Raw genomic sequence first — 53,520 nt, 5'->3', positions numbered from 1 at the left:
TGCTAATTCACTTAATGCATATTGCAAAACCCGAGCTCACAATAGGTCAGAGATAACACACCAACCCCTCCTTTTGTTTTCAATACCAAGATTTGTGTTCTCAAAACTTACTTTTACTTTCCCAAAACAGCCAAAGATAGAATATCTACTTGTTATGAGAAAGCTGCCTGAGAACTCTGGTATGCAAGGTTCTCAAGGCCTTCATGTTTGTCACTTTTACTTGTAATTAAAAACAACCTGAGAACTTCTGCTGTTTGCAGAAACAGGCTGTGAGAATTTGCTCCTCACAGCTGCCTTCTAAGCCATTTCTGAAAAAATCTCCAACACCAGGAGACACACCTTAGGGCATAGTCTGGAGCCCACGTTTCACAGCCATGTGAACATCCAGCCATATTCCTGCTGCCTGGTCTAAACCTTTCCCTTAACCTGTGGGATCCCTGAGCCCCTCTCAGCTCGTGTGCAGCCTTGCTGGCAGTGTCCGAACTGCACCCTGTGCCACCACCCTGACCACAGCATTAATGGGCACTTCTGGACTCTCCTGGAAGAAACCCACTTTGAGGGCACACACTGTGTTCTGTAAAACTGAAAAACAGAGCAGGGTTAAGTCTTTGTCTTCATTACCACACAGGACTGTCAGGAGGGACCTCAAAGCAAAAATAGTAATATGGTTTATGTAAGAAAGCCATTATTCCAAGTGGAAAGCAGAGCCAAACCAGGCAAGTGTTCCAAGTCCAGGACAAGAGAGCTTTTCAGGCTGGTAACTGCCAGCACTGTGTCCATCCACTAGTTTGAAACAATTACTTTTCCCTGTCCATTTTGCACCATGATTTCAAAAGAGGCTATCTCATGGGTTTTTGAAAGGGCCTCATACATTTTTTGATAACTTCTTATTGAGCAAACATTTCTTCATTACTCAGCTAAGCACATAACAGTTACTAGTTACTATTAGATAATAGTAAATTGATAAATAACTTCAGCTTTTTCTTGTAGGAACCACTACCTGATCACTGCCTTTACATACCAACATCTGCTGCTTGCTCTGTAGTTGAAAAATCAGCTGCCCCATTTGCAGGAAGCTGCACTGGTTTTCATACTGCTGCACTGCTTGTTCAGGCTGCCAACACAGTCTGAGGAAGCACACGTGGACACCTCCAGGAATTCACAGAGATGACAGCTCTGCCATACCAGGAGGCAGGTAACTGCTAACAAATGTGCAGCAATAACTGTGTGTCATTATTGGAAAATAGCAGCCTGGGTTTGTAGCTTGCAAAACCAGCACTAGAAACTGATTAAACTTGACCCTGAAAGCGTATGCCAGAGAAAGAGCTTGTTTTGAATTTTCATAGTGATCAATTTATAATTTAAGTGCAGATCTCAGGAGTGCCTTTGCAGCTGAATCTATTACATTGGTTACAACAGAACCATTTTATAAAACAAAATGTGTTTTTCTTCTAGAGGCATATCTGGGGTTAAAACTCTTCCTCTTTATAATCCCCTGAAGCAGTCTTTTGCGGGAAACTGTTTCCTTCAGGTGAGGATTTAGGCAACATCTACAATTACGCTGAAGTTTGTGTTTGCAAACAATGCAGGTGAGGTAACTGAACGTCCACCCGCTGATTCATCAGACAGGAGCCCTATGCAGAAATCCTCTTCCTATAGCATGTGGAGCAGCAATTCAGAGAAATCTGATAGGTGATTTAAAGCACCTGTAAGCTTCCACACAAACTTTTTCCCCAAACACTCCAAGACCATTCCCTTTTTTGCCGGCTAAACATTCTTCAGATGAACTCACGGATAGTAAGATAATCTAGATAATCAAAATAATCAAGAAGTGAAGTATCCACTGCAGCTTTCCTATTCATTAAAATTTAAATAGGACTGGGAGGGAAAAAACCTCAGCATGCTAGACATTAATTATCTTAGTTTTATTAAGGCACTAAAGTAGTTACTTTACATATTAAAGCCATACATTATAACTTGATAATAAGGCATCTAAAGGATATTATTTTGGTTTGGGAAGTGTTGATTTACCCCTCCACCAACTGTAAAATTTTGTATTAAAATACAAGCTGTGTACATTTCTTTTGATATGTTTTTATTATAGAACTATTGGTGTTATTGTAGTATACTTTTTGGTTAAGATCTTACATGGACAGTGATTTTTGTTTTGATTGCCTATCAAGAATTCATCATCATTAATACAGGCTAACAATGGGAGGGCCTGGGAATGAGAAGCTCAATGGAGAAAAGTTCACTCAACGCTTTGAAGCTATGGGGACATTAAGTTGTGCTCTGTGATATTGCAAGACTTGAATGAATGTATGAAAAAGATACAAATATCTTCTTAGAGGTACCAAGAATATATGCAAGTAAAACAGAAGACAATCATTGGGACCCTAAGAAAGGCATTATGTTTGTACCTAACCTCTGTCACTCTCCCTGTCCTCTCCATCCCCCATGCACACTTCTCTGTTTCTTTTCTTTTTTTCTCTTTGCCTCTTTTACTATTAAATAAAATATATCCATTTTTTTCACACCAACATTTAACTTCATTTGGTTTTAATAATGTATTTTGGATATATTTTGAACCTTCAAAGTTCTTTCCGTTTGATAAACAGAGACTTTGTTTTCTTTGCTGTTCTGGGTTTAAACCAGATTGTAACAGCCTGGAACACGACTTTGATATAGCATCAGCTAAAACTCAAACTATTTCAAATAATTGTAGAGCATGTCACTGGGTTGTTATACGCAGGAAAAAAATACAGATGAGAAACTATTCAAAATACTGTAAATTGTACGCATGAGCAAAAGCTTTAGAGCCTGCAGCAAACCCTGGTTTTTGGTTACATTAAGAATAAAATCCCCAAACTCCTCAGACTCTGTTACGCCCTCATGAAGAAGGCGGAGTGGTGGTTTGTCGTGCAGCTCTAAAGAAGCCAAATCTAGACTTCGAGGTGTAACCCACGGAGGTGGAGAGGGAGCTTGTAGGAAGCAGCTTCAGCTGCCTCGAGGCTACCGCTGCCCACAGCCCACTTTATCCCGCCTCGCAATCCCCCTCGCTGTGCAGGGGCAGCGTCTCTCTCCACGGGCTGCAGAGAGCGGCAGGAGAGCCCGCAGGCGGATCTTTTGTTCCCGAGAGGCCGAGCAGCTGGAGCACGGACTGTCCCACGCCGGGCTCGCCGCCCCTCTCCTGCTCCTGCTCCGGGCGGGCCGGTTCTCCCGCGGGAAGCGCCCCGCCAGCCATTCCGCCCGGCCCCGGCCGCTCTGCGCCGCCCCGCCCCGCTCAGGGCGCGCCGGGCCCGGGCGTGGAGCGGCGCGGAGGGGCGGGGACGGAGCCGTTCCTCCCGCCGGGTGAGGGAGCTGCGGCCGCTGCCTCGGCGCGGCGGGAAGCGGCGGGAGCGGGGCGGCCCCGCTGCAGGTACCGAGGGGGAGCGGGGCGGCCGCGGAGCGCTGCCCGCCTCGGCTGCCGGCAGCGCAGTGCACCCCTCGCTGCCCGGCGCTGAGCGGGACGGGACGCGCTTGGGGCAGCACCCGCCTAGCCGCCCTCAAAACTTGCCGTGCTGGAGGCGGCCGGAGCGGGAGGGCCGGACAAGGGGCTGCGGGAGTGCCTGCCCTCATCGCCCGCAGAGCGAGGGAAGGAGAGCCGCCCGGGTCCGCTTCTCGCACTACCGGGAGCAGCGCCCCGCCTCTCACCGGCAGGCGGGGCGGGGCAGGCTGGGTTGGCGGGAGCCGGCACTGAGGGGCGGGCGGCCCGGCGCGGCCCCGGTGCCTGCCGCGTTCCCGGGCGGCGGCGGGGCGGAGGAGCCGCCCTGAGGAGCTTTCCCTGCCCAAGCTCCGAGCTCCGGAGCCGCGCCCCGCCCCGCCTCGCCTGGCTCCTCGCTGGGCTTTTCCCAGGGAAACACAAAGTTTCCCGCGCGGCCGTAGTGGGAAGCGGCGCCGTGTGAGCGCCTCCCCGGGCAGCCAGGGGCAGCATGGTGCTGAGCGCCGAGCAGGTGAGCCTCATCGGGCAGGTCTTCGAGTCCTACGTGCTGGAGCACCACAGGGACGAAATCCTGGCCATCCTGAGGGAGGCGGACGAGCAGGCGCACTACCCGGTCGTCGTCGACGCCTTGACGCTCTTTGAGACCAACATGGAGATCGGCGAGTTCTTCAACGCCTTCCCCAGCGAGGTGCTCCCGATTTTCGACAGCGCGCTGCGCCGGGCCGCGCTGGCAGCGCTGCAGGAGAGCGCGGAGCCCGCGCAGCTCAGCCTCAAGCAGAACCTGCACGCCAGGGTCTCGGGTGAGTGCGGGGCTGCAGCTCCCTGTCGGGACTGCCGGCATTTCTTGGCTCTTCAGGGAAACTGCCAACATCTCCGTACTCTGTAACAAACTCTTCTTACTTGGCTCTTCAGGGAAACTGCCAGAATTTCTTTACTTTGTAACCAGCTGTTGTGGCGCCATGGTATGAGCAAGTTTAATTCTCGCCCTTCCGGTGTTTGAAGCGGAGGGAATCCTTAGTGTTTATTGAGCAGCAGGTGACACGTACAAACACTTGGTGGATGGGTGTAGACCAACTCCCAAAAGCAAAGCTGTGGCCATCCCCACTGGGCTGCCTGTCTCTCGCTGGGTCAGGGCTTACACTAAAGCCTTTCCGGGGCAAAGACTCCTCATAGCAGCAGCTGATTTTACTTTATTTCTTTTAGACAGGAGATGCAGAGAAAAGAAAAAAGGAAAAAAAATCCTGGGAGAAAGTTTTTAGGGGAAGATAAAATAGTTCCAAAGTTTTACTGCAGGTTGCCTTCCCTACCATGCCAGTTGGCACTCCGTCCTTATTAGCTCCAGCCATCTTCCAAAGTCTGAATTTTGAGTTGTCTTGTAACAATTTAATCTGAAATTTTATGCTTAACTGTTACAAAATTGCTTGTCATAAAATTGGAAGGAACTCATGGAGGGCATGGTCAATAATGGAGGCTTCAGTAATGTTTTCACTGCCAGATGATATATCATTATTCCTTATAATTGGGAAGTTTTTAGTAGCTTTGAGGTTTGGTAAATGTGGAGTGCAGGTTCTGGGATTGAAATGTCTTTTTTGCCTGTTGTGGGAAACTGGGTCAGCAGTGGCACCATCCCTTCTGGCCATTTCTGATTATGACAATTTGGAGCAATAGTCTGCAAAGCCAAGAGCTGGCAGCCTGTGTTTCCCTCCCCTGCCCTGTTGTGGAGTGGCTTATGATCATTCAGTGTTTTGGCAGCTTGAATTTGGACAAATCACATTGTTAAATAGGCCTGTGTTTCATTCCAGTGAGTTTCCATGAAAATGTTGTAATGACAATGCATCCATCAGAAATACATTTAGCCTGTGGTATTCAAGTGCTGAGGAGCTTGTACACAGCTGCTGAGTGTGTGAGGTGAAAGGATGGCTGCTTGTGCTGGACTGAAATTTGACCTCAGGCACCTTCCTGAGGAAGTACTCTTCATGAGTAGTGGTGTCTTTAAGACATTCCTTTTCCTCTTATCAGCCTCTTGCTGGAGCTGATCACTCCTCCCACAGTGATGTTTTGTCTAAATAGTCCCTTATCAACCTCTGGCAAAATTAGCCCCCTTGATCAAATAGTTTTAGTAACTGATAAAAGCAAACCTGACTGATCATTGGTAGAAGAATTCAGTCAGCAGACTCACAGATAATTCCATCCATAAGCTGGAGAGAAGTTGGTGAAGAACAGGGAGAGTTATCCTTGAGAGGTCCAGCTGGATCAAAATTACATCTGTCCACAGAATTTGGTTAGTGCTCTGTACCACTGAAAGGCTTGCTGGAGAAGAAACAAAAGAAACAATCTAAATTTTCTATAGCCCCTTTTCCACCCGAATTTTCCCATTATACTGTTGCCTTTTAAGTGGGTGCTGAGTTCTGATTACCTTCAGGATTCTCATCTTGGAGTGCCACTTCCCATTCCCATGTCAGATAAGGAGAGAATGAGAAGCTGGTGAGCTATTCTTGGTGGGAGCAGCAGGCAACTACCACGAGTTTGGTGATGGTATCTCTGTGTCAGGCTTGAAATTAAGTGAGGAAAAGGGATTTTGCATACACTAGATGTAAGAAACTATCTCAGCACCTTCTGCCAATATGGACAGGGCATCTAGGGACTCAAAAAAGGATGAAAGGAGTGTGGATATGCAGTAATAATCCATCCATAATAATGGATGATTACCCTGAATTCACTGAAGGAAGTAAAGGTTCTTTATCTGAATTTCAGCATTGTAGGAATTTGATTGTATAGCTTCTACTTTTTGCTACAAATCCATTAAATTATTTTTCCCCATTTATCATTAGCCTGAGCACCACTGTGTTTGTTACTCAAGTCCAAGCTGCTTCTGATATTTTAAATAGTTTTTTTGTGACTAATACAAAGAGGCACATAGTCAATTAAAGAATTTGTCAAGCAGTCTAGTATGATCAGAATGAAGGCTCTTTTTGTCACATTTAGACTCTTGTCTCTTCAAAATTCACAGAGATGATCACCATATATCTTGACAACAGGGCTGCAGCTCTCTCTAGTGTAAGATGTGATGCATTTTGCAAAGCTTTTTCAGGGGCAGCAAGGCTGAACTAAGAATAAAAAAGCCAAAACAGGTGGAGAAATAACGGATTTCTTTTCCCCTGAACTGACTAGAAATGCAAATCTGTGGTAGAATGAAAATTTCAACATGCTTAGTAGAACATTTAAATAGCTTTATTAGAGTCAAAGAGAAAAAGTTGTTTGCAGTTTTACAAAATACTTGCTCCTGATTATTTAATTTCACCTTTTCTACTTTATTCTCTTACCTTTTAAAATTAGTTCAATTGTTAAAAATATTTTCTTTGAACAAAAGCAGAAAGTCAAGTGTTGCTTAAAAGCATCAAACTGGAAGGTTTCTGCATGTCTGAAATGAGGAATTTCGGGTTGAAAACACTGAAATAAATATGACTTTTTTTTTCCCCAACCAAAGTCACTGAGAATATTTGCCCTAAATGCACAAATAGCTTTGGTCCCCTTAGAAACATTATTTCCTAGCAGATTTGTAGTTTTGCATCTCTGTAGAAAATAATTCCAAAATATTTGGGAAGCAAAGATAAGAAATTAAGTTTATAATTATTTGTTATCTTGTAGTTCATTACTAATTTCTGAGAGGGCAGTATTTTGCTCAGATGAGCATTTCAAGACCATTTACCTTTGTAAGTACTTTGTAGGTTGTTGAGATTAATCTTCCTGAGGATTTCAGTCACTCTGGTGCCCAGTGATGGGCGAGCTCTGGAGCCTGATCAGCACACAACTGAACTGGCTGCTGGGGTGGAATTAAGGGAGAGCAAGTGGAAAGTGTCCTGTCACTATGGATTTGAATATACAAGTGATTTTGCTTTCCCTGTGTTCATAACCCCTTTACATTCTTTTTATGCCATCTTCCTTGAGCTCGAGGTTTACTGGTGTGCAATGTGGATTTAAGGTCAAATGCTCTCCAACTGTGAGTTTGCCTAGACTTGAGAATTCACACAATATTACACCTGTTTTACTGTGGGAATAACATTGGACCACAATTAAGTGGCATAACTAAAAATTTGTCATTCACATAAACCAGTTGTAGAATAAATGGCATCTGCAAAGGAACATCTGAATTAATACAGATATGAGAACATCAGGATCTGCTTCCATGAATGGAAGCTGTTCATGGCTATTCACCCCCTGGCAGGAGTGGGAGAGTAACCTGGCAGCATTTTCAGCTAGTGCTCAGGGTCTGATGATTTTCACCATCTGAGGGCAGTGAATCAGATTTATGGTACAACAGATGAATAGTTGAATCATGTTTATGAAATGCTAATAACAATGGCTACTGTTTATATGTCTGGCATGTTTTCTGTTTAACTGCATTGCCAGTCCTTGTTTGATAAGCCCAGCCTTATGCTGTACATATTTCTGTCCAACAGGTTTGCCTGTTTGCCCAGAGCTGACTCGAGAGCACATCCCTAAATCCAAGGACGTGGGACACTTTTTGTCCGTCACTGGGACTGTCATCCGCACCAGTTCTGTGAAGGTTTTGGAGTTTGAGCGCAGTTACATCTGTAACAAGTGCAAGCACCTGTTTGCTGTCAGGGCTGACTTTGAGCAGTACTACACCTTCTGCCGGCCAGCAGCCTGCCTCAATGAGGAAGGCTGCAACTCAACCAAGTTCACGTGTCTCTCTGGAACAACCTCTTCTCCCACCTGCTGCAGGGACTATCAAGAAATCAAAATTCAGGAACAGGTAAGGGAAAAAAAAACATAGACAACAGGGGAAGGTATTAAAGTATAGATGTCTACTGTTTTTTAAAACAAGTGCCTGAGGTGACTGAAAGGAGCCAGGTAACCCATTGGTCAGAGATTTCCTGTCAAAGAGTTAAGAATTAAGCCAACACGTGGACCATACTTCTGTTACTGGGTAATTCTATTCAGTATTGTCCAAAACACCAGCAGTCAGTGAATAGATGAAATTTCCATAGATGAAATTTCCATAGATGAATTTCCCTTCCACGTTGAATCCCTGTAACGCCAAGTGTGCATTTTTCCTCTAAGCACTTCCTGTGCATGATGCTGATGTTCAACACTGGTTCTGAGGACAAAGCTAGCCCAGTGTTGGCCAGGGCCAGCTGTAGCTGTGCAGTGTGGTCAATACATGGTGTCTGCAAATGTTCTTCCCTTCAGCCAATATTGAACTCCACAATTATTGCCTATGTGATCATTACAGAACCTGCAGCCAGAATTTGTGTTTGGTTTCTGCTGGTATCCCTAGGTGGAAGTAGAGACAAGGTGGAGGAGAAATGTGTGAAGTTAGAAATTAAGGTCTTAAAAGAACAGAATACCAAAACAAGTAAGGGAATAAACTTTCTAGGAAATAAGCTCTATATTGCATGAACATATAATGATTGTTTCTGGCATGTGGGAAATCTCTGTAACTTAGATTTTGTTATGCTGTGTGACACACAGATCTCACTGGTAGGAAGGATTTTCAGCAATGTGGGCTTGTTAAAAACAGTAAAGTTAAACTAGGAGTGAATTTCCCTTGTGCTTCCTACTGAGTTCTGCAAATAACTGTGCATGTGCCATCAGTACTGACAGTGATGTGAACTGCCTGTGGCCATTTAGGTAATACACAAGGGTGAATTAACCTTCCTAGGCACCAGAGAGTGAATACATTTAGAATTCTAGCATGTATGAGCTGGGCTGCAGAATGAAAAGGTACTTCTGACTGTTATTCTTGTGCAGTGGATACTCTCAAAACTATTGCAGGCTCTAAGTGTAAATGGAAAGATTGCTTGTTGGAAATGGACTGTGACAAGATTGCACAGACTTTGCCCTGGAGAAAAGCAAAAGAATTACAGGAGTTACTGGCACATTTGTCAATATATATTTGGGTTTTCCTGTTTTTGATTTAATCCTTGACACCTAAACTTAATCTCAGACTGTCAAGTCATGGTTAAATACCAGAAAAATACAGAAATATTCACTCAGTATCTACTTCAGTGAAGCGTTATCTAACCCATGCACATGCTTCAGTACCCAAAGTCAACTTTACATATCTAAGAAATACCTAGTAATAACTCAAAACTATAATAAAAAAAAGATTGGTCTTTCAAATTACCTCTTTTAGTGAGCTTTGCTTTCTTCAAGATCTCCCAGCACTGAGCACCTTCTGCTAATTTAATACTCAATCCCATTTCCTCTAATATCAGCATTAAACTTTCATTGTGAAGTTCAGGGCAGCATTGGCATCCTTACTGTAAGTTTTGTGGTAAAAAGCAAGAACTGACCTCAGTTCCAGGAAAGGACCACAGGCCAGAGCAGCTGTAAATTAAAGGCTTTTGAAAGGTGCGGTTCTGAAGAAGTGCTTCTCCTTCCCATCCCCTAGGTTCAGAGGCTGTCTGTTGGAAGCATCCCTCGTTGCATGGTGGTTGTTCTGGAAGATGACTTGGTGGACAGTTGCAAGTCTGGTGAGGATATAGCATAAATTACCTACATTTGTACCCACAAGCATTTTTAGTTTTCCACTTGAGATGAATCTCTGTCAGGTGGCAGTCAGTGCCGGGGGCTGCTCGAATGAGGTGTGTTCGTCTGTCACGGGGCTGTTCCAGGCTGAGCGTTGGCGTGGCAGCTGATGGCCATTCCAGAAAATGTCATGCACCCCCATGGCAGCTTGCATCTTGACTGTTTGACAGATCAGCAGCAATAAGTAATGCGTTGTGACAGACAGAAAGTGCATTAAACCTTGTTAGTGTAGAACACCAAACCTCCCCAGGACATCGGGTCACTCAGCACGAGGTGCCCCTGCATAGGTTTGGAGAGCCAGGAAACCTGACCTCTCTCTAAGGAGCTCCTTGGCATTCAAAGAAGAAGCTCATTGGCAGGACAATGAATGGAGAATGGACTAAACATTCTCAGATAGGCACATTTCCACAAGAAATTAATTTGTGGTTGTACTTTCTGAGAAGAATACTGTACTCAGAATGTTAACAAGTGATGCTGGGGTTCATTCTCCACAAAGATTACCAGAAGCCAAATAAGTTTTGACTAATTTTTTTGTATAATCAATGTAATTGAAAGAGCTTCTACAGTTTACCAGGAATTCCTCTCTTTTAAAAAAGGAAACAAGCCGAGGTATATCTTTAACAATTCACCTCCCTTAAACAGAAGTGGAAAGACATAACAGCTTCCTACCACTGAAGACTGAAGCAACCTACCTTACCTTTGTTTTAGACTCCCAGTAAATGCAGGAGGTTTTGCTTTTTGTTGTTAGATTATTTTTTAACCTTGTTAACTGTAACACAGGATCTAGATCATGTTATTGTGCATTACAGCTAGCTGAAGTGTCTACATGTGTCAAGTCATATTTTTTTTTTTTTGTTATTTTATTAATTTTTGTTGTTACCTCTAGGAGATGACATCACAGTGTATGGAGTGGTAATGCAGAGGTGGAAACCTTTCCACGAGGGTGCCCGCTGTGACTTGGAGCTTGTTCTAAAAGCCAACTATGTTAAAGTGAACAATGAGCAGCTAGCAGGGGTTGTAATTGATGAAGAAGTTCGCAAGGAATTTGAAGACTTCTGGGAAAGGCATAGGAATGATCCCTTAGCAGGTTAGTGGTTCAACACTTAAGTTGGACACTGGATTGGATAGAGATGAAATCAGGAGTGAAAATACAATGACTGAACACATTTTCCACCATTATCCTATCTCACCCCTCATTTATCAAGAATATATTTTTTTTCACTACAAGAATACAAAATTCTTACTTTATTATTACTGGGATAGGGTGGAAGGAAGTACCAAACCTACTGCATTGATCTTCATCCTCTGGGCTTTCCATTCAAGTCTTTTGGAACATTTATGAACAAGAAATGAAAAGGAATATAAGTATAAGAGGAAACAAAAAAGAAAAATGTTTTGTAATCAAGAAAGGAGAAGCATATTTCTCAGAAGAAATAATGTGGATCAGATCTGCCTTTAGTCAGCACAGCTGTTGCCTCTGGGGTGAGAGAGCTGACACACTGTCTCTGCATCCCAAATTAAGCTCTGCTTCTTTACCATAGGGATTAGCACATCCCATCTTTAACATAACTCTGGGATGCCTAGCTCCTTGAGTTAGGAGCAGGGGAGCCTTCCAATTCACACTGGCTTCCAGAACAGTCAGTGGTCAGTATGCTGGGTCCTAAACTTACCATGGTCCTCAGTCAGCCAACTTGGAATTCCCAGTAGTTCTGTCTGGAACTCTGTCCCTCTCCATAATCTGAGTGCCTTCTCCTCAACCCTGCAGAAGCTCAATGGACTCTTTAGGGTCTCCTCCACTGAACTTTATTAGGCTGTTTTGTAAAACAGCAGTCTGTTTTGTAAAACCCTGCAAAAGGCTTAGTCTTTCTTTTTTAAAGAAAAACAGGAGGAAAAGCAGGTGGGAACCTCCCTCAAATGAGCCTGCTTACAATAAGAAAGTGTAGATCCTGTCAATGTTAAAGATTATTCAGAACTGCATTTCCTGGAAAGCAACTTAATTGCTAGCTTCCTGCTGTTTGGAATGATAACATTTCTTCCTTCTGCTATTTGGAATGAGAATATTTCTTATCACTCTCGTTAGAACTGTTCAGAAAGTAACTCAGGATCGTCTTTGAAGGTCTCTTTAATCTTTCATTCTCAGGACAAATTTTGGAAGCCTGCAGAGAGCAATGTGATTTTATCTAATATTACCCATTCTGAATAAATAAATTTGAAGTGGCTACGAGAAAGTAGAGGTGGAAATTAGAAGGACCCTGACTGCCCAAGGTGTCTGTTTCAGTCTATTTGTCTGAATTTGAGTTGAAATTGAGGGCAAAGATTAAGTCTGACTAAGGAGTCGGAGGCCACAGAATGTGTGTGTACCTGTGCTGTTTTTCAAGAGATAATGAGAGCTACTACTGCATTTTCAATCAGTCACTCAATGATGCTAACTCCTAACTGTGAAGTTAAATCTTGAGCAGTGTGTGGCCGAACAACGTTGTTAAAATTTCACTTTTGGATGAACAAAGATGTGTTAATTCCTTCAGAAGGCCTCCAAATAAAACACATGTATCTTAAGTCATCCATTAGGTCCCTATATTTTGCCAGTACCATGTATTTGCATCTAAATTTAAAACATGAAGTTAAGCTCTCAAAATGGGTCACTCTCTTTTATTCCCTAGCAATGGAAGTAACACATGGCATATAACCTGAGACCCCTTATGTGCTGGAAGTGTCAGAATCTCAAAGAACAGAATTAATCCTGTTACATATCTTCCACACCATCAGCATTTTCAGAGCAGATTGAAATATTCTGCTGCTGGAAAGAGACTATAGTAGGGAGGAAGAGACACAGAGGGATCTGTGACACAGGAGGATCAAAGGAGAAGGAAGGTAACAATGAGAAAATAAAGACACTATATGTGCACAGGTTTAAGGCAAAATAAGTGTTAGAAGTTTTCTTAAATGTACAACACACCAGTTTTCAAGGGGACATTTTGAAATCTGTAAACTTTTAGGTTTCATAGCTTTTACACTTGTAAATATGGAACAAAAGAATTTGCATGGTGGCATTTCATTCCTTAAATTGCAATAGGATTGGCTTTGCTGCTTCTGACTGTGACTTACTTACCTTCTGTATCATGAAGGAAGTTTGGATCAAACAACCGCTCTAGGTGCCATTTAAAGAAAATAAATTTGAATTATCCTTCCTACCCTACTCTTCTTGCCCAAGTTATTTGTCAGTCTACATGGGAGTCCCTGGGAAACCAAGTTTTAACTCTGCTGAATGCCATTTTTGCTCCTGTTTTAGGGAGGAATGAAATTTTGGCTAGCTTATGTCCTCAAGTTTTTGGATTGTACCTGGTGAAGCTGGCTGTAGCCATGGTGCTTGCTGGTGGTGTGCAGAGGACTGATGCTGCTGGAACTCGAACCAGAGGTTTGTATTGTTTCTAAAAGTATCACATCCTTTGTAACAGTCATTCCCATCCCTGTCCTCACCCACATCCCCCCTACCATTCCAAAATCAAACCAGTAAGAACTTGGAAGTGCAATCATCCCACTTTCTTGAGTGAGAACAAATTTTAATCAATTTTGACTATTCTTTGAAAATCTCAGACAAGTTAAAGTGGGTGTCTAGACTTCCTCTTTTTGCTTTAATTTTTTCCCAAATAAAACCCAAAAGAAGCAGACTTTTAGGTTTCCATTAGGTAGAATATTAAAGGCAGCTGTTTTATCTGAAACATCTCACTTTTTACTGTATAAGTGACATTTTGAATTTATTTCTAGTAGAATATTCCCAGCAGTATTTGGCATCAAAGGATGGAATCTTAATGTTTCCTTAATGTGGATCACAATAGTACGTTAAAAGGAAAAATTAAAGTATTCATTTCACTTCCTAATGCCAGACTTTTCCATCTGTGATTGTCACCACATCTCACTTAGTCTTGTAACTCCAAGTTACCTGCCTGCTGATTTGCCTTCTGTTGTTGTTAGATGGCAAATATGCCATGTGCCAGGTGGTACAGAGGTCATAATCTATGTAGGTCATAATAATTTTTAAAAGTATGTCTCTGTATACAAATACAGGATTTTCTTAATGCTCTAACAGCTAAAAAAATGATATTTGAATTGAAGATGAATTTTCTAGAAAACAGTGAAAAAAATTTAGAGCACTACTGAGATTGTAGCAGATGAATTATATACTCCTGTAATTTCATTGTTGTGAAAAGATAAAGTTGTGTAGCTGTTGGCAAAGAATTACTTAAGCAAAACAGACTGCTGATTTTATTAGTCCATTTTGCAATAATTTAAATAACTGAATAGTGGAATGGTAACTAAAACCTGGTATCCTTCTGTTTCATATTCAAGAATGAGCTGAGTCTGAGAAATGAGCATTCTAAAATGTAAGAACTCATTACAGGAAGTGTCAAATACCTGCAAACACTTCACAAATACTCAATTGTAAATATTTGTGTCTAGATGACTTTATTAAAAAATGTATTTATCACACCAAATAAATAGTGCAGAATTACATATTTTAATGTATATATAATGCTAAATTTTAGGTGAATGTGACAAGTATTATTTAATCGGAACATTTTGTGTCAATGTTTGTCTGCATATGAACTGTCTACTCCTACATCACTGTTTTCCCCCAAGGTGAATCACACCTTCTGTTGGTTGGAGACCCAGGTACAGGGAAATCTCAGTTCCTCAAGTATGCAGTAAAGATTATGCCACGCTCTGTGCTTACAGCAGGAATTGGGTCCACAAGTGCAGGTATGTGCTTCTTCAGCTGTGACAGGTTATCTCTCACTCAAGTATGTTTGTATGGAAGCCTTCAGGTATGTGAACCTATGTGCTCAGGTGGTTGTGAGCACATTTGAAGCAGAGGGCTGCTGTGGGGGCATGTGAGGCCTGATCTGACTCTCTGCAGTCCTGCCTCTTTCTCTGTATCCGTGAAGGACTGATGAGTTTCTAGCAGGGAGCCTGACAAGCCTCATCCAGAGACACCTCTCAATGCTTTGCTAGCAGAGAGTGATCTGGCCCTGTATTTTTAGCATTTCCCAGCTATGACAAATATGACATCGTTCCAGAGCTCACGCTGTGTGATGAGCTAGCATCATTTGGTTTCTCCTGAACAGATAATCTCCTCTCTTCTGTTCTTTTATGTGCTCTGTCTGGTGCCAGTTTGATTTCTGTTTGCTTTCTGGAAATTCACCCCTGTGTTGAGGAATTATTTCTTACTCATGAAGATGGTTTTTAAATGGTTTCAGAGAGCACGTGGGTTTTTTCCTTCTTTTTTTTCTCTTTCTTCCTTTTGTTAAATTTAGGCATGTCCCAGCTGGCTCTCAATGCTAGCCATCTTTGCAAACTCTTCTGGGACAATGTACAGGGTCAGATTACCTCTGCCAATGACTTTATTTGAACAAATGAATATACTACTTGTATGTTCAAAATCACAAAATAATTAGGGTCAAACCCCAGTGTCTCAGCTAGCATGTGTAACTTGAATATTCCTTAGAGAGTGCTGCTTATCATTGTATCTCTGGGAAATAGCATTATTTGTACATGGGAGAACCAGAAGATAAATCTTCCCTAGCTATGTATATACTGACTCTTCCATAGCTGTGGAGGTGGAACATGATGTTGAACATGTACACTCCTGTGTGCAGGGAACTTGTTATGAAACACATACGCCTCTGACTTTCCATTCAAACTGTTAACAAATAGGTCTGGAGTGAAGCCAGAGAGAAAATTTTGGCTTAGCAAAATCTTTTCTCCACTTTTTGTTCTGTGTTAAGAATTTAGAACAGTCAGTGTAATTTCAGATTTGCTAGGGGACTCGCAGTGACCTGGAGTGCAGTTTTGCCATGTATTTCAGTGTGACTTTGCCCATTTTTGTAAGAAGTGATTTCCTGTGTCCATTGCTCTCAGTCTCTGATGTTGCTGTTGCCTTCTTCACCATGTCTCCCTCCCATGCTTCAGCTTCCTGATCTGAATATGATCTGATTTCAGCTCAGCCATGATGGCTGGGTTCAAATACATGTCCCTAAAGACAAATATTGCAGTTTATATGCTTACTGTGGTATATGTGCACTAATGATGTGTGGAGATAAAGTTTCATCTCATTAGAGGATTGTCTTGGGCCTTTAAATCATCCCTATTTCACTTAAATATTCCTTAGTTTTAAAAAACTTCTCTCTGTTCCTTTTTCCAAATCTGACAGCAGCACCAGATTTGTACTTTAGAATTCTTCAGGACCATTATCACAAGTGAAACTTGAGTGCCTAGCAAGGAATCTTATTAACCTGGTTTAATTTCAGGGAACCTTTCCATGGCTAGAACTGCTGGACTAAGGTATTAATTTCTAGACCAGGAGTTTGGATGTTGTTTGAATTACTATTTTCTTTGCCTTTCCTGTGCAAAGACTGTCTTATGAATCTGCTTGTAGCTAGCTGCACCTAACATTGACTTTTGTAAACTTGCTCTCTGTGCAGAAGCTTCAGATTAGTTTGGAGAACTATTAAACTGTTTTACTTTCTTGTCATAATTGAACACTTTGAATTACCAGTTTCTGCTTTCCCATGAGAGGACAGCCCTAATGCACATTCTTCCCTCCAGTGTATGAATATTAAATATCTAAGTTTCACTTTCAGCTAGTTCTTTGCTGTATATAAAAAGCAGTCTGAATTGCATTTAATTGCTGGTTCTGGGATTGCAGTCCACATGGCCAAAAGACACACCTGAGAGTGGGTAAACCCTAAATAACTCCTAAAAGCTGGGTCCCTATTAGAGAAAACTGCTGGTACCTCACCAGCCTTTAGTAAGATTCTGTGTACACTGACACCTTGTGCCCATCTGGTACTGGTTTACTGGACACAAGCTATCAAGCTATTTAAGCATTTCTGTGTCCCAGACTGTGTCATACCAGTTTTACTTGGTTTTCTGTACAAGTATTTATTTGTACCAGGACAGCATATTAGGTCATTAACATTCTCCTTGTGCCAAAATTCTCTTTCTTCCCTGGTATACCTTGGGCATCACGTGCTCTGAGATCCACTGTGACACTTTGTGCCCCTGCAGTGTCATGTGCCTGCTGCAGTCCATTAACCCATACTGACGTGACTGGAATTGCCTTGTAGAATTTCAGAATAGAGTGACCTAACTCCTGCAGCTTAATTTGCTCTTGGGCCTCTGCTTTTTCAACCAGGTTCCTGCTTTCCCCTCCACTTTCTAAACAAAGTCTCTGCTGTTTTACCTGATTCAGAAAGTACAACCCAGGAGAAAACCCTGCTTTCTTGCTGAAGGTTTGGAAGACCTTCATCTTTCTATCTTACCCACAGGCTCAGGTTGCCCGCTTGCTGCAAACAGCCCTTAGAAGTGACAGATAATTTGTTCTCTGTTTTGAAAAAAACAGAACTTTACCTCCACTCAGTGAGTAAGTTTCTGAGCTTACTTATTTATTAAGTTGCCTTTCTTTCAAACACTTAGCAGAAATTTTCTGTTGCAAATTCTCGACAAGTTTAGGACTTATATGAGGAACCGGGGTCTGTTCCTCCCACATCTCTTTAATGACAGTTGGCAGGCAGACCAGCCCACACGCAACAACCCATGGTAAAAATTTATTTGACCACTGTAGGACTTTGTGATCTGTAAATGAAAGATGGGGGAACCATCTGTCCCACTGTTTTGTTCTGTCTACACTGGGTTTTTTTACAGGCCCGGTTCATTCTCCCTGACTTGTGTCTCATCTGAGAATCACAGGGAGTCACTCAGCTACCTTTTATTTTTAGAAATTGATACACAGTTTTCCATAAAGATAGAGACTTAGAGAGGCTTAGCAAGATCTCTCTGGGAGTTCTCACCTTACTACTGAGTTAAATAAACTGTTTTGCAGGCCCCAGAGGCACAGTGCCGCTTATGTTTATTTGGATGAGATAATCACTAGTGAGAAAACATTTCATTTACCTCTGGAGCTTAGATTTGCAGTGATTGAACAGTGTGCAACAGGAACCAACACATGCAGCAGCTGGCAGCTCTGGAGCTCATGGACATCCAGGACTCAGAGTCATTCTGCTGCTTGCTAGTGCATATTTGACTGTTCACACTTCTGAAAATTTTGTTTGGTGTTGCATCCCTCCGCAGATTGATTGCTTAAATAATTTTGTGAACTGTATTTAGAACAGCTTGCCTAAAAATCTGGGAGACTATCAGCTGTTTCTCCAGCTCTCCAGTTCTGTATAACATGCCTTTCTGAGCTGTGTGACATGCATGCTTATGGCCTCTCCTCTAGAGCCTCTGCAGAGCCTTGCAAATACTTCCTTTTGCTGGTATTTTGTCATGTCTAACACTGTCCATATCATGCCAACAGCAGTTTGCTACTGATTTCCTTCCTTTTCATTGAAGGGAACTGACTTGAGGGAAACAACCCCTTTTCTTCTTCCATGGTAAGCTTTCCCCTGCTGGGCAGGCTTCAGGTGCTAACAGCTGTCTCTCTTCTGATCCATTAGAAACCAATCCAAAGCCACTGACATGAGCCATCCAGCTGTGGTTATAAATAGAGTACGTGGTGTCAGTATCCTGAGGTATGCAAGACTCTGAAACTGGAGATACTTTTCCCTCTGTGTAGATCTCCAACTGTTCTGTGCCTTCCCTAGTTGACATAAGCCAAAGTAGTGCCAGGAAACCGTTTTCCACCATGGATTCATACCCTGTCCCTGATAAAGTTATTAATACAGATGCAGCCTTTAGGTCGTCACTTTTCTCTGATCATCACTTCTATCATGGGATTGTTTTCCTGAATACTTATAATTGTACATGAACTCGATCAGTATGTAACCTGAAAATATTTTGTTGAGGATGGCTTCACTGACTGTTCCTTCAACATCTGGGCCTCAAGTTGGAAAGCCCTTAGCTCTATAGGAAGTCTACTAAACTTGTTGAGGAAAAGAAATTTGAAGCTGTGATCAAATATTGTCATACATGCTCCATCTGTAACAATGTCCCACTTCTTTATTTCCCTTAATTTCTTCTCAGTAATGCTGTTCCAAAATGGCTTTGTCCTGGGAGAGCTTACCTTGTCTACTTGCATGACAGAGATTATTTAGCCCAAGAGATACCAATCTTCAAAAATTTTGGTTTTTTCAAACAGCTCTGTATCTGAAGGCCCATAGTTCATTTGGATGGGAAATACTGCAGGAACAATATCTTGTCATGTTGGTTGAAGGTTTCAGGTCTTACACACTTGTAACACTTCCAGGCCAGCCTTCATCAGACTTTTTCGTCCTGCTGTTGAAATGGCAGGCATTTCAAGCAGTTGATTTTTGGATGAATAACAGATATCTTCAGCATTTCCTTTACGATACTATGAAGCTCGTCCTTCTTTTCAGTTTGTTTCTGCCCGACCCTCCTAGTGAGAAAGGACAAGCTGGAGGGATACCTTTGTTTTGAAAGGTTGGCCTCCTTATCCCATGGGGCCAAGGGAGTTTTGGAGGGAGACCACAGAACTCTGTAAAAGTTTCTGCCAGTTCAGTTCAGCCAGTTCTTAACACTGCAGGTAACATGCAGCTGCATCTGGTGTAGCACACACACCTCTGACTTTTTCTTGTCTGCAATCATACCCCTTAGGCCAGTGAGTACCCAGCCATGCCTCCAAAACTGCATTACCTTAAGCTGGAAATGTTTAAATGTATCCTCCCTCCATCCCCCCTGCAATGACCCCCTAAGTTCCATGTAGAAGCCTCAGGTTTGCCTTTAAGAAAGGCTTCCTAGTGCTTCCAGCTGGCTCTTCCTTGTATCATTTTTGCCCAGACCAAAAATTAAGGAAAAAGCTCCCCATCTATCTTCTCCAGCAGTGCTGTCATATCACACAGTACAAAACCAACTTTTAAGAAGCAGAACTGTAACTGGAAACAGAAATTGGAGTGCCGAGGAAGAGGAGTTCCACACACACTGCCAGCCCTTACACGTAGTTGTCAGTTTTGCTGCATCTTCCTGGCTGGCACTTAGCAGAGCCCCCCAGCCAGCAACCACAGCAACAATTAACCCATCATCTCCTGACCAAACTTCTGTGGCTCTCAAAGTAGATTAGATCATCTGTACTCATGCAGATGCATAAGGAATAGGGTAGTTAGGTACATGAAGGATCTGCAGCTGTCCAGACAGAGGCCAGAAGATTTAACTTTTCCCTTTTCTGTCCCTGATAAATGAGGATTTGCCAGGAGTATACATGCATAGCACATTCGGGGTTTTTCCCTTTTCCTTCCTGCCAACATTTTCAAATGTCAGTAGACAATCAATCTAGCTACAAGTGACTACCTTTCAGTGTGAGCTGACTTCCAGAAAACCAGCAGCTGAGGCACTGCAAAAAAAATAATGGACTGTCAGATCACCAGAGTTCTTTGTGACTTTGTCACTCCCATCTCACCAGTACAGAGTGTCTGGTAAGCCATAAACTGTGGTTATTGTAGTAAAGCTCCAAATTGCTTCATTGTTGAAGATTGGTAGGTAGGGTTGGCTTTTTCAGTGGAGCTTTGTAAAGCTACTGGAAAGATGAAATTTCACTAGTCTCTATTTTGATGGGGCTGGAAGAACCATTTTGCCTCCCTCAAATTGAAGTGTCATAGTAATTCAGATTGAAGGTGATGCCTGAATAAATCAGTGACTATAAGCTGAGGGAGAACTTTTTTCCAAGCTAGACATGAAAACCACACACATTTTTCATCCATGTTACCTTGTCTGATCCACTTACTTCTTTGTACATTAATAACGAATGACAGTCTTTTAATGGTCTGCCTGCCTCAGATGAAAACACAGTGAGATACATCACCAGTCCTGTCAGCAGAATCTGTAGCATCGCTTTGCATCTTGGTGGCCTCTTCAAGTAAAAGTTTGTGGCAAACTGAAAACATCTTCAGCCTTGAAATTGTAATGCTGTGATGTCAGCACTGGTTGGCTGTGCACAGACCTGCTGTTTTAAAACGTTCAGAGATCAGGGACAAGTCTTTACAGATGCCCTACATGCATTCTATCTTTTAATACCAGTAAGTTTGTGCTGTGATATTGCCTGAAGTCTCTGTGGGACTGGAAGTTGGTTCCTCAAATTCTTTGTCTCTGGAACATGATTTTGTCACGAAATGCAATGCTCAGAAGGCAGGGTGTATGGATTGCTAACATCTGCTAAAGTTGCGAAGACCTGAGGGACCCAGCCTCTCAGAAACCACAGAAATGCCATTTATCTTGCAAAATTCATGAGGTAGGGTTGTTTGTCACTAATTTTCACCAAGCACAGCATTATTTTTCCTGCTGTTGGTGGGTCAGTGCTATCAAAGCTACATGAGTGTATCAGGTAAGGTAGCATCCTACCACAGTCAAGCCTGAAGTTTATTGCACCCAAGTTCTCATGCACAGATGACTTCTTAAACTTTTTAGACTGACAACAGAGCTTCACTTTTCCATTTCTCTAAATTAATTGGTTTGCTGGGTGGCATCATGTTGCTGCCTAAATTTTGTAGTTGGTTTTGCAGTAGCAGCAATAATGGTTTGCTTCCATCGCTTTGTGGCATATGCTTCTAAAAAGCCTTCATTCTACCAGTGGGATGGGTTCTGGTTACAGCTTGTACTTGGATCACGTTTTCATTGGAACAGTCAATAAAGGCAAGAGTTTGAGATACTACTACAGTAACCTTAATTTGAGGCAGACTTCACAAGCCTGTCAATCCTTCAGCAGATAACTAAGTTATTTACATGCTTACATTTATGAGCTATCCTAAATAGACTTATAAATAGAACATAAAGTGCATGAAAAATCTCAAAATGTCACTGCAGGCCTAAAAGTTGCAATATAACTGAAAATCAAAGATAAGGTTCATGGAATTTCAGCCCTCAAGTGAAGTAAATGCTAGTTCACAGAACCAGTTGTGTTAAGTCCTACCAATGAGTGTTAATATTTTTAGATTTTTGGTTATCACTTTAAACAATTAGATATTGTTAAGAGCACGTATTAGAACTAGGCCTCCAAAGATTAATGGATTTCATTAATTCATTCATCCACCCTAGATGTGTACTGCTGAGTTTCCATACACGAAAAACATTCAGATCAGGTCATTCCTTTCCAGTTTCAAAACCACACATTTGAAATGCAGACAATTTCACTAATGATGTGGGAAGACAGAAGCACTGTCTGGGACATCTTCATCCCATTACAGAATGCAGAAAGAGAACAACAAGCATTCTGTATTTAATTCAGAGCTACACTGTCAATCATCATGAAATCTGTCTTTTTTTGAAGGGCCCAGAACCTACAAAGGTTCATAATTTGGGCAGTGACTAGTAAATAGAACTATATTCCTCTAACCTGGCATGACAGATTACAATTTAAATGCACATACAGGCACAGTAAATATAAATAAGGCTAATGAGGATTGGAAGGAGTAACTAAATTCTTAAGTGTCATAATAATGGTTTAAGTCTTGACAGGTTACTGCTTAGTTCCTTTTATCTTCAAGGATGCCTCAGGTAATAGGGATGTCTCACTGCAAAAGCTTCAAGGCAAAGTAATGTATTCTTGAGTGTCTCATGCCTGCCACAACAGGGTTCATACCAGTAAATGGGATTGCCTTAAAGGCTAGAGAGAAAACAGAGAAGTTTAAAATTCCAGGTGTTTCAAAAAAAATGAAAGTAAACACCCAAACTCCTTACGACTACTGAAAAAGACTACAATAAAGCATGCCTGAAAACAAACATACTAACCAGTGGTGATCCATAATAATCTTACAGAAGAGCATATTTGGGATATTCACAGTATTGCTTTTGAGGCATAGAATCTTCCAGTAATTGCCTGCATCCTTTCAACCACCTGTGTATGCTATTAGGGTTCCTGAAAAAGGGCTCTGTCCTGAGGTACCCACCCCAATTCACATGAAACAAAACCACAGTTTGACTAAACAGCAGCAGCAAGAGATGAAAAAAAAAAAAATCCTAAAATCCAAGATAGCAGATGGTAAATCTCAAATTGCAGGCATTAAGTAACAAGTATGTGCCTTGAAAGGAAAAGTAGCTTGCACCTAAAATTATACTGTGCTGTCTGCTTTCAGAGCAAAAGGACATTTTTGGACTTTGTTATTACGAGACACTTTCTTTCTTTGCACTTCATCTAATGACAATTTTGTTCTTCAGATGCTATTAAAGGGCACTTTATATTTGGCAATCTGGATAGCAGAGACGAGGACATGACACTATTCCTTCATTTTGCCTGAATGTTTTAACTTTTAAACATTTTTTTAGCTTTTAATAGTGCTTACAAAGTAAGGGTGGAGGGGAGAGAATACATATACTTTAGTCAGATTTGGTTTAGACCACATAGAATAACACATTAGAAAAAAAAGGCAATTACTTAAAAATAGTTGTATTTATATTTCACAATCTGCTCAAATACTGTTTGTTTGTTGGGTTTTTTCTGTTTTTTTATATAAACTTTCTACAGGATGTTTTAAAACAAGTTCTTCACATTGCTTCAACTATGTACTTATGGAATTTGAAGGAAATAGTTCTGTTTGTTTTTACAGTTTAACACATATACAGTACCAAAAGGATGGTGGTTAGTCACATGCAGTCCATATGAGATTCTAACATAACATTTAGTGAATTTTCTGATGTTGACCACCCCTTTGATGCTGAAGGTAATGCATCTGTGGAAAGCAAGGACTGTAGATTTGGGTTACTGCTCTCTGCATCTTCCAGTTTTTCAGTGTTGTCCTCCCAATTAATGTGGAATCTTGTGACTCTGGGATTAGATGCCAAAATATTCCTTTGAAGCTGGGAAAGAAGAAAATATATGGATTGTAATGTGCATATCTAAAACTGGAGTTCATATGCATATAGATCTTTTTCCTTTTAGCCCCTATAGCCTTGTTTGCTTAACAGTTTGTTTAAAAAGGGAATTCACATCAATGTGAATCTATAGCTACTACCTATGGATCAGAAATGTGCTTACAGTACACCACTTATTATTTTCCCTAATATTCTCCTCAGCAAAATAACCACTTTCTCAAGCGTGTTTTAACTGTTCTGCAAGGTCAAGGCTGTGAAAGAGATCCACAAGTAAAGTGCAAGTGTTTATTATTTTATCCAGCTTTTAGTAAAGCAAATAACTTCTACCCCCAGAAGGATTTTGCAAACCACAGTACTTCATCAAATTTTGCATCAACTTTATGGTATTTGCAATACCTATCAATTCCATCAACTTCTCATCTTCATTTAAAAGTACAACCTTATCCTTAAACTACCAAACTTCAGACTGATTTCACTAAGAGGATTTATCAACTAAAGTTTTAAAATAAAAACATTTATATTTGGAAAATTCTAACACTGTGGCAGTGGACATGATTAGTTATCTATCTTATTCTCATGGCTGGCCTTCATTTTCTTTTGAAAACATGTGGCATTTGTTTATGTATCCAGAAAAAAAAAAAAAAAAAAAAAGCTTATTTTGAAAAGGGGTGAAAGAGTATATATTCTTACCTGGAGGATGGCAACTTAGAGCCAATGGACACTCACTATGGTATTTCAGACTGATCACAAGAAAGGTTTGCTTTGTCCATTTTATTCTCCAAGAAAGTATACTCTCATTAAGTATTTCCTGACCCTTTACACTAACTAAAAAGACTACTTATTTTTTAGAAGCTGGTAGAGCTTATTGCCCAATAATTAATCAATCACTTTAATAACCTTCTACTTGTGCACTTCCATTTTTTCCCCAAGTCACATTAAGGACTCTATACAAACATATGATAGCTTGTGCTGTTCTCTTCCATAGCAGCAAAGCTAGCTTTTTATATAAACAGAGAATGAAGATAAGTACTTCTAGGCATTCTAAATTCAAGCGTTTAAAGGGAGTCACCATTTTGGCATTGGCAACCAACATAACAAATAAGTTATGTTTTAAGTGAAAGAAATAAAGAAGAAAGGAACATATGCAAAGTTTAGGAATCCTCAAACTTTACTACAATTTTCAGTAATTTTTTTTTAGTACCTGATCACTGAAAATAAAGTTAAGCATAGAAAAACATACTATTTAATTTAATCTTTTAATTCTAGTCCTGGTTTAATTACTACCATGAAGGATAGATGTTTTTATAACTTTATCTGTATATTTCCTTTGTCAAATTAGACATTTATCAGATAATGATCCAACCAGGGTACCCATGTTCTCTCATTTTACACTTGATTTCTTCCTCAGTTTGTTTGTTAAAGTTTTGCAGAAACTGTAGCTCTGACCCTAGAACAGCTGAGTAACAACTGTAGTAAATAAATATCTACAACTTAGTTCTAGGTTGCTGGACTTAGAAAAAACATTATGATGGTTGATTGGCTTAGAAAAACATGTTTTTCTGAAGAACACAGCCATTTTACAAACAGTAGTGCAGGTGGGAATAAATCCAATGGTTTATTTCACAGTCAGTGTGAAAGTACAGCCAAGTCTTCAGGATGGTGGAAATTTTTGATGGCCTCTCAGTATTCACTAAATTTGTGACAACTACATGGCACTTGCAGTCTGTCCCCCCAAGTATTTTCCATTATTTGATGCCTCATTCCATGCACTTAATGAAACCACTTGGGGCTTAGGTTTGTTTCTTAAACACCTTTTTCTATAAGCATACCTCTGACACATGACTAAAACAAAACATGCCTTACCTTAGAAAAATCTGGCTTTACTGGTGGATTCTCTCTCAGTTCTGTTTCAGTGTATTCATTGTTTACATAGTAGCCGACTCTAATAAATTCTTGACCTCGGTAAGTGCATGTAATTAGCACAACTGTTACACCTACTGCATCTGCATCTGGAATAAGCCCTGGGTTAGGTGCATCAGCCTGAATGTGAAAGGGAAAGATAAATTAAAATTGATAGCACATGCCTACCTAGCAGGGGACTCTCAAGTAGCGTGTTTCAGCAGCTAAGTAGTGACTATATTTAAAATTGTTCAAGTTAACCAGAAAATATACTGCTTTCACAACATCAACTCTAGATTTAGAACACCATCCTCCAACGACAGAACTGGAATACAGTAAAATTGTTTGCTGACATTTCTCATGGGCAAATGGCCAGATTTGATCCAAAACTCCTTTTAAATATATGATCAGCTGAACCACTGTTCACACAGGGGTACCAACATCAATCCAGTTCTACAGTGCCACAGTTCTCCAGCCCATCTTGATAATTGAGTAGAGCAAGATTATTTTCTCATACACCCTCAAGGTTGAATTGGTCTGTATGTGTGCTCTTAAGAAGACTATATCCTTAAAACTACAGACTGCAAATTATACTTCAGCAAGAAAAGGGATGGGCTATGGTAAGGTTTGAGTTGTTCCACAGATTTCTAGGAAAGGAATTAACAACTTTCTTTGGCTTCATTCCTAATACCCATATTCATTAAAATTTATGCAGATACCTGCATCATCCAAGACACCTGAACATCTTCTACCAGTAGGCAAACCTAATTAATATGCAACTGATACAATCTTCCTCAGTGTCCTTACTTACCATGGCTCTGCAGTTACTTATCAATAAAATTTGCCTCATAAAATGTGGCTCACATCAGTCCCTTAAAATGCCTCTTAACTACCACATCTATTGATAAAATGTGATGCCTGATTCTGCTGCAGGATTTAAAGTAACAGCAATATAGGCATAGTAAAACAGCTTCATATTTACAATTCCACATGAAGATCTGAAGTCAACAGTGAACACCCATGTTGTGAGAACAAGCTGGTATTAGTAATGTGTGTTCAGATGGTTTGGGTGTAACAAACCTTGCCTAATGACAGAGGATGAATGGAATTAATGCCTGTTGTCCCTCTCATTCCTACTTTTCTATAGTATTTATATGCTTCAGCATGGTGAGATTTGGGAGCTGCTGCTCATGCAGCATTGGCATCTAATCTTTGCCACTTCAATTTTAAGCCTTCAAACCAGTCTACAGCTTTTTGTGAGAAGCTGTAGGCACTTTGCACAAGAATTAGGTGAGTCAGACTTCTCGGGTAGAAATACACCCAAGGGAGGAGAAGAAACCAGGGAATCAGGTAGAACACCTCTTCCTCCAGCCCTGAAGGAAAAAGAAAATGACTGAACGGCTTTACAACTAGCATAGGGGAATGGAAAAGATGGCCAAAAACCAGAAAAAATGCAGAAGCTGGAGGAAATCACAAGAACTGCCAATACAGTTTACATCATTACTTTAACTCAGTAGTCCTGTTCTAACAGTGCCCAGTACTATGTGATCACTTTAAATTCCACAGTAATGGGCAACAGAAGAACCATATTCTGTTTAACTCCCCATTAAACTCAACTCCCATCCTGATGTAGGATCTTAGTCTTCCAGGTTGCCACTGTAATTTTCTGTCCTGTAATATCCTATGACACAGTTCTGAACCCAAGGAAATACTCTGTTCTAATTCTAATTCTCTCTCAAGCATCATTTTGTTGCATGAAAAAGACACTGAAGACTGTTTAAAACAGTTTTTTCAGATTTTTAACTTCCTAGTTTTGTCAACTCCTTAATTACTCTGGAACCAAACATCATACACAGATGGCAGAAAAAAAGAGCTTGGTATGACCAAATGATAAATAAGCAGATTACCTGCAAACAGATATTTTGGTGGGCAGAGGCAGTAGATTATTTTTGCATAAAAATCACTGTCTTAATATGCCATAATTATGCTATAAATTACTCAAGAATTTGATGAAATCAGCCCACATGTTGCCTTGAATTATCTTGCTTTTCCACATGATATTTATTCTCATAGCTATTGCTGCAGAGTAGGTAGCAAAGGTTATATGTGCACTTAAGGATAGTAAATTATTTATGTGCTTATATGCTCAAAAAAGTTTCTGTGATTTTATTACAAATTCCCAAGAGAATCAAGAAGAAATCAGGTTTTCACTGTGTGTATCTTGGGATTTAGAAACAAACAGGCCCAAACTGTGGGCCTTTACTATTGAAACCCTTTTAAAGGTAATGTTTTGGGGTTTTAAACAAAAAGCTGCTTTTCTGAGTCTGAAAAGCACATTAATTGTCCATTGACAATTGCTTATTGAGCAATAAGCTCAATTCCCAACCTGTTTCACATCATTTTTTCATCTAAGGTATTTTTGTCATTCTTGGTAATGTATCTATGTGGTACTCCATTTTAGTTGCTATTTCAGCCATTTTCCTATCTAGAAAAATCTACAACAGATTATCTGAAAATTTTATACTCCTCTGCAAAGGTCCTTTCCTTATGCTATTCCCCATGAACACAATCTCTTTTCTTTGTGTCACATGCCTCCTGCAGTTCTGTGCTTTGCCCTGTTCTTGCCTTCCCTTGTTTTCTCCGTATCCCAGGCTGCTTCAGCTCAGTGAATAAAATTGCTTCAGTCATCAGCAAAGGCTTCTTGCAGCACTTTGGGTTTTGGTGGTTTCCTGTGTACACATGTGCTGAGTCCTGCCCTCACCTGAAATCCAGAGCCTTTGAAGTGTAATATACTCAGACCCAACCGCACTTCCGTAAGAAATAAAGAGTATATTTTAACAGATGGAATCTCTTACAGGACCTACTCCAATCTAAGCAAAGTCTCTACACATCTCCTCCTAATTTAGCTGTAGTGTCATTTATAACCACAATACAATTACTGAGTCCATTCTACAGAAACTGCAAAACCAGTAAATTTAATTTGAGACCTGCCTAATCATACAGCCAAAACGTGCCTTTTTTAGGCACCTGCTTCTTGCTCCTTTCCCATCACCATCAACAAGGAATCTTTGGACCTTTGATTGAGAACAGTGCATCTTCAAATTAGAAATGTAAATGCCAGCTGATTTTCCACCATACAAACACAAGGTAGCCCCTCTGAGAGCAATAGAGGATCACCTATTTCAGGCCAATTAATGCCATAAGCTATAATGGCTTGATAATGGAAAAACTGTTAATAAATGATGCATTTGTTACACATCTGCTTTATTTGCAGTGTGGAAAAATTAGGCCTGGCTCCAAAACAAAACAGAAATGTTTCAACACTGATTTGGGTGGTTAATAAATGCTGCAACACCCAGTCTAATCCTATTCCTTAAGCCTGTTCTTTAAGGAAAAAGCCAAAACAAAAAGGCCCAGAATCAACAAACAAACAAATACCCTCAAAGTGCCAAATAAACTACCCTTCCTGCAACTTACAGGATTAATCAGGATTGCCTCACAAGTTGCTATTATTTTAAACCAGTTACAGCAACCATGAGAAATAAGGGAGTCAGCACTTCAGTGTTCTTTAATGCTCATACTTCAGCATGCGTTTGCCATTAGTTAAGTGAATTTAGACCATTTGGGAAAATAGAGTTCTTATACAATAAGACATACTCAGTTTCTATCTGATTTTTTATCCAATGGATTTTGCTGTCAGTTTACAAAAAATATAGTACTTCATAGAGAAAATGAGTTTTAATAAAAATTATAGTTTTGAATAAACAGACTAACAGAAACACCCCACCACCACAAAAGAAGTTATCCCAAACAAAAGAAAGCTTCTGTAAGAATTCAGGCAAGTCCACTTGAGGTTTTCCCCCCTGCTTCTCACTGAGTTAAAACAGAAACAAGTCCAGGCCAGTAAGTCATCTTAGTGTTGCTCTTTCCCTATTTTCTTTCGTTATTCCTTATTAACTTTTGGCATTAACAGCAGTATTTTATAGACTGTCACATGTTCTAGACTTTTTTTTGCAGTCTTGACCTACACACTTGTGTACCTCCCATTTACCAGTGAATTTCTATCTTTATTTTAGAAATCACTGTATTTTGTTATGATTTAGCGTGCTTAGCCAAACATCACAGTTGACCATGTGTTCTGCCAAACAGAAACAAACGTCTTGATTATTCGAGCTGAGTTTTTCAATTAGTTTGTTGGTCTGATCCTCTGAAGGTGTTGTGTACATTAACCTAGTGCTCCTGATTGTCTGAAACTGCTACCAGCAGCAGAAGAGGTGAGCCTGATGGTGCTGGTGTAAACCAGGCACCTGGCACTGCTGATTATGAACCAGAACTAAATTATCAGTAGCTATGGGAACTGTTCTTTTATCAGTTATTATTGATACCACAAATAAAAAATATTACCAAACAATATCAGAGGCAAGAAGTACAAGCTCAATAACAGACTTTAAAGGAAGGTATATCATAGCTGAGTGACTCACTGCAACTTTTTTTCACCATTATTTTTCAAGTGCCTTTTAGTTTGATACAGTTATCCCCAATCAAATTAGCACAACTTTTAGAAAGGGTTAAATCAAACTTACCTGAAATACAAACATGTGTCTGCCTGCAGGAACAGGTCCAACTAAAACAGAGTCTAACACCTGATCATACTCTTCACTTTCAGCTGAACCCACATAAATTATTTTCCATTCCAAATCTACATAAAAAAGAAGAAAAAAAACCAAACATTATTTGTCATCACAGTTAGGGGATCTTCCGCTCTTGCCCATCTACAATTTTGCATAACCTAAAATTACTTCTTGGCAACAAGCCTAAAATAACAAGGACCTGTCTTCATCAGAAAAATTTACTGATGCCTGACCCTCATGAAACAGATCATCCCACTTTCTAGTCAGATGTACCACAGGAACCCCTCTATTTTCACAGTGAGGTTAATTTTCAAAGTTCATACAGAGAGCAGGACCCTTTTACTAACTGGGAGCTGTGGTGAGCATCTTCTCAAAGTCTGTCAGAATGGCTGCAGCAGAGGGATGATGCCTGTAAATCATCACATCCTTGAATACTCACTAACCTCCCAAAACCAAAATTCGCACCTTGCACATACACACCTCACAGCTTAAATTACACAGATCATGGAAAGTAGTTAATTGAGTAAGAAACCCACTGGGCAAGCTCCAGGCACACCAATTGTATGCCCTCCTTCCTTCATATGTCACTTGTGTTACCTGGGAAGTACATAAAATGGTGACAGCACGACTAGACCATATTCTTAAAGACAGTGATGACTGGATCTTATCTACATCTTGAAATTGAATTATAGACCAAAAAAATTAAAAAATCAGTGTAGCATTTTGCTTCTTAAAGGCATGCACTAAACCAACATTTATGATAAATCAGTGTTTTCTAACTCAGCCTCTTCCCCACAGATGTTTCAAAGTTGAAAATGCAAATTAACCCAGATTAGCTTTTCCTGGGTCAGCTTTTCACCTTCCCTTTTTGATTAAAAAAACAGTATTATTCACATATCTGAAACTAATCTTGCAAGACAGATTTTGGGGTTATTGAAACAAAAGGGGAAAAAAGAGACCACCATTATAAAAATCTATAACTAACACTTCTTAATTAAGCTGTGTACCTTAAAAACTTACATGGTGTGTTTCTTCTTTTCCCCCTGTGAACAATGCCCTGATTGCCTTTGCAAAAGCAAAAACTTGTAAGCTATTACATTAACTTGATTAGTACACTCAGCAAATCCAGAGGTCTGCCTTATGGTTTCTGGATGCAGGAATGGAATTTAAGCATAGAAAAAAAATTAGCACTTGAAACAGAACTTGACTGCTTTAAGATTGCAACTTTCCTCATTAGCAAATTCTTCTTGCTTATTTTGTTTACCATTAGTGCAGGTTTTGCAGGTTTAACTATCATAATAAACAGGGCTTGGGAAGGGATTTTACTCCTCTGTACAACACAGCAGTTTTCTAGGTACTGTATCAGAGGTTTTATTTACCTTTTAAGCAGGCAGTATTAGCTGTTGTCAGTATTGCAGGGTACTCATCCAGGATAATTAAGGAACTTTCTTGTCTTCATCTGAGGATAAATTACTACTTACAAGAAGTGAGGACTTTTAGGCTAAACTTCTTAAGAGTACTACACCATCCTGTGCCATTATTCTAGGAGAACAATATATAACTTCTTCTAAACAACTCATAGTATTTAGTACTAAACCTAGACTTTTTAAAAATAAATTTTAAATATTATTTAGGTATGTTGATACAAAAAAAAACACTTTAAGAAAGAGGGCTGAAGTTCATGAGTTTAATTTTAGGATGAGTTTAATTTTAGTGTTGCAGAGCACAGGCTGAAAACGGCACCATAAACAGATGTATTAGCAGAGGAAAGCTAAGGCACTGACTTTTTATCAAGTATACAATGGCTGTATTTAATCTTATTTTGAAATGCGAAAGATAGCAGCGCTCATCCCTAATTTGTCCTATAGTCTTAACTTGCATGTTGGCGGGGGAAAGGAGCTGAGAATTCTGTATTGCACCATCTATAATTCTTCTCATCACGACTGTCCAGGGTTAACTTTAACCTAAGTCCTGAGTGCGAGGAGCACATCACATACAGCTGTGCACAAATGAAGGAAAAGCCTAACATGTTGCACAGAGCCCCTGCCAGGGGCACTGCCACCTGCCACAGCAGCTGCCACGGAGGGGGTCCGGTGCTGCCCCTCGGATGGGCAGGCTGCCCGGAGAGATCCAGCCAAAAACGTGGCGGGGCATGGAGCACAGCTCCAGCCGCTGTGTCGGTCAGTTGCAGGAAGGCAGGAGACAGGCTGAGGAGGCCTAGAGGAAAGCCTGGCTCAGGCGAGACTTCCTCTGAAGTTCCCGCCACGGCGGCCGTCCCTCCCTCCCTCCCTCCCGCTCTGTCACCATCCCGCCGGCACGCACGAGTACGCGCTGCTGCAGAGGCAGGCGGGGTGAGGCGACTTAAGCCGCAGCGATAGCGAGCCTGCCATAGCACCTCAGCCAGGACAGCACTCTTCTGCTCAGCCCTGCCCTCGCCCCTCCGCCCGCAGGGCTCTCTGGCGAGCAGGCGGCGCTGGGCTCCGCCGAGTGCCGCCCGGGCAGCGAGTGTCCTCTCCCGCGCACAGGCAGCCCGGCCGGGCGGCCTCCTCCCGCTCTCGGGGCAGCGGCCGCTCCCCGGCCCGCCGGCGGGCATGGGCGCCCCGCACTCCCTCCTTCGCCCGGAGCCGTTCGAAATTCCCGCCCGCGGGGCGACGCGCGGCCTCTCGGGGCGCGTCCCGCGGCCGCCCGGGGGGCGGCGCTGCGGAGCACGGCCGGGGCGAGGGCGGCTCGCGGCCCGCCCGACTCGGGGGGAAGGCGGGAGCGCGGCGGCGGCCCCGGCTTAGGACCGGGGTCCCCGTGGGGCGGGCAAGGCCGGGGCCGTCCCCCACCCGCTGGCGGCTGCCGGTAACTTTCGAGTGACTTCCAAAAATAGTGGCAGGCGGGCGGCCCCCTCCCCCCCGGAGGGGGCTCCCGCAGCCAGCGCTGCCCTCCGAGCCGTGCCCCCGACCCCCGCGCACCTACCGCGGCTGCCTGCTGTCGGCATGCGGGGCCAGCCAGTCAGCCGCCCCTGCCTCCCACCGTGAATTTTTTTTTTTTAATTTTTTTTTTTTTTTTTTTTTTTTTTTTTAGTATTAAAATGGAGCACGAGGCCATCGAAACGCATCCCCGCGGAGCGTTTTCCGCGCTCCGAGTACGGCCGGGGCTAAACACGCAGCATCCCGTGTGCCCGCGGGGATGCGCGGCCGCCGAGCCCGGTTCAACCCTCCTGTCTCCCGCTCGCTCCCCCCACGCACACACAAAGCTGGCAACATGGCTACCTCCACTCTAACAAGTTCCTCGCAACTTGAGGCAGCTCGCCGCCTCGCCGATGGCGGGGAGAGGCGGCGGGCCCGGCTCGGCGCCCAGAGCGAGCGGACACCGCCAACTTTCCCCGGCGCCGGGCTCGGCGGGAGCGGCACATCCCCTCACCCGGCCGGCACATCCCCTCGGCTCGGCACGGCGATGCGGCCGAGGTGGAGAGACTGTGAAATTGTAGGCGCAGGCCTGTGCAAAGTTTAAGCCTTAAATACCCCGAGCTCGGAGCCCCGGGTTGCAAAATCCGTATCGGGGAGAAAAATTCTACTCACCTTCAGACAGGTCCTCTATGCACTCGAATGTGATTTCGAACTGGAAAGGATTGTAGAAAGGAGAAGGATTATCCAACACCACTACATTGTTCACCTGAACCTTTGCCATATTTTGGAAAAAAACACAAACAATAGGCAGAGCGTGTTAACGCCGCGCACCGAAGTCCTCCGTGCCGGGCTCCCGCACCGCACAAGCCCCCGCGCCGCTGCCCGAGCGAGGCTGCAGGGCGGCGACTTCCACAAACTTTTTTTTTTTTTTTTTTCGCCCCCCCTTTTATTTACACCGGGAACGCTCCACACTGTTCGCCGCTTTCCCTATTTCGCTCAACTACAGCCCATTCTGCCCCTGCTCGCCGCCAGCGCCCGCCCGGATTGGCCGCTCGCCGGGCGAGGGCCCTCCCTCCGCGGGCACGGCGGGCACCGAGCGCCGGCCAGAGCGGCCTCCGCGCGCGCCCGCCCCGCGCCGCCCCCGCCGCAGCGCCCCCGCCCGGCGCGCGCCGGCAACGGCCGTCAGCAACCGCCAACGGGCCGGGGGGCGGGGCCGAGCAGGGGGCGGGGCCGGGGCGGGGGAGGATCCGGGCGGGCTTGAGGGAGGCGCGGAACATCTGCTTCTCTGATGTCCCGGAAAAGGACAGAGCTTATCTCTTTTCTTCTTCTTCTTCTTTTTTTTTTTCTTTTTTTTTTTTTTTCCTATATGCATTAAAATCCAGCCAAGGAGGAAATCAGGAGGAAAGTTCTTATCACAACTAATCAGCTCTCCATTCATGACTAAGAGGACTCTACCTTAATTTGAAAGCTGTTGCCTTGCAATAATTTTATTTAAAAGACAAAATTAAGTCCTAAGAGGCAACTTTATTTCAATTGCTGGCATTGATCTTATGGGACTGTGTTTATTCTGCTTACCACAATAACTTTTATTAAAATTTATAAGGTTTAGATTAATATATAGAAGACGCCATCTTTTGTCAGTGTATTGTATTTAAAGTTGTGAGCCCTATGAGCTGAAGAAGAAAGTAATTTCCTTTCAAAGTGTTCATCCTCTACAAGTTGTAAACAATGTAAGACCACATCCAGCTTGGAAAGTGCTCTAAGCTGAAAGTTGAGGCTGGAAGAATAGTAGGGCAAAATGTCATAACTAAATTAGAACCATGGGTAGAACAGGGACAAAACATAGTCTTTTGTCCATTCACTTTAGGCAAAATGTTAAAGAAGCATTGTATCTCAACAAAACAAAAAATTGCTTGCAACTAGAGCTCATTTTAAAGTTTTATTTAACCTTATTTATAAAAGGGAAGATTCAGAAGTGTTTAAAAGAATGCTAAGTGGTTTTTTTATATGCTAGGATTGTGCAGTATTGTATAAACAGCAACTGCAACGCTGGCAGCTTGGGAGGAGTGAAAAACTACTCTTAGTCCAGCACTCATGATTAAATTGTTCCCAACACCTCCCAGAACAAGCACTTTTGCTGTCAGAATGCACAAAACGAGTCTAATCAAGTAGGAAGGTGCATTAAGCTTTCAGCATCCCCTAAGAAGAATGTGAAAGAAAGCAGTGATTCACTTGCAGGCTAAACCATCTTGCCTGTGGGGCTCCACCATGTGTGCAGGAGCACTTTCAGTTTTGGGCCCATTTCAGCCCTTTGGGTTTTTGTTATGCTTTGTTTGGTGAGTTTTTATCTTCCTGTTTCTGTGCTGATTGTGCTGGGCGCTGGTGGTGCCCAGGTGCCAGGAGCACCCCCAGCTCAGGGCAGTGGGGCTGGGGACTGGTGCCAGGCTTGTGAGCCCAAGCCTGCAGCCCACGGCAGGGACCTCTTGGCCACTGGCAAGGGATATCCGTGCTGGGATAGAGCACCTTGCTCTGGCTGGCTGGGACAGAGCCCCTGAGCACAGCGGCCTTGGCTGGGGGGTGCCCCAGGGGGGACAGGCTGTCTGCAGGGCCCTGGGGGCTGCTGCTGGAGAGGCCACCCCAGAGGGGCTGTGCAGGGAAGCAAGCATGCCTGTCAGGAAGCCATCCCCTTCCTCTGTTTGTAGAAGGCTCATGTGCCCTGAAGCGCTACAAGACAGGACATTTTACCTTGCCGGTGAGAGGGCCCTGTGTGCAGTGCAGCAGGGGAGGCCATCTTGTGTGGCGGCAGGAGCCTGCAGCAGAGGCCATCTCATGGCTGCCATGCACAGAGTGACACTGCAGAGACAGTGACAGACACACAGCACTGCAGAGCCACTGATGTCCCTCACTGCTCGGGGGGAGAGCAGAAAGTGCCCGTGGCTCTGGGGGTGCACATTGTGTACCCTCACCACAGAATATTCAGAAATAAATGCGCAGCCAGGCTCTCGTACTGCCTGGTACTCTGTGTTTCTGTAAGTCTGCAGTGTGATTGATTGCCCATGGTGTTCGGCACACAGTCCAGGAAAACCAAGAAAGATTGGACGTAGTGCAGCAGATTCCTTATTAGAATTTGAAGTACATATTATGTCATCAGGGAGCATTTAATTCCAGTAACTTTTTGCTGGTCATTTGCAAACAAATAGATACTGTGGTGGGCTGCACAGTGATGACAAGGTCTTTGTAGCCCTGAACCAAATGGTGATTTTGTGATTCGTGTGCAGGTTTTGCCATAGAATTCCAGGAGATTTTAGGCTGGTTGCAGCTTGTCAACTACTAGGATATTTTGGGCTGAACACTGGAATGGAAAAGAAGGGCTAAAGATAGAGAAGAAGCGGGGAAATAGGGAATAGAAGGATTGGAGGGAGCTGCACATATTTGCTAATGTGTGGCCATTTCCACAGTTATGCAGGGGTTTTGACTAGCTATCCACCCAATGTTTTTTTAATTCTTCTTCTTTTTTTTTTTTTTTTTTATTTCTTTCCCCTTTTCATCCTTGGTCATCTTTGGATTTTCATTTTTGCTTAATGCTTAGAGGAAGCCAAAAACTCATAAAGAAATTTAATTTCCTTCGTTTAAGGGAAGAATTTGACTCCACTTTCTGGGGCCATGAGCTAAATGACAATTGAAATATTTTTTTTTTCCAAGCTTTCCTTTGCAGCTCCACAATTTCTGTCCATTTTAGTAGCTGATGTGGAGTAGGACCTGAATGGGTCTTTTCTATAATTTTGCAATCTTTGCCCCAATTTTCATTATGATCTGCTAGATCTAGTCTTTGTATGCTAATTCCTTTTGTTCATTTAACAAATTTCTAAAACAAGTCACAATCCAAGCATGGGAAGCTTAGCAGAATCTGCTCCACAGCTCCAGGCTAACCCTCCTCAGCACTAGTGGGATTGCTTGCTGGCAGCTGTAAAGTGAGTTAAATTACATAGTGGAAGTACGTGGTGAAGCTTTCCTGCTGGTTTGCCCTCTGTCCATGGCTCAAGCCACTGTGCTGGGCCCCTTTCTTTCACTCAAGTTTACTCCTGCATTTTAAGAGAGGTACTGACTGAAGTATTTGATTCTTCAGGTTTGACAGTGACCGCTGTGAAGGAATTTGGGGAGTGGAATTTGGAAGCTGGAGCACTGGTGCTTGCAGATGGAGGCCTCTGTTGCATTGATGAGTTCAATAGTATCAAGGAACACGACAGGACCAGTATCCACGAAGCAATGGAGCAACAAACCATCAGTGTTGCAAAGGCAGGGTAAGTGGCATGTTAGCACATGTGAGAAAACAACATGAGATTTTTCTCTTGTACTTACATGTTGGAGGGATGCTGATTAAACATATCTGTTCTCTTCATTGTATGCAATAGTTTTGTTGTCAACAATATTCCTAAACTGGACAAGTCAACATTTCATAGGACAGTGCACTAGACCAGGGGCTGCAAGCAATCAGGATGAATTCATACCCTCTTCACTGCTGGGTTTTCAATCTACTGCTACAGGCCAGGGCAGTTTTCTACAAAGACTTTGCGTCTTTTTTCTTGCCCTTTGTTGCAAGTGGTTGAATAATCCTATGTGAAATGAGAAGCTTTGTGACATTTTTGTTGCAGCTCAGAAAGTGGGGCTTTGTTTTTCCAAAATCACAGCGTCATTAAGTTTGGAAAAGACCTCAAAGTTCATCAACTCCAGCCTATGACTGATCACCACCTTGTCAACTAGACCATGGCACTAAGTGCCATGTCCAGTCAATTCTTGAGCACCTTCAGGGATGATGACTCCACCACCTCACTGGGCAGCCACTTTTTCAGTGAAGAAATTCTTCCTGATGTCCAACCTGAACCTCTCCTGGCACAGCTTGATGCTATGCCCTCCTGTCCTGTAAAATCCGGTAATATTGCTTGGTAACCAAAGCACATCAGGAGATTTCCAGGCTGCTGAATTTTGTATACTGGGTATGGCATAACTATAAATTCCTGGTAACTTTAAATTCCTCCCTTTCTTTTTTCAAAGTGGTGTGTGCTCAGATTTTTTATCTCCCCCACTACCCCTGCCCACCGCTTGGATCTTTGAGCTCATATTTCAATTTGTCAGTCATATGCAGCTCTTTTTCAGGCCCAAATTATTTCCTGGCTGGTATTTCTGAAATCTCTGCTACTTAACAGGCATCACCTTTTCCACATTCCTTCTCATCACCTTCCACTCAGCTCTTGCTCCAGTCACATCTTGGCTCCTCTAAGTGATCATATCCTTCCCTTATTGTGAGCATCTCCATCCTCTTCATCAGACAACAGACAAATAATCACATAATATTCTGAGTTGAAAGGAACCCACAAGAATAATCAAATCCAATTCTTAAGTGAATGGCCTGTGTGGGGATTAAACCCACAACTTTGGTGTTTTTAGCACCCTGCTCTTACCAACTGAGCTAATCTCAGGGTCATGTTGCTCTCACCTGGGTAACTACCAGCGTTTGCCAGCTGGGCACAAATACTTGGGATCAATATGGTCCTGTATCCTTAGTGAGACAGGGACATATTTCAGCTGAGTTCCTTGTTGCAGTTGTTTCATTTGATAGACCCAAACACAGTTTGTTAACTTGCACATAGATGCCCAGTTGCTCACTTTTAAGGACTACATATAATGAGGATTTTTTTAATAGTAACTTAGCACACATAGGTTAAGCACCTTGTTAATTTAGGACTTATTTTGGTGCATGGGAGAATAAGTTTTTTTCCTGTTGGGTATAAGCCAGTGGAAGATCTGTGGTCCTTCCTCCCAGTTACAGAAGAACTTTGGACGTGAGGCAGCAGTTACTCAGGAGCTGGCTAGAAATAGCTCAGTGACAAACCAAAGTTAGAATGCTTCTGCTGCTGCCTTACCCAAAAGGAGTGCATTTGGACTACTAGAGTAAAAATAATCTCTCCCCACATCTACAAGCACATGCTAGGACATCATGGTTAAGAGTGGAAAATGGCTCTTTCAGTTGATATGGCTGCCATCACTGCTAACTTGGATTCATATTTTTCGTTTATACACAGGAACAAAACATACATTCATGTCACATTTTATTTTGCTCTCTTAAAATATGAATTAAGCAAAAGTGTTGCTTTCCAGCATTCAAAAGTGTTAGTATATTGTACAATTCTGCAATGCAATATTTATTTCTGAAAAGTAGTGTTGGTTTTCACTATTTAAGGACCTAGCTGTACACAGAGATTATTTGTGGCAATGTTGGTTGGTGCCTTTTGATATCCAGATCACTGTCTGTCTAGTTGCTATTCTCTGATTGAAAAATGCTGTACATATAATAAATATATTAATACAATAATTGTGTACATTGTTTAGCTCTTATGGTCTTCCAAGATAAGATGGGCTCTTTATAGGATAAAACCACAAAAGTTTTTAAAAGCTTTGGAATCCTTTTCCCTATCCAGTTTAGTTCAACCATTATGTTCACCATACCTTTCTCTAGCTTGGTGTGCAAGCTTAGCACGAGGACAACTATCCTGGCAGCAACAAACCCTAAAGGCCATTATGACCCCAATGAGTCTGTCTCTGTCAACATAGCTCTTGGCAGTCCCCTGCTGAGCAGATTTGACCTGGTTTTAGTATTGTTAGATACAAAGAATGAGGAATGGGACCACATAATTTCATCCTTCATCTTGCAAAATAAAGGTAAGAGTAGTCTTTTTAAATCAGAAGGCTGGGTTGGGGTTTTTTGTGGGGTGGGGTTTTTTTGGTTGGTTGGTTTCTGGTTTTGTTTGGAGATTTTTTGGGTTTTTTATTATTTTTTCTCCATTTTTTAGTTTGCTATTCTTGAATCTTTCAAATTAATTAGTGTTTATATTTTTGTCATGGTGGTTTTCTGCTGCATGGTTGTTCTTCAAGTAGATCACTAATTAATTAAGAGGGGTGAGCTGAGAACCCTCTGCTTTTACTCTGGGATCATTTATAAGAGATTTCAGCCCAGGCAGCTCAGTAAGAGGATTGTTTCCATCTCAGACCTTTACGGTGTTTGATCTGCAGGTCCTACATGCCTTGCAATTGTACTATTAATCAGAAACTTGATTCAGGCAGAATAGCTCAGAGATGCATGTGTTGCAGGGCTCAAAGAGTGAGCAACAGCATTCCCCATGTGGAGTCTGTGCTCTGGAATGAGGGAAGGCAGCGTGATTTGATTCTGACCAGCCCCTTCCCCATCCACATCATGGAACATGGCTTCAATCCCCTTTACAGAAGTGGTTAGAGGGAGCTTCTTCAGCTAACTTCCTTTCCTTTCCAAAATATTTGGAAAAATGTTCAGAATATGGCAGGTAGCTCTTGGCCCCAACAGAGTAGGTAAAACAGCCAGAGGAGGTGCATGCACTCATGCAGCATCTTTCATTTTAAGGAGCTGCTGAGCACTTGGCACTGCCTGTACCATCTGGTGGGCAGTGAGGCTGACAGCAGTTCTCTAGAAATTACTGGAGGCTTTACTGTGGATTATGATATGGGAGGGATTGGATGGTGTGTAAAATTCTGCACTGGAATTTGACCAAGTCCTTGAGGACTGGTGTACAGACAGCCAGTGTGCCCCAAAAGTACAGTAATGTATTTTTCATAGTCAGCTGTCTGTTTAGCAGGAGTTCTTAGGAAGAAGCTTGATGTCTGTTGTTATAGAATTACTGACAAGGGTGTTGTAATGCAGGCTGCCCAAGCAAATCAGAGAAGCTGTGGAGCATGGAAAGGATGAAGACCTACTTCTGCCTTATAAAAAGCATACAGCCAAAATTGTCTGATGAGAGCAACCTGATCCTTGTTCGCTACTATCAGATGCAGCGTCAGAGCGACTGCAGGAACGCTGCCCGCACCACCATCCGCTTGCTGGAGAGCCTGATACGCCTTGCAGAAGGTAAGGCCTTGGCATTTCTATTTTTAGGCTAACAATTAACCTTTATGAAAGGAATAGAACAGTATAATTATAGCCAGTAAGCAGAGCAGCAGCTTTTCCGTGGAGGTAGGGAGAGGTGATTCTTGTATGACTATTTTGTTTTATCCTCCTCATCTAAAGAACCTCGGGGTTGGAGATTTTGAGTGTGAGAAAGGATGTTTCATTTAGACTGTCAAAACCAGTTTTAATTTTGACATTCTCGTGTATATAATAAATATTAAAACCTCTGGAAGAAGTCACATTCAAGAGAAAAATCTCAGAAATTATGTGTCTTTATGAGAGGGAATCTCAGGATTTACTTGGCTCCATTTGAGTCAAATATTTGCTTCTGCTCTGAAATTAATATAACAAAATAAGCATTTTTTACTTAAGTATTAATAATCCTGAAATTAATATCACATTTTTTGTTTCCTGAAGTATTAGTTGTGAAGCCCATATTTTGCCATACAACTCAGAAATTTCCAACTCTGAGTTCAGGTCATATTTCATTTATTAAAAAAGAATTCAAAGGAAGCTGTAATTCTCTGCCTATTTTATTTTATAAAATGGTTTCATTTTATAAAATGGCATCTCAGTATTTTCAGGATGAATTTAAAAGAATTAGAAGCACTTTATTTTGTATAGCAAGCATAAATGGAAGTGTAGCGCCTCCTACTTTAGATATTTGTTTTTTGTTCTGTATTTTGAGGGAAAGGCATTCTCCATTTAAGTGAAAGACATTCCTAATTTTTCAAGGTTCACATGTAATTTCCCCATTCAGTGTTTCTTCCCTTCTTATCAGTTCGTGAGATTGGGGCTTTTAGCAGGATTTTGTTCTTTCAAAGTATTATTTAGATGGTGTTAACTAACCTGTCTTTTTCTATTGCTGAATAAGAACTAAGTGTGATTCCATGGCCAATTAGGAAAAAGGCTTCGTGTGGTGAATTATTTGCATTATAAATATTTACAAAAATCACTTTTGTTCTGCTGAACGAAGAAAGACAATGAAGGAAAAAATAAAGCTATTGTAGAGAAAAGCATTTTAAATCATATCAAATCTCTGACACAGACCAGGTAGAGGAATACATTTTTTCTGACCTGTGATGAAAGTTAGACCTTATTTTTTACTCTATGGTGATCACATATGCCTATGGTGATAAGGATGTTTCATATCACACCTGTTGTGATATCCAGCCCTTTACATTTTTTAACTGCAGAATTTTAATCATCTTTATTCTGTCACTGTAACTGCAATTTGAAAATTATACCCCATTGTCCACTAGAAAAATAAATCCTTCCAGCTTCTGTTGAAACTGACATTGAAATCAAAATCGTTGTATTTATTTTTAAGTTATGCCCATGCGTGAGTGTTTGAGGGCTGAAGAAATTTGAATATCTTGTTCCTTGTATTAAAAAAAACCAAAAAATTGTTTTTTGACTTTAGTAACACTTGCACCCATTTATGTTTGATAGCTCATGCCCGGTTGATGTTTAGGGATACTGTGACTTTGGAAGATGCTGTAACTGTAGTGTCAGTGATGGAATCATCTATGCAGGTAAGGTTTCCTGAAGACATTGCCATTGCTGCAATACCACATTTAGGGGATTCAGTTTTATATGTAGGCATGTGCCAGCTCCCTTCTTCTCTTTGGAAAAGATTTTGTGGATTCATGCAAAGTAGGCAATCAGAGACCTTGACAAGTCTTTTTTAATCCATCTTGATTGTTAAAATCCTTAAACAGAGATGATACTGAGAAATCTGGGTTAGGATAAAGGCCTGCTACCCTTTTTCTAGGCTATTCTTTCTAAGTGAAGTTTTGGCACACTGTTGGCTTTTGGTTCTAAAGACATTTTAAAAACATTTTGAGGCAGAAATTGTGTATATATCACTGTGTTTAATAGCCTCTGATAGGTTTTACTCCATGATCTTATATAGTCACTCATTAATTAGGTATGAGACAACCAAATCATTCTTTGAGCAAGTTTAAACAGTTTAAACAGTTTCCTAGACTTACAATTTATTTTGCCATTAAATAATTTTAAACTATTTTGGTAATAATAGTTTAAAATTATTACTACTAAAATTATTACTTCTACACTTAGAAGACAAATTTTATTCTTAGAAACCTTAAAATTCCAAAACTTTGGTTGGTCTGTAAATCGTGCATTTCAGTTATCACATAGATTTATGTAATATTTCTATGTAAAAAGGCATTGAAAAAATGTGAAGGGTTAGATTTTAGTTTACTGCAATATTGTTATTAGGATGTTGAAAAAGCAGCACATTTAGAATTAGTAAAAGAAATGGGAATCTGAAGAAGGAATTTTTTTTTAGTATAAATATGGAAAATAATATAGATAGTATTACTTCAGACAGAATATTTTTAAGATAAATAAATCTTCAGGCTTTGGAGTAAGAAAAAAATTACCATAAGAAGATTATCCAAAGTTTTATGTATGGGGGGTTTTAGGCCATCTGAAATGTTTGTGTTTGGCTCCATCAGAAACGGTGTACTCCACTACTCAGCTGACTGGTCTGATCCAAAATGGCATTTCCTGTGTTCCTGTACAGGTTGATTTGAATAATTTCAAATCAAAACCATTTTTCAGAGCACCTATTAGTTCAATAGGCCTGAAGGACCTTTGTGGAAGTAGATATTCTCCTTTTTTTTGAGACAAAGCTCTTCAGGATAGATGCACAAAGTCACATATGGCAGGTAGGCACTTGTGATCTCCCCTGTCCTTTTAGTGAGGGTTGAGAGACTAATGGCAGTTTGTGCCTCAGATAATCTGTTGCACAACGTTGCAAATGGAATTTATCTCAAAAATACTACAGGGCCTGACCTTATTAAGTAGGAAAATTATTTCACTGTCTGCTGCACTTCATCTTGCACTGTTTTGAGGAACTCAGCTTTTCAATGACAGCACTGCATCAAAGTTAAAATATGAAGCTGTTGAAACTGCAGAAGATACCACATTAGTCTTCATTAGCTGTAATTAAACCTGTAATTAACTAGATGGAAAATTGATGGGACAGTGGCTTCAAATTAATATGGGTTTGAATATAAGAACTCTGCAATACTGATTTTTTTTTTTTTGTAACAGATCAAAAAGTGAAACCTATGTATATAATAATAATAAATGTAAAATAGTTGTTACAACTGTGGGCCACTGTTTCATTTTTATACAGGCCTGCCCTCAAGGGCTTGCAGGTTGACCTGGCCAGGGTCAACCCCCTACGTTGTGTAAAAGGTTTCGTCTAGTAAGACTCAGTGAGAAATTTGCCTGAATTATGACTGCAGAAGATTACCTGGGGGTACTTGATATGCTTACCATCTTTGCTCCACTCTTAGCTTCTTAAGAGCAAGTAGGCAAATGTGTTCATTTTTGCTAGGAAAATGTAAATTTGAGATTTGCTATTTAAGGTCAGATTTTACTTTCCTCCTCATAAGTATGAATAATCACTCAAGTAGTTTATTTTTGAAGGAAGTGGTTTATTTGATTTATAAAAAAATATAGAAGTAGCATGCAAAAATTCATTTTCAGAAACAGATTTCTTCTCTAGAAAAAAAAAACAACACAGCATTTTGTACAGATACATCCTTTGTTTGTTGATTAATTGTCAGTCTCTAGAATGAAGTTGTAAATGAGGAAGTGCCAGTGACATTCTGGAAGGACTGGCTGCCACCTTTTAGCTCAGCAAACTCCCTCTTTGGCACTGTCTTTGCAACTTCTACAATAAGTCATGTTCTTACCAGTATAAAATTGAAGTTCACATTTCTTCTGTGACTGAGTATTTATTGTGAGCTCTCTTGGGAAGGAAGACATTTTCATCATCAACCAACTTCATTGGAGTTTTTTGTTTTGTTTTGCCCTCTAATTCACCTTTATATTTCTCTTTCCTACTTTGTTTTTGTGAGCATATTCCAAAACCCCCTGGCTTGATTGTTTCTTTGCCTCATTTTCTCTTGCTAGCATCATCTCCCTCCTTCTCTTGGTCATGTTTCCATCTTTGGTTTATTCTCTTTCCAATCCCTCTTATTTTACTCCTTTTTGTAATTCGTCTTTCCATGCCTAGGCATTTTACACCTTTCCTTTCCGCTAATTTTTCTTGTAATGCTTTCTCTGTTTAAGATTCTCTGCCCTCAGTTTGCAGTGGTTTTGTCATATGGTTTCCTTCCTCTACTCAAAATGATATCTCAGAATCTCAGAGGAGCAGGTATCTCAGAGACATGAGCTGCAGCACAGGAATTAAACTTCACTGATGTTTTCAATTCATTTAGAATTTCACATGCACACACAGTATTTAAAAGAAGTTCCTTGCAAAGGACTGAAATGTCAGTGAGGGCAAGACATTATTGTAGCCCATGACTGTATAACCACGTGGTCCTCTTTTTTCCACTGGGGTCCCTAGGTCACATGTTGACAGTACTCAGTCTGAAAGCGACTATCTTTTGTCAGTGTTTTGTTCAATATTTTGTTTATTACCTGCTGTTGTAAAGGTAATATTCTCAATTTCTTAACATATTTTCCTTTGGAATTCATCTCCAGTGGCCTTGAATATTCAGAAATACTGATTCACCTATCTTGACACACTCCTTGAGAAGTGATGGGATGGTGCTACTCCTCTCAGCTGGAGCTGAATTATGTACAGTCCAAAAGAAATTGTCCACTAGATCATACCCCTGAGAGATGTTTGGGGCCCCAGTTTCAGAGTAGCGGCACTTGGAGTGTTTGAGCGCGTTTCCTGTCGTCTACAATTTCCTTCTGTGCACATACAGGATCAGTATGGATGATATCATGTCAGGATCCCACTTAGAGATTTATCTTCTTTCTGTTCATGACTGGCTCTTTCTGAATCACAAGAACATAGCATCAGAGGTGGAATCTGGTCCTTCTTGTCTGCTTTTTATTGTTCTAACCGGGAGACTGAGTCTCTGCCTCATTCCCTATGAACCTTCCTGAAGCAAATACAGCAGAGGGGTTCTGCTGGATCCTTTTCCCTGCCAAGAGACCAGTGCTTCTATGTGTAACAAATCTATCATGTTTCTGAAGTGATGGGTGAAAAAAACCCCAAGTGGTAACCTCAGTGGGATGCATTAAAGGTTGCATGGACAGCCTTAATTTTAGCATGTTGAAGTCTTAGAGAGCTTTAATTAGCCACAGAGTGATGGCTTTCAGTGTAGTTTTTTTAATATAATATTTTAACATTACAAAATGGAAGAACTGGAAATGACCACAATTGAAGACATGTAATCCCTGTGATGCCATAGGTACCAATTTCTGGATCTAGAGACTTCATTGATTTTTGCCATTGTGCCCGTGGCACTTGATACACATCTTGTTCATCAGTTGTACTGAGCTTTATACATTAGACAGGAGTGATAAATGCTAACTACACTGTGGCAAAATAGAGGGTTTGTAGTGTGAGGTGTTTTTTTCCAAAGAGCAATTAACTACAGAGCTATTCTAGATTATTTGTTGTGGAACAATCAGTGAGCAGATGCTCTTCTCCCAATAAAAATGAACTTCATTTTTATAAGGTACAGCAAAAACTGTGCCAGATTAAAATCAATTACAATTCACTGGAATTATTCACAAATAGTAAGTTCCTCTTAAAATGCTATTCAGAAATATTTCTGCCCAATAGGTTACACTGTGATGACAAGTCTTAATATCCAGGTCTTTTCCTTTAAGAAATTAGGAAAACGTAATTAAAACTTCTAGCAGTCAGAACTTCTTCCGTTAAAAAAATTCCTCTCATGGGCACAATTTTTACAAGATATTTGGAAAATATCTTCAATCTTAATTTTCATTTTCAGTCATGATGTTCTCAAGCTTTAGATGGACTTCCCATTCCATGTGTCAATAGAAATAAAGAAGTATGAGTAATCTGCAGGCTTGATCATGTAATTGCTTTATGTTTATGACAATTTTGACCATGTGATCAGATCTAATAGGATTATTTGTGTGGATACAGTTAGCAAATGTTTGCTACCTTAAGCTTCAAAAAATCTAAGGCAGAATTTCAGATAACATGTCTCTGTTGTTTAAATTTGGTGTTTAATAATAAAGGTAATTTCCTATTTTTTTTTTTTATCTCCTTGGTGCCATAGGGGGGTGCACTTCTTGGAGGCATCAATGCCTTACACACTTCATTTCCAGAAAATCCAATGGAGCAGTACCGAACACAGTGTGAAATCATACTGGAGCGGCTGGAGCTGAGAGATCTTCTGCACAAAGAGCTGCAAAGACTTGACAGGTTGTAGTACACAAAGTAACAAACTAATTCAGAAGGGAAACAGAATTTGTTTCACAATATTATCTGCAAGGGACTCCTTTAGAGGACATGGATAATCAGGGAGATTGTTTTAAAATGCATTCAGAGATCATCACAAGATCACTTTTGCCTCTGGGTTATAGAATTTACAAATATTTTAATGATTTTCCAACTCATATCTCAATATTATGCTCAGATAAGTTTCAAAAGGGCTTCTTAAAGTCAAAATACTAGATTATGTAGCTGAGCAAATAATTTTATATAACTTTTTCTACTTGTTTGGTAAAATACAGCAGATCTTCTTCATGATTTTTTTAATCCACCTTTTGTATTGGGCTTGTCAGGATCCTTCCCTTTCTGTTAATGGAAAATGTAAGCCTGATTCAAACTTCTGTTCTTTTGGGTGATTTTTCTTCTTTATGTGCTGTACTTTTTACTGTTGCATCTCTATTTTTCAGCTCACTGCAATAACCTTTGGGAAACCTATTTGTTGGTATTAACAGAAAACTTTTAATGAAAACTTTTAAATTTTAACCTCAGAGAAAAACCCTAGAAGTGGAAGGAAATAAAACTAAAAGAAAATCAAACAAAAACCCCACATTTTCTTCCTCAAATGAGATTAAGCTTTAAAGAAACTTGTTTTTCCATACTGTTAAAGGAAGATAAAAGATTAATTTTGTTAAAATTAATGGAAACAGCTTGGAGAATTCACTTTGAATATTTTTGAGACTTATTTTGTAAATTATAGTAATGATGTGTCCACAGAGTCAACAGAAACAGATGAAAGTGAGATATCTTCAACAGACAGACAAAAGCTAGTTTTAAAACAGAGATAATTCATAGGGGTCATAGAAATGCAGGATGGGATGGGAGATCAAATACAAAGAGAGGATCAAGGCTGTGTTTGACCTTCCTGGCAGGAGCTCTCATTATCTGCTCTGAAGCCTTCTAATGATGAGGATTTTCTGTTGCCATTCTGTAGTCTCTTCCATGATTGCTCCACCCAGTGCCTATAAAGGTTTTCCCAATATCCCACCAAATGGCCTCTGCTGCAAATTAAGCTGATTTCTTCTTCTCCCTCTTAAACAGCTTAGGGAGTGCTTAATTAATGTCCTCTGTAAAACAACCCATTCTGTATTACAAGATTTCTTCCATGCATTCCCCCTAAACTATATTTCAATAAAACAAGCATGTATCATATAACTCATCCCTTCTTGATGAGTCATATAGTTTCTGCCACTTCCCATTAAAAAATTTAAGAATATACATGTTAGTAAACAATTATAGTAATTATTCTAAACGTGTCTATACATGTTATATCTCTCCCAGAGCAAAGAAACTGTTTAGCAAAAACCAGATTGCTGTCTGCCTTGGAAAATACGTGTTTAGGTACAATAAATGGAACATCAGCTATTCTGAGATTGGAGGAAACCCTCACTCAAGCACCTCTGTTGTTTTGGGGGGCTTTGATAATGCTGATAGCCACAGACAGTGATAATTAAGATTTATAAGTGATTTGAGATGCTTTCATTCTATCATGTTTTTGCCATTTTGAGTATACAGTGATTATGAGAGGAACCCAAAAACAACCACTGTTCCAAGTAATACCCAGGTTTTCCATTCCAATAACTCATGTGAGACGTTACCTGGCTCAGGATAAGATTTCATTAGGTTCCTGTTCTAGAAGATAGACTTACAGAATGTGTAAAACCTGTAAGGGACTCTAGCAATGATTGTAAGTTTTTGTGCCATTTTTATTTTTTTCTGTTTGGTTTCCCAAGGAAATGTAGTTTAGGCTTAGGTTGCTTTCTCTGTCCATCTGCCTGCCTTCTACTGGGGACACGAAATTCTGCCACTTACTGTCAAAGGTGCTGAAAGATCACAGACTGCAACACCAGCTTTCAGAGCTGTATGTGAAACTTAATAATATATTTTGTGACCTACATTATTTGTAGCTTTCCACCAGTCATGCATATTATTTATCACTAATGCAATGAAGAAAAAAGAAGAAAATGAATTTACTATTTTGGTTTTTTCCGTTGTGTAGATTGCAAAGGGAAAATTCATTCCAGCAGCAGCCTGAAGAAACAAATTTCAGTACTACCACAAGGTGCTCAAATGAGGATGCATTTGGGCAGTCAAAGGAAAGGTCTCAGTCAGAACCTTCAAGTCAAGAAGGGGATAACTCTGGGCCACAGACACCTTTGCTCAAAGGCAGCAGTGAAGGGAATATTCATCTAGAACCCTTGTGCAACCCAGCACATGCTAGTAACAAAAATACAAGCAGCCTGGCATGGTTTGACAGCATGGAAGATAACAGCATTGATGCTGAAGAAAATTCTCTGGGGAAGTGTCATGTGCCCAAGATATCTCCAAATAATTTGGCTTCAAAAACTTCAAGTTCAGAAGAAAGCTCTGCTTCAATACCAAGGAAGCAAAATGGAATAAGAGAGTCACCAGCAGCTGTGAATCTGCATGCTCCTCTGAACAAAAAGGAAAAGGTTTCCAAGTTAAGCAGGAAAAGGACTGAAGAACACAACTGTTCTTCCTCAGAAGATAATATTGCAGAGCCAGCACCAAGTGCTAGTGGGCAGGATTCAGTTATTAGACAACATGCCTCTAGAAGCTGGAAGAGGCTGCGCAGGGAGAAGTCATATGGATTCTTTACAAGTACCCAGGACCCTGAGGCAAAGGCCCTTCCTTCTGTATTACCTGCCTCTGGCCTGGCAGATCTCTCAAGTGATGCAGATTCTGTGCTAGGAGAAGAGAACAGCACATCAGTAGCAGCAAAAAGCACAGCAGTTTCCACAAGAAAAAGAAGTAAAGATCAAGTAGTGAAGGAAACAAAGGTCGTGAGTTTCCATGAGCAAGAAAGTGAAAGTCCCCCAGCTGCTAAACTAGCTAAATTTTCTTTCAGACCAAGGACAAAGCTTGGTCATTCTTCAGAGAAGACAAATGAAGAATTTTCTCATTTACCAAGTGAGACTATTTTTAAGCCAGGAGAGCAGCTCCAGGGAGAGCAGCTTCCAGAAGAATGCTGCCCACCTGAGAAAAGCAAGATAACATTGACTGGCTTAGGAAAATGTAGTTTGGAAAAAGGATCAATTGATAATGAAGGGGTAGAAGAGCAGCAGAGTCGGGCCTTAGGGACAGAGACCAGAGAAAGTGCAACAGTATGCTCTGATGGCAGTTTTGATGCTGTGCCACCTCCACCCACTGAGAAGAAAGGGGAGGCAGAGGAGAAGCTGGGTGCTCCAAGCACAGGGAAGGTGCGCTCCAGCACATTAGCTAAGCTCTCCACCTTCTCCTTTGTATCACGTCCTGAGGCAAAATCAGACACCTCACCTGCTGTTAAGAATGACACCAGCAAGGAAAACCACAGCCCATGGCAGCAGGTGCACGTGAGCAATCCTAGCAAAAGGAAGAGTTTTGCATTTGGAAATTCTAGTACAGCCAGTGTGGTCACAAAGACATCTCTCTTCTCCATAGCAGAGCTGGATGATGCTACATTAGATTTTGATTGGGATAAAGAGGTTAGGAAAAATCCAAGCACATAAAATTTCTATCCTCCCAATTATTTAACATGCAGTTCTTCTGAATCTTCACCCTTCTATCACTTGTATCCATGGTTTTCAAAGCATTTAATAGAACCATCCTGGACCTGTGAACATCTTTCTTTAAGGGCCATATACTTTATGTAAGCAAGAACTGTGTGTGCTGCAGGCCTGATTTGGCTTTTAGTTTTCTCAACTCTTCCCAAGGCTGTTTATCTCAATTCACTGTTTTGATTAAACTGATGAACCCTAAGGACTTGTATAGCTATGTCTGTGTGTCCAGGGTGAGTGATCTTGCAGAAGAGCAGTCTTAATTGTCCTTCCAAGTGACTGTGCCACTTTAGAAAAATTATGGCACTCAAGCTATGTCGTTATATTTTGTTCATCTGTATGTGCAATTTGTCTCAGCATATTTGTCTCATAATGCCTCAGCATTACCAATACTGTGATCTATCATCATGCTATGGTAAATGTTTCTGTATTATGAATATCATGACAACTTTGCTTCAATTTTGATTTGTCACACAGCTGATGTTGAAAACACAGATTGAGAGCTTTTGGTTTTTGATTTTTACTTTCAGTTTTAAATACACTGGTTTAGATATCTGTGTCTCTGTTCTGGATCATTTTATCAAAACTCATCTCTGTAATAAACACACAGTTCCCCACTGCAGAGACAATGAATTTCAGGTGATTGAATGGGAGTTGTCAGTAACCAGGGTAACTTTAATGCAGGCATTAAGCCCTGGCAGATAAACTACACTTCAAACCTAGCAGCACAGTGAAGAGCTTCCCTAGTGTAGCTGGGTTCTGAGTCAGATAATATTTACTTGGATATTTTGATTATTATTAGAGTTTTACTGCATCTGATCTGTAGTTTGTCTTCTGTAGCATGCTGCATCTTGTGCCATACATTTGTCTAAAGGGAAGTTAATCTACTAATGCATTCCATATTTACAGAGAAAGGTAAGCCTTAATTTTCTTCTAGTGACTTGCTTGGTATGTTTCTTCTGTGTTTGAATTCTCCACAGAATATTCTTGTTGTAACCTGCAAGGTAAACAGAGAATGGAGTGGTTGCTTACTGCACAGCAAATCCATTGGGAGACTTGCTAGCAGAAAGTTCTGATTCTCTCTTGATTTGCTTAGAAGTAGTTCATTTGAAACCAAGTGAGTTAAAATACTGCAGAATTTAAGAGAACTGAGGGAGTGTGAGGCCCAAGTACATCAGAGTGGTACAGGGAAATTATGAGAACACTAAGGGTAGTGTTGGCTTACTGTTCAGAGTTCAGCAGAATGACACAAACATTGCTGTCCAGACTGATTGTGTGGTAGTTCTTCCACTGAAAATGTGCCATCGACCAAAACAAGTGGAATTCATCCACCTCCCTCCCAAAGCACAGAGCCACCCTGTCATGTTCCTCCTCATACCTATGCCAGGGTGAGGTTGATGTGCACCTATGACCAATTGCCCATGAAAATCAGACTTATCCTATGGGCCGCTGTGTCTGCCCTGAAAGAGGGATCAAGAATTCTGGACCCATGAACATTTGTGATGGTCTTCCTGCTTGAACTTTTTGCATCAGCCGCTTGCATGGTGATCTCTTTTACAGTCAGAAATCCTCTTTCCTAATTTTCAGGTTTGATGGATGTTACTGGCTGGCCAGTGCAAAGCCAGAACATAGCTACTGTCTTTACTAGCCAAACTTCCAACCCTAAAAATGATATGTTTGAGCACATTAGGACAAGTTTGATAATGCCCTGGAGACTTTCCAGACTTTCTGGAAAGAGCATGGTTGGGTCACTCTCTGCCACTCAGACATGTTTTTTAGGCAGCTAAATCCAAACACAGACTATAGAATTTAGGTAGAGTGAATTTCTCATTTTTGATAGTGTCTCACCAGTGATTAGTTTTTGTGGGATAATGTGCTAGATAGTGTATCAGTAAAAAAGAAACTTTTCAGGTTCCCCTGATTAGAACTAGTCAGCATACTACTTTAGGAAATGGAACTGTGATTCTTTACTGGGCAGAGGTTTTTGAGATTTCCCAATTAGAAGCAAAGAAAAGGAGGCACAGGGACATTCTACTGAGCTTGCAGAAAGACCCATCTTCTCTATACTGTTGGAGGAAAAGTACTGCTGCCTTTCCAAGCTGTCTGCAAACAGGTCCTATTCAACCAAGTGTGAGGGATAAGCTACCAAAGAATAAATTTGGAAAAGCAGATACTGCTGAGATTGTTCTTTACCAGACCAGTTGAAATACTACTGCTGTGATATTACTTCTGATTCATAGCATGAATTCAGAACATCCAAGATAAATGAGGAGCTCACAATAATAAGAAAATTATACCTGCTGTTGATTTACTCCCTCACTGTTGCCATTGCTACAGAACCCATCAGTGCTTTGGCAGGGAACGTTGCTAACTTCTTTCCCTTTATAAACTAACTTCCCCCACAAATAATCA

General features: G+C 41.1%; 2 protein-coding genes across 2 annotated transcripts; one reads left to right on the top strand and one right to left on the bottom strand.

Annotated features, from left to right (window-relative positions):
• The first annotated feature begins 3,741 nt into the window (after positions 1-3,741).
• On the top strand, positions 3,742-51,421 carry MCM9 (minichromosome maintenance 9 homologous recombination repair factor). The gene is made up of 12 exons (XM_064707956.1): positions 3,742-4,281; positions 7,942-8,258; positions 9,900-9,981; positions 10,923-11,123; positions 13,326-13,451; positions 14,675-14,794; positions 37,399-37,573; positions 39,787-39,989; positions 41,002-41,205; positions 42,697-42,779; positions 47,340-47,485; positions 49,551-51,421. The coding sequence occupies exons 1-12, from the start codon at positions 3,972-3,974 to the stop codon at positions 51,058-51,060; spliced, it is 3,477 nt and encodes a 1,158-aa protein (XP_064564026.1). The 5' UTR covers positions 3,742-3,971; the 3' UTR covers positions 51,061-51,421.
• On the bottom strand, positions 23,261-34,377 carry ASF1A (anti-silencing function 1A histone chaperone). Its single transcript, XM_064707957.1, has 4 exons — positions 33,945-34,377; positions 30,331-30,446; positions 25,712-25,888; positions 23,261-23,833 (listed from the first exon to the last, which is right to left on the bottom strand). The coding sequence occupies exons 1-4, from the start codon at positions 34,051-34,053 to the stop codon at positions 23,621-23,623; spliced, it is 615 nt and encodes a 204-aa protein (XP_064564027.1). The 5' UTR covers positions 34,054-34,377; the 3' UTR covers positions 23,261-23,620.
• Positions 51,422-53,520: the final 2,099 nt, after the last annotated feature.

This window comes from Zonotrichia leucophrys, chromosome 3 (assembly GCF_028769735.1).
Source record: "Zonotrichia leucophrys gambelii isolate GWCS_2022_RI chromosome 3, RI_Zleu_2.0, whole genome shotgun sequence".
Lineage (NCBI taxonomy): Eukaryota > Metazoa > Chordata > Aves > Passeriformes > Passerellidae > Zonotrichia > Zonotrichia leucophrys.
The sequence above is the reverse complement of the archived record's forward strand: the minus strand, read 5'-3'. Positions and strand labels throughout refer to the sequence as shown.

Excerpts from the sequence above, each read along its gene's own strand:
- MCM9 (XM_064707956.1), top strand. The coding sequence starts at position 3,972 with ATGGTGCTGAGCGCCGAGCAGGTGAGCCTCATCGGGCAGGTCTTCGAG. Across the intron at positions 13,452-14,674 it reads TGCTGGAACTCGAACCAGAG|GTGAATCACACCTTCTGTTG; the intron begins GTTTGTATTGTT and ends TTTTCCCCCAAG. Across the intron at positions 41,206-42,696 it reads CCTGATACGCCTTGCAGAAG|CTCATGCCCGGTTGATGTTT; the intron begins GTAAGGCCTTGG and ends TATGTTTGATAG.
- ASF1A (XM_064707957.1), bottom strand. The coding sequence starts at position 34,053 with ATGGCAAAGGTTCAGGTGAACAATGTAGTGGTGTTGGATAATCCTTCT. Across the intron at positions 30,447-33,944 it reads CATAGAGGACCTGTCTGAAG|ATTTGGAATGGAAAATAATT; the intron begins GTGAGTAGAATT and ends TTTTTTATGTAG. Across the intron at positions 25,889-30,330 it reads GACACATGTTTGTATTTCAG|GCTGATGCACCTAACCCAGG; the intron begins GTAAGTTTGATT and ends TTTCACATTCAG.